This window comes from Erpetoichthys calabaricus, chromosome 16 (genome assembly GCF_900747795.2).
Source record: "Erpetoichthys calabaricus chromosome 16, fErpCal1.3, whole genome shotgun sequence".
NCBI classification, from domain to species: domain Eukaryota; kingdom Metazoa; phylum Chordata; class Cladistia; order Polypteriformes; family Polypteridae; genus Erpetoichthys; species Erpetoichthys calabaricus.
The window spans coordinates 92,612,944-92,665,100 of record NC_041409.2 but is presented as its reverse complement, the minus strand read 5'-3'; the positions used below and the strand labels follow the sequence as shown (position 1 = coordinate 92,665,100).

Sequence of the window (52,157 nt, the reverse complement as noted above, 5' to 3'; positions counted from 1 at the left end):
CATCCATCCATTTTCCAACCCGCTGAATCCGAACACAGGGTCACGGGGGTTTGCTGGAGCCAATCCCAGCCAACACAGGGCACAAGGCAGGAACCAATCCCAGGCAGGGTGCCAACCCACCGCAGCGGTAATAATATTTTCCATTCAAATATTTCAAAGCAGTCCTTACTCGCACTTAAATACGACAGACTGTATGAAATTTCTTGTTTCACCAAGATGCTGAGAGAAGAACCGGAAACAAGATCTCACACACAAAAACGTGAAATTGTAATTTTGAATAAATTCACTTAGTTACGGTGAATTAGGATTACAAATACTTAAGGAAAGGAACAACATTTATAATGAACTGTCTAGACGCCAATTAAAATAAATGAATTCAAAAGACGAAGTGAAAAAGCCAAGTTGGACAGATGTCTACTATTCTCATCGATATCTGCATTGTTTACTACTGGAATGTAAGTGAAGATTCTGGAAAGAAACAAAAATAAGTGTGCGCACGACTATCCGCAAATGCTGATTGGTGGACGGCTTTCAAATTTTTACCAATGATACGGATATGGAAATTTTAGGATGCAAAATTCCGGACGTTTTCAAAATTTTATAAGTTCCTCCCAGACAGTCCATGGCGTGTTAAAAATGACGACATGTCCAGGGAAATGAGGACGGTTGGCAGCCCTAGCTATGCTGCATAAGGATACGAAACAGAAAAAAGCAGGACCCTGAGCGCCTTCTCACTGGTGACAAATTCAAATGTCCAATTCTGGTGATCAGTGTCATAAGCATCACTCTATGACCGTTGAAGCAATCGTCCAATCCTGACACCCACCGAGTGTAACTGAACACCACTGGTTGGCAAGCTGTCGGAGGCCACACCGTCTAAGCCAAGAAACCCTGGGATTGTGCTGCAGCCCTGTGGGCGGCAAATCAAAAATGGAAAGACCAACAACTTAAGACTTTATTTAACTTATCTTATTACAGCTCAATAATCACTTAAATTAAATTGACTAAATAGCCAGTCGTTCAAACTGCAAGCAGTTGGTACCTGGCAATAGAGTCCCTAGATGGTCAGGATGACAAGTGTTTTCTGTCATAGGGCCAAGAACTTCCTGCTGGGTCCCAATGAGTGTCTGTAAGCACACAGCAGGTGGACAGGGAGTGTGCCCAGGCAGGGAGTAGGCGGCATGTGTAGGGTGGTGGGTACCAAAGTTCCTCATGTTTTGTAACTCTACTTTAATGACACAATGGTGATTAGATTGGCAGGGTGAAGGAGCGACTGAGACTCTGACTCATGACAAAGACCCTCAGTGAGGGGTTCTGCCTAAATACACAACAATATATACAATGACCCCTGCCCTCTGCTCTCTGAATCACCACTGCTCAATAATGAGATCTAATACCCTCATTGTGCTAATGTCCGAATCCAGGCCAAAGTCTGTGCTGACAAAAGGTGGCACTGGTGGACTGTTCGGTCGAAGGCCAAAAGTCAGAGCTTCTAGCCAGTCTGCTGGGTCAAAGGTCATTGCTTCTTGGCAGCCCTTGTGGGAGGATAAGATGTCCATCACTGAAGAGGCACTGGGTGGGGAGACCATAGGAGGTGGGGGAGAGTCAGGCAGTTCCAAGGACAAAGAAGGGCAGAGAGGCTCTGTAAGAAAATTGGCATCCTCGTGAAGTGCGGGCTGAGACGGTGGAGGTGGAGGTGAGTGTGCAAGAAGGGGCACAGTGATGAGCTGCGAGGCCTCATGTTCTGCCAGCGATGAGTCTGTAGGTACAAAGGGAGATAAATTTGAAGGAAAACTGGAGTAACAGGGTGAAGAAAGCAGCTGGGACATCTGGGCATCTGGAGCATGGAGTCTATGCCACAGCTTACACACTCACATCACCCAGACAGCCTGGCCACCTCTACTGCAAAGACCATCTGCAGTCTGACCGAACACACACACCTAGCGCAACCCAAACGTCCACAAAGACCTTCAACAAAAGTTTATGTCATTTACCTGAGCAACTAAGGGGCTCATCCAAAATGTCATCAATCGACTGGCTGGGTGCCATCTTTTAAGAGACCATAAGCAAGAGGGGAGAGAAGAAAAGAGCAGCAAATAAGAAAAAGAAAAAGCAGAACATGACAACAACAGTAGGAAGCCACCAGACCCACAGGAAGTCCAAACGTGTAAGAAACATTTAACATCAACATCGTGAGAAGCAAGACAAGGAGACAAAAGTACAGTTGTGGCCAAAAGTTTGAGAATGACACAAATATTACATTTTCACAAAATTTGCTGCCTCAGTTTTTATGATGGCAATTTGCATCAACTCCAGAATGTTCTGAAGAGTGATCAGATGAATTGCAATTAATTACAAAGTCCCTCTTTGCCATGAAAATGAACTCAGCCCTGCCACAGAAGGACCTGCTGACGTCATTTCAGTTAACACAGGTGACAGTGTCGAAGAGGACGAGGCTGAAGATCACTCTGTCATGCTGATTGAGTTACAATAGAGAGAGTCAATTGTGGTGAAGAAGGCTTCAGGACACCCAAGAAAGTCCAGCAAGCACCCGGTTAAAGATTCAGCTGCGGGCATCACCAGGGCAGAGCTGGCTCAGGAATGGCAGCGGGCAGGTGTGAGGGAGGTGAAGACTTTTGGAGGATGGGCTGGTGGGTGTCAAGAAGGGCAGCAAAGAAGCCAAGAAAAACATCAGGGACAGAGTGATATTCTGGGATTGGACTGCTGAGGACTGCGGGGGTAAAGTCATTGTCTCTGATGAATCCCCTTTCCGATTGTTTGGGTCATCCGGAAAAAAGAAAAGGTGAGCAGCGCTACCATCAGTCCTGTGTCACACCAACAGTAAAGCATCCTGAGACCATACACGTCATGTGGGGTTGCTTCTCAGCCAAGGCAGTGGGCTTATTCACAATTTTTCCAAAACATCCTCCAAGAGCAACTTCTCCATTGATCCACAATGTCTTTTCCAGCATGATGGCGCACCGGGCCATAGGATAAAAGTGATAACTAAGTGGCTCGGGGAACAAAACATTGAAATTTTGGGTCCATAGCCAGGAAACTCCCCAGACCTTAATCCCATTGAGAACTTGTGGGTGGACAAATAAAAACCCACCAAATTCTGATAAACTCTTAAGCATAGATGATGCAGGAATGGACTGCCATCAGTCAGGATTTGGCCCAGAAGTTGATTGACAGCCTGCCAGGGGTGAATTGCAGAGGTCTTGAAAAAGAAAGAAGGGCCAACACTGCAAATATCCACTCTGTGCATAAACTTCATGTCATTGTCAATGAAAGCCTTTGAAACTTCTGAAATGCTTGTAATTCTACTTCAGTGGACCATAGAAACATCTGACAAAAGATCTAAAAACACTGAAGCAGCAAACTTTGTGAAAACCAGCACTTGGGTCATTCTCAACACCTTTGGCCAGGACTGTACAAAATTATAAAAAAATTATTCTTCCTTTTTATTATATAGTGCTGTGTATTTTTACCAAAAGAGATCTGGCATCTTTTTCTATTATATAGTGCCTTTCACTATAAACATCGTCAATGTGATTTAGTCCTATTCTATTATATAGTGCCTTTCACTATGCCCACAATATTTGATTTTCATATAAAGTGCCTTTCATTTTGATCAAAATTGCAAAGTGATTTAGCACACTTAATTTGTTCTTCCTAATATATGGGCTTTTTCATTATAAATACTAGAATTTTTCTTTCTTTCTTTCTTTCTTTCTTTCTTTCTTTCTTTCTTTCTTTCTTTCTTATTATGCTTTTAATTTTGATCAATATTACAAAGAGATGTAGTATTATTAGTTTATTCCTTTCTTCCTGCTATATAGCACCTTTCCTTATAAGCATTGTGACAACGTGTATAAAACTATTTTTCTATTATAAAGTGTTAATGACCCCAATCGGAACGTTATTAGCACCATTTTTTCTGCTTGCATTGTATTATAGGGTGCCTTTCACTATAAACAACACTTTAAAGCTAACATTTTTATTTTTTTATTTTTTGTGAACATGGTCTTAAAGTAATTTACTACTATTTTTGAACTATATAGTGTTTTACACACTCAAAGGTTATCTAACACTATTTTTTCTATTCATCCTTTCATTTTGATTAGTGTTAAAAAGTAGTTTAGCATTATTCACAACTCTTTCTTTCACTTTCCAATAAATGATTTTCTTGTTTGTTCTTTCTTTCTTTCTTTCTTTCTTTCTTTCTTTCTTTCTTTCTTTCTTTCTTTCTTTCTTTCTTTCTTTCTTTCTTTCCTTCCTTTTCTGCCTCACCTGCACTCTTTGGATGGCTTCCTGCAGCTCCTCCTCCAATGTGCGTGCTGCCGGGAGTGGCTGTGGTGGGCTAGCCGTGATCTCCATAGGTAATTCGAAATCTTGTCCAATTGGTTCACAGGGCTGGGAACAGAACACCTGTAAGAAGATAGAAAGTGGAACCAGCGAAAAGAAAAATTTTAAAAGTTTCATCACTTTCCGTTGCCACACATATTGACGAGGAACAGCATGCACAAGCTGCCAAGTGTGAGAATTCAGGACGGAAGGAAGCGCAATGACCTTACTTCCTGCTGGGATGGCTCTCACACACGCCGTTTAGATGTGTGGCATATGCAGTGAGTGCAGAGACGTACCTGAGTGGTGTAATGTTCAGTCTGTTGCTCTCCGGCGGGGGCACAATTCCCTCCGACACCACTGCTACTGTCACGCTGCAGGAAAGGATGAAGTCCAGACTCGGTGGTCTGAAGGGCAAGAGGAGGAGAGACTGGCGGAGAGAAAGCACAGCTCGTTGGTGGGACAGGAAGCACTGGTGAATCCTGAGGGCTCTTCTCACCATCTCCCGGCTGGAACTCCAGCTGAATGTGCTGAGTAGCACCAGTGGCCGTGGCAGGCAGCCTGTGCTGAGAGGGTCCGAGTGAGGCCCCACGCTCCCGATGTCGGTTTTTCAGCCGCTGCTGCATCTCCATCTCCACTCGCATGTCCTCTGCCCGCCTCCAGTCCACTGGAATGTCCCAAGAGGGCACGTTGCACTCAGGGAGCTTTCTCTCCTGAGCTATCCGCACTTCCTCTCTAGATGAGCTCTCTGGGGCGGTGGCTGTGGGAGTGGCAGACTGCCCAGTGTCACTGGCAGGGGTCAAGAATGGACCCCTGTCGGTGTGTCCAAGGAATTGGCCACCAAGAGGTGTGCTGGAGCTGCTAGACAGGAATCCACCCTCTGGCTTTACAAACACAGTGGCACCACCTGCTGGAAAAGGATTCTCCTGGTTTAGAAAAGCAGAGGTCACCGCTGTTCCAGACGGGGCTGAAAATTGCCCTCCAGTGGCCTTCAAGTTGGTCTTGACGAGGAAAGTGCTGTTAACAGGTGTGGAGCCATCAGCCGGGGTGATGAAGGTGCTCACTCCAGACTGTGTGGAGTCAATGGGAGAAGTCAGTGTTGCACTTGGCACCAAAATGGGTGCACCCCGCAGGGGAGCTGGAGGAGCACAAGGCCACTGGATCTGATAGGGTTTCAGCCGCTCAAGCAGAGCGGGTTTGGTGCCGGACACAGGGAGGCCACGTTTCCTTAACTGCTGCCGTAGCTCTGAAACCTGGAGGGGGAGATAGCAGCCATTTTCAGTACTGAGCCATGGGAGGTGCTACACAAACAAAGTAATAAGTCGTGTCAGCAGAGGGCACTATTTTTGCCTACCGTAAGGTCATCCAGGTTAGAAGGAAGGAGCTCTGGCTTGTGGGTGGAGCCTGGGGGGCTTGCAGAGCATTTTGGCTTCACTTTCACAGATGGAGGGCTGACGGTGGAAGAAGAACCTGTGAAGCCAAGAACTTGATCCCCACTGAAAACAGAGAGAGAAAGAGAAACATGAGAGGGTGAAGCCTGTGGACCTGGCAGAGAGGCAGCAGTGTGGGTAAAACCAGTGAAATAAGGCCTTAGAATTTTAGAGAGGGGACAACAGGAAGACAATCTGGGGTGAAAGGATGAGGGGAAGACATAAAAGGAAAAAAAAAATCAACAAGACACCAGAAACAGGATAGGGTAGGAAGGAAGAAACGAAAAAAGATGGTGGAATTTGGGGAGAAGCAGCCACTGAGCCAGACTTCACCCTTTGCATCCTCTTACCGGGTGAGGTGTACCACTCAGCTAATGTTAGGGTGATGAACCCGAGGACCTCCTCATTTGTGATCTATATTTGATGGCCACCTGGCTCTAGTCACCGTGGTGGGCAATGCAGTGACCATCTCCTCATTTGTGATCTATATTTGACGGCCACCTGGCTCTAGTCACCGTGGTGGGCATTGCAGTGACCATTGCAGAGGCACCCATTGTTCTGTCCCCAGTTCAGTGTAACTGAAGAAGAATGAGAATTGTGATGCAACATTCATCCAAGCTGGGGAAATCTCAGTGCAAGTCAACCCATCTGCTTTCACTACAAGCTTGGCCTAAAATCCAGCATGACAGACTGTTGTGTAGGATGAGGGCCCGTTGGTTTTCAACTCAGAAATGGCAGCAAGAAATGACACATGCAAGGAATAAAATCAGTCAGTCATTCTCCAACCCGCTACATCCTAACACAGGGTCACGGGGGTCTGCTGGAGCAAATCCCAGCCAGCACAGGGCGCAAGGCAGGAAACAAACCCCGGGCAGGGTGCCAACCTACCACAGGACACACACACGGGACAATTTAGGATCGCCAATGCACCTAACCTGCATGTCTTTGGACTGTGGGAGGAAACCCACGCAGACACGGGGAGAACACGCAAACTCCACGCAGGGAGGACCCGGGAAGAGAACCACAGGTCTCCTAACTGTGAGTCAGCAGCGCTACCCACTGTGCCGCCTGGGTATACAGGTAATCATATTATGGGATATCATCTACTGTTGAATTCTGTTCTGTACTTGTAATTGTTCTATTGCACTATTATATTGTACTGAGGATGACTTGTGTTCTGTTCTGGGTATTGTATTGTATTGACCCCGTGTTTTTTTTTGACACCCACTGCACACCTAACCTACCTGGAAAGGGGTCTCTCTTTGAACTGCCTTTCCCAAGGTTTCTTCCATTTTTTTTCCTTACAAGGGTTTTTTTGGGAGTTTTTCCTGGTCTTCTTAGAGCACGGGTGTCAAACTCCAGGCCTGGAGGGCTGCAGGTTTTCATTCTAACCCTTTTCCTAATCAGTGACCAGTTTTCACTGCTAATTCACTTTTTTCCCCCCCTTATTTTAACAGCCATGTTAGAAGGATTCAGTCCTCTGAATTGATTCGTTTCCTCATTAAATGACAGCCAAACAGAAATGAGATGTGAATGATGAGATTTACCATCCTTTTTCTGACTCTGGTCAAATGCACCCACACATTTGTCCGTATCCATTGCTCTGGTAACCAAACATATACAGTTAGGTCCATAAATATTTGGACAGAGACAACTTTTTTCTAATTTTGGTTCTGTACATTACCACAATGAATTTTAAATGAAACAACTCAGATGCAGTTGAAGTGCAGACTTTCAGCTTTAATTCAGTGGGGTGAACAAAACGATTTCATAAAAATGTGAGGCAACTAAAGCATTTTTTGAACACAATCCCTTCATTTCAGGGGCTCAAAAGTAATTGGACAAATTAAATAACTGGAAATAAAATGTTCATTTCTAATACTTGGTTGAAAACCCTTTGCTGGCAATGACAGCCTGAAGTCTTGAACTCCTGGACGTCACCAGATGTTGGGTTTCCTCCTTTTTAATGCTCTGCCAGGCCTTTACTGCAGCGGCTTTCAGTTGCTGTTTGTTTGTGGGCCTTTCTGTCTGAAGTTTAGTCTTCAACAAGTGAACTGCCTGCTCAATTGGGTTAAGATCAGGTGACTGACTTGGCCATTCAAGAATTTTCCACTTCTTTGCTTTAATAAACTCCTGGGTTGCTTTGGCTGTATGTTTTGGGTCATTGTCCATCTGTATCATGAATCAATTTGACGTCATTTAGCTGGATTTGAGCAGACAGTATGTCTCTGAACACCTCAGAATTCATTCGGCTGCTTCTGTCCTGTGTCACATCATCAATAAACACTAGTGTCCCAGTGCCACTGGCAGCCATGCACGCCCAAGCCATCACACTGCCTCCCTCCACCGTGTTTTACAGATGATGTGCTATGCTTTGGATAATGAGCTGTTCCACGCCTTCTCCATACTTTTTTCTTGCCATCATTCTGGTAGAGGTTGATCGTGGCTTCATCTGTCCAAAGAATGTTTTTCCAGAACTGTGCTGGCTTTTTTAGATGTTCTTTAGCAAAGTCCAATCTAGCCTTTCTATTCTTGAGGCTTATGAGTGTCTTGCACCTTGCAGTGCACCCTCTGGATTTACTTTCATGCAGTCTTCTCTTTATGGTAGACTTGGATATCGATACGCCTACCCCCTGGAGAGTGTTGTTCACTTGGTTGGCTGTTGTGAAGGGGTTTCTCTTCACCATGGAAATGATTCTGCGATCATCCACCACTGTTGTCTTCCGTGGACGTCCAGGTCTTTTTGTGTTGCTGAGTTCACCAGTGCTTGCTTTCTTTCTCAGGATGTACCAAACTGTAGATTTTGCCACTCGTAATATTGTAGTAATTTCTCAGATGGGTTTTTTCTGTTTTCGCAGCTCAAGGATGGCTTCTTTCACCTGCATGGAGAGCTCCTTTGACCGCATGTTGTCTGTTCACAGCAAAATCTTCCTCATGCAAGCACCACACCTCAAATCAACTCCAGGCCTTTTGTCTGCTTAATTGATAAGGACATAACGACGGACTTGAACACACCTGCCCATGAAATAGCCTTTGAGTCAATTATCCAATTACTTTTGAGTCCCTGAAATGAAGGGATTGTGTTCAAAAAATGCTTTAGTTGCCTCACATTTTTTATGCAATCGTTTTGTTCACCCCATTGAATTAAAGCTGAAAGTCTGCACTTCAGTTGCATCGGAGTTGTTTCATTTAAAATTCACTGTAGTAATGTACAGAACCAAAGTTTGAAAAAAGTGGTCTCTGTCCAAATATTTATGGACCTAACTGTAGATGTTCCTACTTGAGATGTTATCCTCTCCTACTGCTTGATCAACATATTTGATGCCAGTTGTGAGTAATTAGGCACTGGTGACCATGACACTGCTTCACACATAAGTCATGTTTTGTCATCATGCACACATGTTTGTGATGATATTCATTTCTAATTTTACAGCTTTGGTCACCATAGCACACCTTAATATGACACTATCTTGCATGTACAGTAAGTCCAGTCCTGCTTTGGTCACCATGGTACATCCTAGTAAAGATGGTAACCTCTGTTATTGCTTGAAATGCTAGATGTTAAGCTGAGGTCACCATATCACACTTTTAGGTGACCCTATCTGTCTATACATCAATCCACTGACCCCATGCTCCCCTCGCCTCTCATATCTCAAACTCCGCTGTGCCCCATGTACCTCCTTACCTGTTGCCAATGCCCTGCACACAAAGCTGTTGCGTGGTGCTCCCTTGCTGCTGTTGTTGGAGGATCTGTAGCTGAAGGAAGACCTGTTGCTGCTGGAGAAGGCGTGAGTAGGCTGGGTCCATAACCAGTGTGGTGGCTGTTTGAGAGTTTCCAGAGGCATTGCCAGCTTCGCTGGAGCTCTTCTGATCAGGGGGGACATACTGATGATACTTTAACCGCCGTACCTTTGGCTTGGACTCCTTTGGTTTCTTGGGCCGAGGTGGCTTGACCTGATTTAAGAGAGATGAGTGTTGGCTGAACTCTACAAAGCAAATGCAAATGCTGGCTATCCCAATGAAAAGCAAGTAGGAAAGGCCTCTGCCCAAGACCAGTTTTTTCCAGTTCTCACAGACAAACAGAAGAAGCTGGCATCAAGCATTGTGAATGGACGGCAAAAGCCTTGAGCTACGTACCTTGGAAAGAAGAGGCACAGGCTGTACAGGCAGAAAGATGCCACCGGTCATCCCTGGCGTTGCTATGGGGTCCGCTTCTGCCACGCTCATTGGGATTGGTTGGCTGCTGATTTCCGTTAGCGGCAATAAGGTTAAACTGCACTGCAAGAGGGATATATAAATAGTCATCACTATCACTGACCACCAAGTACAGACGCAGTCACGTCTCCCACCTGGCTCATAGCAGTGGCTGTTAGAGGACAACATTTTACCTGAAAAGTGGGTGAAGTTGCACTGGAGGAAGTGGACACTGGAGAGATGGATCTCATTGGCTGGTCAGCACTTTGATCCGGAGAAGACGCAAAGCCCAGCGGCTGCTCGGGAGATGAAGCAGGAGAGCTGCTGATTTCATCATCAAAGCTCTCGGTGGACAGTTGGGGCAGCTGAATCCGAGCTATGAAGAGAAGACACAAGGGGGAGTGAAGGAAGGAAGCAAGGAAATGGGAGTCAAAAACAGAGCCTTGGTGTCCTGTATCAACATGAAGTTATGTCTATGTTGTGACCTACTATTGTTTTTGTTTATTTTGAGTGATTATTTTTATGTTATTTTTATTGGTTTTATATGTGACTACATAATGGTGTGCTGTCTCTTTAATGGTGAGTATGGCTTAGGCTCTTTGTGGGAGGAGACCCCTCCCCCAGGAGGCGGGGCTACCTGTTCATCTCTGTTTAGGAACTGACCCAGATAGTTCAGTGGGGATCACTGTGAAGTCTTATGGAGTACAAGTACAGGGTGGGCCATGGAAAAGTAGCCCGTCTCCGGCGATAGTATGAACAAGATGAACGAGCAAGTGGATTGTTTTCATTCACTTACCCACAAGTTACAGCAGACTCTGAAAGTGGTCCCCGTTCACGTTCTTTGGGCACATCGGAGCATGTTGGCTGATACTGCTTGCAGCTCTTCAACAGTGATGCTGCGGAGAGTTTGTGATGTTTTCCTTGAGTTCAAACAGGGTATGTGGATTGTTGGCTTACACTTTCTGCTTTAAATTTTCCCACAGATAAAAAATGCATATGGCCAAGTCCGGGGAACATAACCCCTTGCTCACAGTTTGCTCCAATGTAAACAGTTCATGAACCCGTGCTAGTGAGTTGCGTGAGGTGTGGCATGTTGCCCCATCTTGTTGGAAAAAGCAGTACATTTTTTCTTCTGGTGTTAGTTGGTCATAAAATTGTTCAAAGATGTCCAGGTATTCACAGTTGATTTGAAGAAAATTGGGCCCACTATTCGTGTTCCTGACACCGCGCACCAAACGTCAATTTTCTGGTCGCGAAGTGGCTATGGCCTCCTCCAAAGAGTGTGGCACCGGTATTGGAGGCAGGCTACATTTCTGTGGCCCACCCTGTATTGTGGTTCATGGTTTTCTGCTATTTGTTTAATATTTTACTCTCTCTTAGGATTGTGATTACTGGATTGTGTTTGTTTTTGGACTTGTTCACTGTGAATAGCCTTTAAGTGACCATTTAATGCTCCAGTTTGATCTGTGGAGATTTTGTTACCTTCTTTTGGTACCTTTCACATACATCTCCCTTTCATACAGATTCTTTTGTTAGCCCATCTTTGCACCAACCAAAGTTTGTGATTATCCTCCTCTGGTGGGGCTGCTTGTGCTAATGAAAGACATTACAAGGATATTTTGGGGGCAACGTGCCTTATATGTCTGAAAAGTCTTAGATAAGCCATATGAGTGGGAAATAATCAAGTGAGGTGAGGCCATTCTCAGTTAGGCAAAGGAGGCCTGGCTGGGCCAGTGAAGCTTTTGTGAGGCATTATTGAGGCCTCATGCCTTTTTGCTTTCATGAAAGTGTCAATTCATAACACTTGGTAGGGAAGGTTTAAGTCCACCACAAACTGATTCTTTCCACCGCTGAGCTCTAAGCATGGATGACCTGCTCATTCCTAAGTAAACAATTCTTAATCAGAACCACAGACTCCAGCAAGTCACAAAATATCCTGCTAGAAGGTGATGGTGAGGACACACCTAGACTGGCTAGCTGGTGTGAAGGGAGAGAGAGAGAGTGAGATAAAGAGAAGGAGAGAGAGAGAGAGAGAGGGAGAAAGAGAGAGAGGGAGAGAAAGAGAGAGAGAGTGAGAGAGAGAGAGTGTTGACCATCCGCCAGACATCTGCAATTCTCCCATAGAATCTGGTCACAGACAGGACTCTGCAGACTGAAGAAAATTCTGAAACAACTATGCACCCTTACTTAAAAAGATTCCTATTCATCATCTGTATCCTTCCTGAAAGTATCTTTAAAATAATCTTTTGAAATTTTATTTTCCCACCGTTTCTACTACTGGTTTTACTGTGTTTTGTTAATTTTGTTTTATATATTATATTTCGGGCGGCACGGTGGCACAGTGGTAGCGCTGCTGCCTCGCAGTTAGGAGACCTGGGTTCGCTTCCCTGGTCCTCCCTGTGTGGAGTTTGCATGTTCTCCCCGTGTCTGCGTGGGTTTTCTACCACAGTCCAAAGAGATGCAGGTTAGGTGCATTGGCGATTCTAAATTGTCCCGAGTGTGTGTGCGTAGTTGTGTGTGTGTATGCCCTGCGGTGGGCTGGCGCCCTGCCTGAGGTTTGTTTCCTATCTTGCGTCCTTGTGTTGGCTGGGATTGGCACCAGCAGACCCCTGTGACCCTGTAGTTAGGATATAGTGGGTTGGAAGATGGATGGATATTATATTTTTATATAATTTGCTTGGGTCAAGGTATATTGAGGCAGTGGTGCTGTAAGAATTATGTTTCTAGACTTCTCTAGCGCCTTCAACACCATCCAACCTCTGCTCCTTAGGAACAAGCTGACAGAGATGAGAGTTGATTCATACCTGGTGGCATGGATCATGGACTATCTTACAGACAGACCTCAGTATGTGTGTCTCGGGAACTGCAGGTCTGACATTGTGGTCAGCAACACAGGAGCGCCGCAGGGGACTGTACTTTCTCCAGTCCTGTTCAGCCTATATACTGTACATCGGACTTCCAATACAACTCGGAGTCCTGCCACGTGCAAACGTTCACTGACGACACTGCTATCGTGGGCTGCATCAGGAGTGGGCAGGAGGAGGAGTATAGGAACCTAATCAAGGACTTTGTTAAATGGTGCGACTCAAACCACCTACACCTGAACACCAGCAAAACCAAGGAGCTGGTGGTGGATTTTAGGAGGACCAGGCCCCTCATGGACCCCACGATCATCAGAGGTGACTGTGTGCAGAGGGTGCAGACCTATAAATACCTGGGAGTGCAGCTGGATGATAAACTGGACTGGGCTGCCAATACTGATGCTCTGTGCAAGAGAGGACAGAGCTGACTATACTTCCTTAGAAGGCTGGCGTCCTTCAACATCTGCAATAAGATGTTGCAGATGTTCTATCAGACGGTTGTGGCGAGCGCCCTCTTCTACGCGGTGGTGTACTGGGGAGGCAGCATTAAGAAGAAGGACGCCTCACGACTGGACAAACTGGTGAGGAAGGCAGGCTCTATTGTAGGCACGGAGCTGGACAGTTTGACATCTGTGGCAGAGCGACGGGCGCTGAGCAGACTCTTGTCAATCATGGAGAATCCACTGCATCCACTGAACAGGATCATCTCCAGACAGAGGAGCAGCTTCTGGGACAGACTGCTGTCACCGTCCTGCTCCACTGACAGACTGAGGAGATCGGTCCTCACCCACACTATGTGACTCTTCAATTCCACCCGGGGGGGTAAACGTTAACATTATACAAAGTTATTGTCTGTTATACCTGCATTGTTATCACTCTTTAATTTAATATTGTTCTTTATCAGTATGCTGCTGCTGCAGTATGTGAATTTCCCCTTGGGATTAATAAAGTATCTATCTATCTATCTATCTATCTATCTATCTATCTATCTATCTATCTATCTATCTATCTATCTATCTATCTATCTATCTATCTATCTATCTATCTATCTATCTATCTATCTATCTATCTATCTATCTATCTATCTATCTATCTATCTATCTATCTATCTATCTATCTATCGTTTAAATGAGGATGATTGCCATATTGCTACAGGAGTTTGCACCTGAGGAGGACCTCTTCAAGAAAAAGGTGTAGCTAATGTCTTGAAGACGACCATTTGGTCTGCTTGCACAGAGCTAGGAAGTCTGTTTACTTGAAGCAGCTGTCCACTTGAGGCGCTATAGAGTACATACAACCCAACACTTAAACAAACAACATAGTTAATGGCAACTGCAGCATAGGTGAGCCAAATAACAGACATAGGAACTTCTTTATAAATATACTTAAGGTATAGTGATAAGAGCACCTGGTGTGTGTGACTGCCATATTTCTACAGGACTTAGCAGCTTTGGAAAAGATGTTTTCCTATAGTAGCACTGCGGTGAGCGGGCACCTGCTTTGGTGGTTGGCACAGGTGTAGCTTAAGTCATAAGAAAACTATTTGGCATGCTTATGCCAAGATAGTAAGTCTCTTTGCTTGAAGCAGCTGCCCATATGCAGATAAGGCTGTACACGTGGAGTTCTATAAAGCAGCTATGAAAAGTACAGTTAAAAAGTTCTACAACAATACACATGGGAAGTGCAAAATTGGAAACTGTATTCAGATCAATTCCTGCTGTGAGATTCCAAGAGAATTAGATTCAGATCAGACCTCCACACTTAAATAGCAAGCTCATGCCAAGGAACCGGCATTTGAGAGGTCAGCAGGCAATTGTAGTACACACACAACCAAACTAGCCACCAATCGGCCTGACCCTCAAATTTGGACTGTGGGAACACAAGGAAAATATGGAAAAGAAGTACAACGGCAGCACCCCCGCCTTGAACCGAGCTCAAGTCTAAACAGGAAGTCCAATTCATGACTAGTCACACAGAAATTCCAAGTTGGTCAGATCACAGTTCCCAATCAACCTTGACTTTGGAGTGTAGGAGGAAACATGGGAAGAACATAAAAGCAAGGAATCAAATCTGGCATAACGAGAGCACTGGATGGGATATCAGTATAAAATGGCAGACCAGGACCATCTAAAGTTACCAGTCAACCTGACCAGCTATGTTTGTAAATTTTTGGATGGCATGAACATAGACATATCATAAAAACAGCACATCCATCACATCTGGGGTGCAAATGTGAGCTCTATGGAATATACCAGTATATCAAATGGAGGTGCAAATCAACCAGATCACTTGCCTGCAAAATAAGGAAGGAAAACCATACGAACAAGGGGAGAACATGGACACCTGAGGCAAAACTCAAACAGGGACTCAAACAATAGCTTTTTAGAGCATCTTTCAAAATGTCCAGACAAGTGACAATCTCATGGAGCACTGTCAAAACTCAAAGATCTCAGAACATCCCAGCTGGAATCTCTTAAAGGTCTTGGCAGCAGTAACTGGACGGATGTCCTCAAACAACAGAAGCCTTCTTGTCAGTTGTCTTTGGATTTCTGTTCCATCAGAAGGCCACTTGTCTGGAAATTGTATGTTTATCCGTCCATGCACATACCTGTGACAGCTTCGCTGAGCTCGGTGCTTCCCAGGGGTAGGATGTTCTTCTGCACAAGCTCCAGGGGGCCTGGCCTTTTCAAAATTTTTTCACTGAGGTCTTCGGCGAGCCTGGCTTTCTTCTGTCTCAGCTCCCCATGGTCTGATGGAGGAGATGGGAGAAAAGAGAGAAAGAGTCCAGTCTGGCTGGCTGTCTGTCTACCTGAAAAATGGGAGGTGGACAGGTAGAAGGGGACACTTACCATCTGCTGGGGCCTTATGTGTATTGTCAGGCTGAGGCAGTCTCTGCGCCACCTTATGTCGGAGGAGGTCATCCGTCTGTGAGGAAGATAAAGAGGTGAAGGAAGATCAGTCAACTATTGGTATCACCAACGGTATCTAGATGCACATCTCTAATTTATCCTGGTAGGTCAAGAATACACCAATGTTGCCTAGTCAGGCAGCGCATATAAGACCTGCAACACTTGTCTGATCATTCAAGAAGAAAAAGGCAAGAATGGTATATGTAAAATAATCGAGGTAGCATCCATCATGACAGGTGCCATTTAAAAATAATGCCTTGGAGATTATTAGGTGGTGTGATTTACCAGATCATACGTGGAAATTTAAAACCTGAAGATTATAGCTTCACCAATGACCCCCAGTGATCCATGGGGAGCCATTTATTGTGCTTCTGCTTATAAGAGAATTAACCTGCATGTTTAATGAGGGGGCTGTTCATTGTAAAAAACACTAAATAGAATAGAGCTTGATCTACGGATTATATTCTCTACTCATACCTTAAGTAAAACACACATTTGTTGTCTTACTAGGTGGTGAGTCCTGGTGGCTATGAAATTGGATGCACATTTACAGGTTCTGACTCCCACCAGTTTACTCTGTGTGCACTCTGAAGGATGTCACTTCCATTGTCTGGGCTCAAAATGAAATAAAGTTGAATTTCTGGAACACTGTGCCCGCTGATGAGAGACAGGATGAACTGAATAGTAAACTAGACTTTTGACCTTATAATTGGATTAAGTGGGTTTGATCATATTGATAATATCAGCTTAAAACGTTCACATCCCAACCCACCGCTGTTACTTCAGGTGTGGGGCCTCTTCTTTTTATTATTTACCTTCTTCCCCTTTCGTAAATATAACATTAGCTTCCACTGTTATGCTGATGACACCCAGCTCTACCTTGCTAGTAAACCCACCACTTCCTTTCCACCATCTTCGCTTATTGACTGTATTGCTGAAATTAAATCCTGGTTTTCTTCGAATTTTCTTATAATTAGTCAGTGACAAAACTGAGGCTCTCCTCATTGGCTCAAAATTATCATTATCCAAAGCCGATAATCTTTCTCTTGTTATTGATAAGAGTCTGGGTGTCATCCTCGACAGTCCTCTATCTTTCCAATCTCACATTAATAACATCTCCCGGTCTGCTTACTTCTTCCTACGTAATATTAATCACATCCGCTCCTCTCTCACTCCCCATACCACTGCCATTCTTGTTCACAGTCTTGTCACTTCTCGTCTGGACTACTGCAATTCTCTCTAATAAATCTCTCCATAAGCTTCAGTTAGTCCAGAATTCTGCAGCTTGCATCATTACTCGAACCTCATCTATTCACCATATTACTCCGGTCTTGCAGCAGCTTCATTGGCTCCTGATTAAGTTTTCGAATTGATTTTAAAATTCTGCTATTAACATTTAAGGCCATTCATAACCTCAACCCTCCATATCTGCCCAACCTTCTTCATGTTGCCATTCCCTCCCATAACCTTAGATCCTCTTCCTCCATCCATCTGACCGTCCCTCTCGCCCGTCCAACCATCATGGGGAACGGAGCACTCAGCTATTCTGGAACTCACTACCTACTGAGCTTAAAAAATATCAAATCATTTTCATCCTTCAAATGTAAACTTAAAACGCATCTGTTTAAAATGGCTTTTTCTTTATGATTACAGTGGCTTTGTTTGGTTTTAATTTTTATATCTTCTGATGTTTTAAGTTGTTTATAATGTGTCCATCCATTCATTATCCAACCCGCTATATCCTAACTACAGGGTCACGGGGGTCTGCTGGAGTCAATTCCAGCCAACACAGGGCACAAGGCAGGAATCAATCCCGGGCAGGGTGCCAACCCACCGCAGGACACACACAAACACACACCATGGCCAATTTAGAATCGCCAATCCACCTAACCAGCACGTCTTTGGACTGTTGGAGGAAACCCATGCAGACACGGGGAGAACATGCAAACTCCACGCAGGGAGGACCCGGGAAGCGAACTGCCTGCTACTGGAACTGAATCTTGGGATCATTAGCCCCCTTTAACTGAGTCTGTTTCGAAAACGAGGAGATTTGTTCTTCAAGTGGTCTGTGAACTCGCACTTTCTTTTCGGCATAATGGGTATTTGTTAATTTATCTACATGAAAGAATTATGAAATTATTATTAAATGACTTGAAGAAGTGACTTATTACTTGATCAATCGATAACTAAAAAGACATTGCCATTTATATGACAGAATAAATGTGTGATTTTTATTAATTAACTGAATCTTTAATAGTTGTCTCATTCATTTACAATTATAAATCCATTTTGGAACAACGGGTGGTAATAACAATATCCATCCAGCCATTTTCCAACCCGCTGAATCCAAACACAGGGTCACGGGAGCCAATCCCAGCCAACACAGGGCACAAGGCAGGAACCAATCTCGGGCAGGGTGCCAACCCACCGCAGGACACACACACACACACCCAACACACTAGAGACAATTTAGGATCGCCAATCCACCTGACCTGCATGTCTTTGGACTGTGGGAGGAAACCCACGCAGACACAGGGAGAACATGCAAACTCCATACAGGGAGGACCCGGGAAGCGAACCCAGGTCCCCTAACTGCGAGGCAGCAGCGCTACCCACTGCGCCACCCATAATGTGTCTTTTTATGTATTTATTTATTGTTTGTTCAGTGTCCTTGAGTTCTCAGAAAGGCGCCTTGTATAAATAAAATGTTATTGTTATTATTAATAACAACAACAACATTTATCGCTATAGCACATTTTCATACAAATGATGTCGCTCAAAGTCCTCTACAGGATGAAGAAAGGGAAAATAAAAGACAAAATACAGTGGAACCTCGGTTTGCTAGTAACTTGGTTTACGAGTGTTTTGCAACACGAGCAAAAATTTGTAATAAATTTTGACTTGATAAACGAGCGAGGTCTTGCAGTACGAGTAGTTTGTCTGCTGAGCGTCATATGATCACAACTGAGCTGATGGTTCTTCTCTTTGTGGGTTTGTGGGATTGTGGGTAATCGTCTCCTATTCTCCGTCTGAGTCGGCGTGCCTCACTCATATAGTCAACATCCGTAAGAGTGTATAGTGTTTACTGCAGTATTAGCATTGTGACTGTGTGTGCGCGTGTGTGTGTGTGTGTATGTGTGTGTGTGTGCACGTGCGCTCATGTAGATGGGTATATTTCTCTGATGTCACTGCTTTGTGGACCTGGGCATATCCTCGTGAGTGTGATGATTTTGTTAACAGTGATGTGATGCTGCCTTCAGCAAATGGCACTATATCAAATAAATCTGAATTTGTATTCATTTGAGGCTCTTGACAATGTGCCTGTCGTGTGGTTCCTCTATAGTGCCTTGCACATGGTATAATCACTCTATATTAATTTCTTCTAGTTTACAAGCAAAGTTTTCTTCTTCTACTACCCACTTCATGCCAATCTTCAGCTACTCACCCGGCCTTTCTCTCCATCTCGCTCGCCAGTGAAGCCCGAGTTTGTTTTCATCAGGGCTGGGAAGAGCGAAGAAGAAAAGAGAAGCTAAGAGAGAGAGAAAAGGAGAAGAAGAAGAAGAAGAAGAGGAAGAAGAAGAGGATGGGGAAGAAGATTAAGAGAAAGAAAGAGAGGGTAAAAGAGAGTAAGAAAGTGAGAGAAGGGGGGTGTGAGGGGACACTTGCACACTCACCTGGGTCGGTTACCGGCTCGCCCTGCTGTTGGCGGTGCTGCATCCGGAGCTGTAGGACTGAAAACAGACAGTTGGAGGTGCAAGGTCAGGCAAACATGAGGCACATGGATGGTCAGACAGACGGCCACTGGGAGGAAAGGGTTAATCTAAGGGTGAGGAATTGCCAGCATGCCCCATGTGTGCTGACTGCTGCGTTCTCACTCTCTATTTCTGTCCATCCCTCCCCCTTTCAGCTGTCTCGAATCCCACCCCCCACCCCCCCCCCATGCTAGTCCCATCACTCATTCCTGACTGCTTGGGTCGCAGCTGGTGAGAAAGTAAAGTGAGCCAGCAATGCACTCGTCCTGCCTTGACTGTCAAACTGTACCATGCAGCTGCAAGGCACTATATAATCACAGTGTCTTAAGATTGTCTCAATATAAATGTCTATATAAAGGACAATGTGGCTCAGCTTAGAGTCTAGAAATGTGCAAGTGGCAGAAGGGGAAGAAGAGAACCTACCAGCTTTAATTGAAATTTGCCCCCTGACCAACGGGCAAAAAAACGTAGATTTTTATTACACTGCAATCAAATGAATGATAGCCCAACTCCATCACAGAATCCCAGTATTAACTAAAGATTAAAAACAATGGGCACTTGGAGGGATTCAGGGATGGCATTTATTTAATCAGTGGCAGCAATAAGACAGTGGGCCTCATACAGGCCAGACAAGACTACACCTGACCAGACAGGAAGCCACCCACACACTCACCCGAACGGAACTTGTTCCGGATGAGGATGGATCTCTCAGAGGCCAGGAGCGTCATGGTGCTGGTGAGGCTCTCACTTTGTGGATGATCCTGCAGAAGAGATGGCGTGCCTGGCAGCAATGGGTCAATCGCTCTCTCTTTTCTCGCCTGAAATGGAGGTGGCTGCAGTAACAAAAAAAGAAAAAAAAAATAGTAATGAAAATAGTAACAGAATATGAAATAAGATTTAGATATTTGTGATTTGTTAATGGCTGGCCCTCAAGATCAATCCTTCCCACATACATACCTCAACATGAGGGTGCCATAGTCAGAGACGACCAGACCATGAAGAGAAACTGTTCGGCAGCATTACTCATGGGATGTCAGTTTTACTATTGTCAGCACTTGTAGAGGAACACAGCAGACAATGCCAAGTTGAAAAATATCATGGGTGACTTCCTTCCTTTACCCAATTGCTGCTGGTATCTCTGCTACACATTACCTCAGAAAGCACGCCCAACAAAATGATTTTCCATCCATCCATCCATTTTCCAACCCGCTGAATCTGAACACAGGGTCACGGGGGTCTGCTGGAGCCAATCCCAGCCAACACAGGGCACAAGGCAGGGAACCAATCCCGGGCAGGGCGCCAACCCACCGCAGGACACACACAAACACACCCACACACCAAGCACACACTAGGGCCAATTTAGAATTGCCAATCCACCTAACCTGCCCGGAGGAAACCCACGCAGACACGGGGAGAACATGCAAACTCCATGCAGGAAGGACCCGGGAAGCGAACCCGGGAAGGTCTCCTAACTGCGAGGCAGCAGTGCTACCACTGCGCCACCGTGCCGCCCTACTGATTGTTATTATAACAAACATTAACATAACAGTCAATGCCAAGTTGAACAATGTGCAGGTCGTGAGTTGTCCTATCTAATGAAGTAAATCGAAATTACATCTTAGGCCAGGTGTGGCCCCCGATATCATGCCTGAGTGGAAAGACACTAGGGGGCTGTAGTCTCATCATGTGTAGCTAGCGTCTGTACTGAGAAAATACAATACAGGACAGCACTCTTCAATGAGTGAAGACACTGAGCGCTGTGAACAAATTCTCATTTAAAATACATGTATAACAACATTTATTTCTATTGCATGTTTTCATACAAATTACTAGGGGGCTCTGCCCTTCGTTCACCAATCCCTGGGTGGGCGCTACACACTAGCCACTTTGCGGCTCTGTTTGACCAATTTTGAATACAACTAATCTTGTCCTATTGCGTAGCCCATCACTCATACATAAATTATGCAATAACATTATGATACAGTATATCCTTCTTTCTGCAGCAGAGTCTATTGATATGTATTTAACCAATTTGCCGTTTAACTGATAGACAATTTTCGCGTTCATTTGTTTGCCTTCAACGTTTCACGGTGCTAGGATTGCCCGTGTACTCATTTCTTCTGTTGATAACGCTTCGGGAAGACATTCTTCAATAAGATTTGGACATAATAAGTCTTCTTTTATTGGGAACTTAAAGTGAGGAAAACGTTAAAATGTATAAGAGCTGAGAGCGCAGGAACTGTGTCTGACGAAAGCATTCACACCAATGAGAGGTGAGAGGACTGTGGGCGTGAGCCATTAATGTGAGAGGAGGGCGGGACTAAAGCATTCACACAAATGAGAGGACCGTGGGCGTGGGCCATTAATCTGAGAGAAGGACGGGACTAAAGCATTCACAGGAATGAGAGGTGAGAGGACTGCGGGCGTGAGCCATTAATGTGAGAGGAGGGCGGGACTAAAGTATTCACATGAATGAGAGGACTGTGGGCGTGGGCCATTAATCTGAGAGGAGGGCGGGACTAAAGCATTCACACGAATGAGAGGTGAGAGGACCATGGGCTGTTAATCTGAGAGGAGGGCGGTACTAAAGCATTCACACGAATGAGAGGTGAGAGGACCATGGGCTGTTAATCTGAGAGGAGGGCGGGACTAAAGCATTCACATGAATGAGAGGTGAGAGAACTGTGGGCGTGAGCCATTAATGTGAGAGGAGGGCGGGACTAAAGCATTTACACAAATGAGAGGACCGTTTGCGTGGGCCATTAATCTGAGAGGAGGGCGGGACTAAAGCATTCACAGGAATGAGAGGTGAGAGGACTGCGGGCGTTGGCTGTTAATATGAGAGCAGGGCGGGACTAAAGCATTCACACGAATGAGAGGTGAGAGGACCATGGGCCGTTAATCTGAGAGGAGGGCGGGACTAAAGCATTCACATGAATGAGAGGTGAGAGGACCATGGGCCGTTAATCTGAAAGGAGGGCGGGACTAAAGTATTCACATAAATGAGAGGACTGCGGGTGTGGGCCATTAATCTGAGAGGAGGGCGGGACTAAAGCATACAAACGAATGAGAGGTGAGAGGACCGCGGGCATGGGCCGATAACCTTAAATGTTTGAGAGGAGGGCGGGACTTGAAAAAAATCTCTTGGCAATAGTCTCATCTCGTCTCAAGATTTTCTTTTGTAATAGAGAGATGTAGCGCAAAGTGCTACACAAGATGAAGAAATAAAAAAGAAAAAATATAAAAATAAGATTAGACAACACTAAGTAACAAAAAGTAAAGTAAGGTCCAATGGCCAAGAGGACAGAAAAAACAAAAACAAAAAAAAAAATCTGCAGGGGTTCCAAGGTCACGAGACCACCCAGCCTGCACTGGGCAGTGAATAGATGATACTAATTACTAAACACAGAATGAGCAGATATAACAATACAGATATGTTAAAACACACAGAAAATAAATAATAGAAACAGAAACTAACACTTTTTAATTAACTGATGAACTATGGCCAGTGGAGAACGGAGGAACATTAAAACTGAAAAAGAGGAAGTCGAAAGCAAAGACAAACACAGTGGGTCTTAGTTTTTAAAACGTGTCAAGGGTTTAAATTGTTGTGTTCCTGGGAGTCAAAAGGAGTCATTAGTTCCATTACGTGTAGGAAGTGTTGGTACTGTGGAGGAAAGGTGAGGTCCAGCTCTTTATATAAGTCAAGGATTTATTAGTGTGGTGTTCCCAGATCTCTCTAGGGGGTGATAGTCTCAATGTGGATCTGAACTGTAGAAGCACAGGGCATTCTTAGCACTCGTGCTCGAGGATGTAATGTTGTTGGTGGTCATTAGAATGCACTTTCACATGTAGCTAGGACCTGCACTGTAGATGCAAAGTGGACCTTAGCTCTGAGTTCAAAGGTGCAACCTTCTCAGGGAACAATAGGGGGCAGTAGCTTCATTATATGTAGTCATGGTATGAAGTGGGGTAATGCAATGGGTTTTGGTGCTTTAAGTGGATTAAAGAATCAAACCTGCTCTATTTCTAGAGGCTGTAAAGGGGTCTTAGTCTCATCAAACATACTGTACCTAGAGCATACAGTGGAAAGCACATCGGATGCTTACTGTTTAAATGATTTAGACATTCCAGAGTGTAAAGTTCCCAGCTACCTCTGGGGAGCAGGAGTATCAAATGCACGAAGCACACGGGTAGTAGTGGCAGTATTGCCATGTGTACAGAGTACAGGAAAAAGTCTTACTTACATATCTGACCAACATGCAACACATCACAACTCTGTGCTGCAACAAATGAAGTGATATAAAGAGCTTCATTTGAAGAAAGAGAAATGGGACATCTACCAAAAAAGATTAGCTTTCGCCCCACAGATAAGGAGATTCCCTTAAGTCTAGTGAGCACTTAAAGATGTAATATTCTCAGGCGCCTCTAGGGGGGATTAGCATTTATATGTGAGGCCTAGAACTTGAAGCATACCAAAACACTGTGCCTTTGCTAATGTTCACGATGGATCGCAAGGAATGCTAGTCTTGACTCACAGTATGTAAAATGTTTATTATACTCTAGGAAGCACTAGTCTCAGTTTGGGTCTGAAGTGAAGATGCACAGGACACCCTAATCCTTTAAATGTATTGGGGATTTAATTCCTGAGGCCATTATTATCATTCTTTAATTTAATATTATTTATTGTATCAGTATGCTGCTGCTGAAGAATGTGAATTTCCCACTGGGATTAATAAAGTATCTATCTATCTATCTATCTATCTATCTATCTATCTATCTATCTATCTATCTATCTATCTATCTATCTATCTATCTATCTATCTATCTATCTATCTATCTATCTATTAGAGGGTCATAGTTGTGCTGTGTGTAGTTAGGGTCTAATCTGTGAAAGCACAGAGGATTCTACCCCCTGGAAGTGTATTAGTGGACCAGTGGTGCTGTATTCTAACTGGCCTACAAAATGTCTAACTATATATATGGATAAGGCCATCAGTATGCAAGCTAATTGGACCCGAACACTAAATGCACAGTTTTACAGGTTCAAGGGTGTAATGTTCTCAAGGACCATTAGGAGGCCATAGTCCTGTTCTGTGTGCTTCAGGTGTGTTATATTTCCTGCAGTCTTAAAATGAGTATGTAGAGATACCTGGAGAGCCGCAATGACTACGGGTTTTCATTCCAACCCAATTGCTTAATTAGAAACCAATCCTTGCCAATCTCAGACCTTATCTAATTTTATGGCTTGTTAGTCTGCACGGTGTTAGTTAGGTTCTCATATTGTAGAATTTTTCCTTTCCAAGGATATCAACCAAATGATCTGATGCCGAAAACGGATAATTTTTCTATTAAGTGTTTTATTAAATCAAACGATGAACACACACAGATATAAATGGACACAAGCTAGATGGAGAACTTGCTTTGTCCTTAATAAGGAGCCATTAAAGCACTAAATGCAGCGGTTTAAGATTGAAATAAGCAATTAAGGATGAGGAACCTTAACAAGCGAGACCATCAAAATGAAGCATCAAGATGTCACTTACGCAATAAGTCTTTCATCAGCAATAACTGACTTCTTATTAAGAAACTGGGTGGGAACAAAAATCTGTAGCCAGGGCCGACATTGCCCACCCCTGGCCTAATCAATTGCATGCATTAGGGGGTCTAAGATGTTAAATTTCTACAGGCTTCAAGTGGGCAATGTTGCTCAATGGGGATTTTACTTCTGCGTTGCTATAAACAGGGGTGACCTGATAACAGCATCAGTTTGTAAACCAAATACTAAAACAACCACGGAAATGATTCACAGAGCAGATAGAGGGGCATGTCAGTTACAAAATTCAGAAATGAGAAATGCAAGTGGATGGCTGATGGTGAGAAACGCCACCGGACATGGCCGTCACTCAAAGGAGGAGTGTAAATGGCTAGCAATGTTTCAACTCATAATGCAAGAAAGAATGGAAGGAAGAAGAGTCTGCCGGCGAAGCAGCCATGCTGTAACCAGCTGTTAGAAAGATTTTAAAGACGGTCCTCCATCCACCCACTGGCTTGATCCTGGACAGGAATCCTGATGGCATGTCTTGTTTGGTCAGACCATAGAAAACATGCAAGCCATTTTCATCATTTTCACATATTGTGGTCTGGCGCATTAGCATATAGGATCCTGAACGGTGCCAGTAGGTGGCGCTGTGATAATGCATGAAAAGTCTAAGAAACTGAGCAGCAGGCATCAATAGTAGACAAAATCTACAGACCAGAGAGGGCATGTGGCTTGGCAGCCTTTGATGCCTGGAAATCCCTGCTGGACATGAGTGTGACTGGAGCAGTGACTGCTTCAAGGGTCATAATGAGGGTCAAAGGGCAACAAGGACCTTGATATGGATATTGATAACTAATTGGCTGATGAAAATGAGAGGCTAAGACGGTGCTCTAAAACTGTGAGATTGTCTAAACTTGGTTCAGAATACGTCAGTTTACACAACTGTGAGAGTCTAGTGGTGGACAACAGTCGATAAGAGCATAACAGGGCAGGGCCGTCTTAACGCATGGGCATGCTGGGCAGTTGCCCAGGGGCCCCACGACATTAGGGGCCCCATGCTAATCTATGTATGTTATGACTTGCTGAGTGGTTGTGTAGGTAGGGGCTTCAGTGCACTGCTTTGCCTGGAGGTCTATAATGCTGTTAAGATGGCCCTGTAAGAGGGTAATTTCAGGGGGCATAACCTCCAAGTGTCTACCTGGTTAGCTACCAATCTCCTGGACCAGGAAGGAAGGAAGGAAGGAAGTTATGGAAAAAACTCTGGAGTCCACCCCCCTTCTCGTGTGGCCCAAAACCATGGACACTCTTAATCTTAGAAGGATTTGTGTTCTTCGTTTGATCTTGGTAGGTAATCTTTTAGTTAGGAATGGTCTTGGTCCCTTTGTGGTGCCCTTGCTTCTCTATCTGAGTAATTTGGTAATCTTTTTCTTAGCTCCTTTGTACAGTGTCACTGAGAAACTCACTATATACTCCTTCAATGAAGAATATCTCCTCAAATATCTGTTGTGTGATAACATAATGAATGTGCCTCTAAAACAGCACGTTGTGTACTTAAGATGAAACTGATCCAGTGGGTATACCCACCTCAGTAGACACCTAAGGGTTCGTCAGTTACGTGTTTTTCAGCTCTCACGGCCATTTAAACATTCACATTAGTCAGACTGTATTTGAACCCAACACAAAATGCCCATTCGGCCTCCCATCCAATATTCTGACTTTGAGGTCTAACGATCATGTCCCAGAAGCCCCACTCCTTTTCCTCCTAAATCCTCCAGTTCAGCTTTTATTACATGGAGAGCACCATTTTGTTTTGTATGTCAGGGTTGGTTTTTACTTTAAGCCGGTTGCTGCTGGGCTAGGCTCTGGGCCTGTCTGAATTAAACATGGTAGGCAGAGATAATCGATGGATGGATGGATGGATGGATATTTGACTGCCAGTTACGTGCTAGATCAGGGGTCTCCAACCTTTTTTTCCCTGAGAGCTACTTTAACAAAACAAAAATGGCCGAGAGCTCCTAATTTCTTCTAACGTTTATTCTCATCGCTTATTTCAACCCAAACAAACTGAATACGCTTGTTTTGCCTGAACATTTACAAAATCTTAGATAGATAGATAGATAGATAGATAGATAGATAGATAGATAGATAGATAGATAGATAGATAGATAGATAGATAGATAGATAGATAGATAGATTGAGGCCCTTGCCGTCCTCTTGAACCCTCTGACTCAACTCCAGACACCAGGTAAAAGTCCAATTATTATTTATTAAATAATTATACTGTGCACAAAGCACCCTCCACTCCACAATACTCATAAATCAACAAAAACAATACTCTAATCAATCCTCCACACTCCCAGACACTTTGCCACCCTTCCTCCCAGCTCAGCTCAATGTCTGGGCTTACCCATGAGTCCTTTATACCCCCTGACCCGGAAGTGTTTCTCCCTTCTGTCCATGTGATCATAAACACTTCCGGGTCGGATAAAAAGCTCCTTTCTTCAACCCGGAAGCACGTCGTTTCCTCTTGTCACATGATCATGACGCACCTCCAGGTTATAGGGCAAGTAAGAGTCCGGCAGTCTCCCCACAGCGACTCCTGGTGGTCCCCAAGGTATCCAGCAGGGCTGTGCATATAAACTACAAAGTCCATGAGGCCCTGCTGGAATTCGGGGAACGTCCACGCTGTTGGGAGAGCTCCATCTGGCGGCCTGGGGGTGAGGGCTGGAATATTTAACCGGCCACACACCACAATAGATAGATAGATAGATAGATAGATAGATAGATAGATAGATAGATAGATAGATAGATAGATAGATAGATAGATAGATAGATAGATAGATAGATAGATAGATAGATACTTTATTAATCCCAAGGGGAAATTCACATTCTCCAGCAGCAGCATACTGATACAGTGTGTTAAGTAGCTCCTGGGCTGGGATGTCCGACATCATACTGGAAGTTATTAATGGTGATTAGTTGGTGTCCACAACTCACATTTTGCATTAAAACGTCACAAAAAATATTTAGTTCACCTGCAAGTGCATTTTGTATGTCTGTATGCATTTTCTTGTGTCTCTCACACTATTGAACTAGCAAACGAGAGAACAACTGAATTCAACTTGGTTTGATATCTTTATATATAATCTTCATTTGGATCTTGATCTTTGTTTGTCCGCGAATTCATGTTCCCCTGACACTGCCTTGTGTGGTGTTCCTGCTGTGTTCAGTAGAGGGCAGTAGTGATGGAGGAGAGGAAGTGAGGGGGAGGATCGTTGGATGAGGTTGGAGTGTGGTGATTAAAGAGGATTGAACTAAAGGAGACTACGTGCTGTTTGTACTGGTTAATGCACAACACCTTGGTTGTTACTTTTCTTTACAAACATTGTCGATACCACTCTTTGTGTTTAGATCTGGCGTCGACACCTGTTTCGTTGTCAAGGCTGTGGTTTTTTGTGTTTCTATCCACCGTCGTTGGCAGCACTTCGTCCAAATCGAATGTTCACCCACTTCTTGGAGTCGGCAGTCAGAGTATATAAGTCCGACACACTTCTGTGATTTTCCATCAGTCGGCGTTTGGAGTTCAAGAAAGAAGCATTGGTTCTTCCTTACTCTTTGGATTGCCACAAAGCAACCTGCGAGATTGGAGAAAGGTTGAGAAGAGATCGTGAGAGGAAACGACAGCGTTGTGAAAACGAGACGGACTGTGAACGGAGAGAAGCAGAAATGCTCCTCCACCACCACGTAATTACTATTCGGACAGTGATTCCGAGTAGGCCGTTCCTATCGAATCAATGTCCAAGGGTTTTGTTTTGTAATTTTGTTTCCCCTATAAAAAATCATAATGCTGTGCGACGAAGGGCCCAGTTCATGACTGGCAGCCACGTTTAAACAGGGAGCCCTTCACAGACAACTTTAACACGCGCAACGTAGTTGGGCACACACGGCTAGTTTAAAATAAAGTGTTACTTAGGTCTTGACGAGTTTGAGTCCGGATATTCTCTTAAGTGTACACCACATTGAAAATAGAGAGATTGCAATTCAGATTGTGGATCGTGATATGATTTTTTTGGAAAGATCGCCCACCCCTAATTTGACTAATCCAGTTTTCAAATTTATGTAGGATTTATTAACCCTTTGGTGATCTACTTGGAAAGGGGTTGCGAGCGACGTGTTGGAGACCCCTGTGCTGGATTTTAAGGTCGTTTCCTACAATCCTCAATTTGGAATAAGTACCTTGTGAAATGGACAGAGGATTGGATTAATGGATGTTGGGCCTACACTGTCATTTGGCCAGGTTTCCAACTCCCTGTTATTTTAAAGCTTCCTACTGGAACAAATGCTCAAGGAACATCAGTCCACCGTGCAAAAACACCTACACTCATTCACATCAGCCCAATTTACTGACACAATTTAGCTAAAAACACACCTCAGTTGAATTTAGAGAGAACCCTGTGACCCCAGGTAAAACTGATTTGGACAGAAGAAGTACGTGCAAAGTCTCCGCACAGGAGCCAGAAATCAAAAGCAAGTCCTTGCAGTGGTGAATCGGCACAACAATTTAAGTGTATTAAGCACCTTTGAGTGAACACAAGCCCTACGTGCTTTACAACTACAATACGTACAACCAGTTTAACACTCCTACAATGTCTGCTCTGACACGTGAACTGAATCACTCATGATCACATGGAGTCATCGGTGGGAAATGAACGAGCAAACATTACAGTTTTGGTTTATAGAGTGTCTTTCAGTGAGCAATTGCCTAATAGGATTAACAAATAATTACACGTGAACACTTAGGGAACGCCTAAGCGACTCTATTAAGGTAAGAAAGTTGACCACAGGGCAGGGGCGAAAATAATTGCTAACTGCCTCTTCTCTCTTCCCCATAGACCAGAGGAAGGGTCCCAGGATGGACATTAATCACTTCCAGTATGATGCCAGACATCCCAGCCCAGGAGCTACTTAAACTGCAAAGGCATAAAAAGTCAGTACCCATTCGGTCCGCACTCACACAGCTTTAAGAACTCTGCAATGAAGGAACCTTTCGTAAGTGAAACTCGCAAGGACACAACAAATGCCCTTTTTTTCTTTTCTTTTTGACCTCTTTTATTAAAAGGAGGATCCCGGTTGGTCCCCAACTCTAAGATATTTTGTGGAAAGGAGTAATTGAAATGCCACAACATCTGAAAAAGTAAAAGAGGTGTGGCAGACGACCAAGGACCTTGCTACACCGGGACGCCTGGAGAAGGGAAGGACCGGGAGAGGAGCAATATCTTCCCTGGATTGCATCAAGGCCTCAGATATGGAGATATGGGAAGCTCAACCCTGTGGGGGTCCGTGGCCACTGCCAGGGGGTGCCTGGACAGTTCAAGATCCATGACTGCAGAACGTCTGCCACATCAGGAAGTGCTACAGGAAGATCATCATGGAGCACATCCGGGGCATTATAAAAGGGGCTGCCTCACTCCATTGCAAGAGAGGAGTGGAGGCAGCAAAAAGGAAAAGGAAAAGGACTGAGCCGTGGGAGTTTATTGTGGCTGTGTTGTGCTGTGAAAATAAACGTGTGTCTTTGGACTTCTGGTGGTCTCTGTGTCTGAGCTGGTCATTCACAGAGGTTAAAGATTACTCCCACCTTGTAAAAGAAATTTAAAAATGAAAAAGAAAGAATTTAAAAAGACCTAATGAAGGTGATATAGTTGGAATCTTATGATCGGGTCCTTTTCATAACCTCTTAACCCTTTAGATGTTTGCACAACTGAAGCACTGAAATGTAAAATGTGTTACTCAGTTTGACCCTGTGAGTCAGTGGTAGGTGTCAGTCAGTCAGTCGTTGTCCAACCCGCTATATCCTAACACAGTGGTCTGCTGGAGCCATTCCCAGCCAGCAAGGCAGGGTGCCAGCCCACCGCAGGGCACACACACCCACACACTAAGCACACACACGGGACAATTTAGGATCACCAATGCACCTAACCTGCATGTCTTTGGACTGTGGGAGGAAACCCACACAGACACGGGGAGAACACGGAAACTCCACACAGGGAGGACCTGGGAAGCGAACTCGGGTCTCACTACTGCAAGGCAGCAGCGCTACCCACTGTGCCACCATGCCACCCCAATGGTAGGTTTGCTGAATCAGTTATCATTTTTACAGGTAAAATGGATCTGATTCTACACTTCTACACCTGAAATACCGGCAAGGGATAATAAACAGCTCATTCACGGTCATAATGGGAGCTACAAGGAGAACTGATGAGCAGCCAGCACACTTTTCATTTATGCTGCATCTTTTAATGAGCAACACCACATCCGTTTTTTTTGGTTTTTTTTTTTAAACCAGAATATTAAGTTTATCTCAAAAGCCATGCAAGGTTAATACTAGAAGATGGAATGGCTTTCCGAATGGTGTGTGCTGATTTGGCAACATTATGCATTTATATACCTGTAGTGCCTTTGCGTAACAAACACCATCTCGCTGTGTTTAAAGGCATAGTATAATCATTTTTCCATTTCCATAATGAAAACGACTGTCAGAGGAAGTGGCGCAATGAGTGATGGGTAATGAAAGGGCAACACTGGGCAGTTATACCGTTACATAATGAATATTATCTGAATGAGTGCGTTTACATGCACTCACAGATCCGGATTAAGGTGAAACACCAGGGATGTGCGGCCTCCCCTGTCTGCATAAAAAGTAAAACTAATGAGAACATAAAATAAATTTGTCCACTGGTCTGTGCTATACATTTGTTTTCTGTATGATTCCAATAATCATGATCATTTTATTACCACGCTTATTATTATTATTACTGCGCTTATTTTAACTTCACCTGTTTGTTGTCTGGTACAAATCTTGTAAATCGATATTTAACCCACTTCCTATTGTCCAAATGACTTGAAACTTTGCACACTTACTCACTTCCGATGACAATACATGAATCAATAATCCGTTTCACTAATTAATCAATTAATCCATGTTAATTAAGAAATGAAATTTTCATCTGAAGAATAGTTCAAGATTTCACCAATAGATGGCGCTAGTAACAGATAGAAATATTAACGGAAGTGTTCAAATATTGATTACAAAATTAAACTAAAACAAACCCAAGACTAAAAAGTTGAAAATAATATATATATATAAAAAAAACACTTTTTAAAAAACATGCTTATATTTAGTTAAAAAGTGTACTAAAAAGTAAAAAATAAGTCTCTCATACATCACTCGTAAAATAAAAGGTGGGCGTTCAAAAAACACTTCTTAAAACCTTAGCATAAGTGCCCACCTTTTATTTTACAAGTGATGTGTGAGAGATTATTTTTTACTTTTTAGTACACTTTTTAACTGGGTTTTTGAATAACATTTAAACGCACTGAATGTGCTTTACAGATATATATTTCTATAATATTACTCAGTCTGATTTAAAGACTCATGAAGGGTCTTACAGAATGTTTGAACCAACAGTCTTATTGCAACCAACGGTCTACACTGCGATAGCTCAGACAGTTGAACGACATCTTCTCTTTTTTTAGCAGCCTTTTTTATATTTGTTATACATAATGAAAATTTGTATTCATCCAAAAATCTGACTTGCTCCACCACCAAGGTGTATGTTTTTTTACACCATGGATGTGGCCTCCCAAAAAAAGTGCACTAAACTAAACTTGGGCGGCACGGTGGCGCAGTGGGTAGCGCTGCTGCCTCACAGTTAGGAGACCTGGGTCCGCTTCCCGGGTCCTCCCTGCGTGGAGTTTGCATGTTCTCCCTGTGTCGGTGTAGATTTCCTCCCACAGTCCAAAGACATGCAGGTTAGGTGCGTTGGCGATTCTAAATTGTCCCATGTGTGTGCCCTGCGGTGGGCTGGCACCCTGCCCGGGGTTTGTTTCCTGCCTTGTGCCCTGTGTTGGTTGGGATTGGCTCCAGCAGACCCCCCGTGACCCTGGAGTTAGGATATAGCGGGTTGGATAATGGATGGATGGATAAACTAAACTTAATTTAAGTGCATTTATTGTGTTAAAAGTGTGCTATTTTCAAGCACTAATTTTGTACTAAGTGTGCTAATGTAATATAACTAGTGTAACTAAATACAGTGTATATACTTAAATACAACTTGAATGTGCTATTTTGAGACGCCATTAAGATGTGCTTAAATATACTTAAGTACACTTTTTTTTATTATTTCTGTACTTTCATAAATGAACTTTGTTTCTACTTGGAGTATATTTGAATCCACATTTTAGAGACTTGTAAATGCATTTATAATATATAGGAAATGCATTTATATTTCAATCAAAATGAGAGGATAATACATTGAAAACATGTTTGTGATATACTGTATTTCAAATGCATTTACAACTCAAATATAGCATCATTTTTGTATATTATATTCCAGAAGTGCAGTAAAATACACTTAAAATGAACTTAATAATAGTGTATGAAAGTACATCAAAACTGAACTTATATTTAAAGCATGCATAGCACAGTGTTTCGGTAATGCACTAATAGCACATTTTTATATACTTTAGGGGTAGTATACTTTGTCTGAGTACAGTTAATATCAATTTAAGTATTAGTGCAAATTAGCATATTTAGATTACATACAGGCACGGTGGCGCAGTGGGTAGCGCTGCTGCCTCGCAGTTGGGAGATCTGGGGACCTGGGTTCGCTTCCCGGGTCCGCCCTGCGTGGAGTTTGCATGTTCTCCCCGTGTCTGCGTGGGTTTCCTCCGGGCGCTCCGGTTTCCTCCCACAGTCCAAAGACATGCAGGTTAGGTGGATTGGCAATTCTAAATTGGCCCTAGTGTGTGCTTGGTGTGTGGGTGTGTTTGTGTGTGTCCTGCGGTGGGTTGGCACCCTGCCCAGGATTGGTTCCCTGCCTTGTGCCCTGTGTTGGCTGGGATTGGCTCCAGCAGACCCCCGTGACCCTGTGTTTGGATTCAGCGGGTTGGAAAATGGATGGATGGATGGATTACATACACTGAAGTACTCAAGGTATTTTTAATTTGTACATCCATCCATTTTCCAACCCACTGAATCCGAACACAGGGTCACGGGGGTCTGCTGGAGCCAATCCCAGCCAACACAGGGCACAAGGCAGGAAACAAACCCCGGGCAGGGTGCCAGCCCACCGCAGGGCACACACATGGGACAATTTAGAATCGCCAACGCACCTAACCTGCATGTCTTTGGACTGTGGGAGGAAACCCATGCAGACACGGGGAGAACAAGCAAACTCCACGCTGGGAGGACCCGGGAAGCGAACCCAAGTCTCCTAACTGCGAGGCAGCAGCGGTACCACTGTGCCACCGTGCCGCCCTAATTTGTACATTTGTATTCTATTTTTTTGCACTTATTTTCAGCACACAAAGACAATAATGTGTTAGAAATGTACTTTCTCATATTAAAGTATATTTTTAGTACGATTAAGTGTATTTTATTTTTACCTCGGCTGGCTCACCAGATCTTCATTTTAAAATCTGGCCTGAGCAGACATGACAGTCAAGGGCGGCACAGATTCTTTCCTATTCCCATCCATTGATTTGTCTGATTATCCATCCATCCACTCATCAACTCAATAATCTGGGTCACATTAAGCAGCATCGAGAACAAGTCATGAACAACATCCCGTTCCCGTTGACATTTCAGTTCAAAACGACTTACAAATCGCAAGTGAAGTTGTATATCCTAAGGCGAGGTGTCTCACTCCGGGATCACACACAGAGCGTCAGCCTTGAGGATCAAACTGAAATCCACGTTCCTTACATTTCAAGAACTTGACTACCAGGGGGCGACAATGTTGTGCATTGACTAGAAAAGAAAAGATCACCCGCAGTTACAGAACAGGAAGGGACGTCACCGCCATTTCAGGACTTACTTCGTAAAATGACTTTTGGAAGGTTTCGGCAAGGCCCGGAAAGTAATGTTGGGTCAAGGACCAGTTCAGAAATTAAGCTATAAAAAGGGGAAGGAAAAACAGTACATCAAAACAAATAATACGCATCAGTTTGGAGGGTGTCTGCCATCGTGTCGTGTCATACCTCAAACTAAACAATAGTGAAATACACTCTTAACATTTACGTTGTGTTCGGCTTTGTGGGAACCAGGTAACATGTCGACAAAATTAAAATCATTAAGATTTGTGTTAATTGAAAATAGTTTTTCGTTTACATTCATGAAACGAAATATACAATATAACTATAATGTTTATACCACGTTAGAGTTTAGTAAAAAGTTAATAATAAAAGTGATTTTTTTTTTTTAATGTACAATGCATGTGTGCAATATTGTTCTAAACCAATTTAGACAGATGGTGTAGAATATGTATTGCCGTTTTCTTTACATACATGTTTAAAAATATTAAATTGGCTTAAATGTTCATTCTAAATTGGACGGGTCCTTGACCCAATGTTACTTTCCGGGCTTTGCCGAGATCTGCCAAAACCTTCCAAAAATAATTTTACAAAGTCCTGAAAACGGCGGTGATGTCGATTCCAGGTCTGTAACTACGTGTTTATAACCATAGACATAGAATTACTAGACGCCGCATGACCAGCAGCATCGTACGTCAATGTCGCCGCCATATTGCGAGTGGCACTGCTGTGGAGTGAATTAGTGGATAAAGATGCCTCACGCATGTGCTTCTTGGGATTGTACAAACTGCTGTACGCTCCAAACCAGATTACATTTCATAGGTAAGGCTGAACAATTGTTTTGGTTATGTTTGGCCATTAGAAAATCCCATTTTATAATCTTAACTTTAGCTACGCCAGGCTAAGCTAGCAGAGCTATGCATTCATGTCCTCTACACCAGCAGCAGCAGCAGCAGACGAAGAGCTTCCATCCCCTTTTGCAAATATCCCAGCAATTGTGTGTGACCATAGCTACTTACCAACCCGCTTTGGTAGCCCTTGTTTACATCTCAGGGTTTGTCGTTCGACGGATTTTGAGAAAGCTGTCCTGTGATGTGTGCCATGCTAGTTTGGTAGCAGATGCTGTACTGGCATCATATGATCAAAGCTACCACTTGCTCACATTAAAAAACAAAGGAGGTTTGATGATTCATTCTGAGGGTACAGACAAGGTGGTCAAAATAGCTGAGCGTGTTATCTGACAGTTGACATTAGGGCAACGCTGTCAGCGTATCTTTGATCAATCAGTTTGTTTGGGCTGAGATTGGTTCAGATGATGTGTTTTTTTCTCAAGGAGCGCATTGAGGAAACACAGTTTGAAACTGACAACCATCATTGTATGCTCATGTCTTTAGTTGTGTTAACTAAGGCTGCACCATATTCATCCATCCTGCTATATCCTAACTACAGGGTCACGGGGGTCTGCTGGAGTCAGTCCCAGCCAACATAGGGCGCAAGGCAGGAAACAAAACACACACACACCAAGCACAATTAAGAATCGCCAATGCACCTAACTTGCATGTCTTTGGACTGTGGGAGGAAACCGGAGTACCTGGAGGAAACCCACACAGACACGGGGAGAACATGCAAACTCCACAGAGGGAGGACCCGGGAGATGAACCCGGGTCTCCTGACTGCGAGGCAGCAGCGCTACCCACTGCGCCACCCTGCACCTGCACCCTCTTCTACATGCTGGTGTGCTGGGGAGGCAGCAAAAAGAAGAGGGACGCCTCACACCTGGACAAACTGGTGAGGAAGGCAGACACTATTGTAGGCACGGAGCTGGACAGTCTGACAATCGTGGCAGAGCAACGGGCGCTGAGCAGACTCCTGTCAATCATGGAGAATCCACTGCATCCACTGAACAGGATCATCTCCAGACAGAGGAGCAGCTTCAGAGACAGACTGCTGTCACCGTCCTGCTCCACTAACAGACTGAGGAGATCGTTCCTCCACCACACTATGCAACTCTTCAATTCCACCCGGGGGGGTAAACGTTAACATTATATAAAGTTATTGTCTGTTATACCTGCATTGTTATCACTCTTTAATTTAATATTGTTTTTTGTATCAGTATGCTGCTGCTGGAGTATGGGAATTTCCCCTTGGGATTAATAAAGTATCTATCTATCTATCTATCTATCTATCTATCTATCTATCTATCTATCTATCTATCTATCTATCTATCTATCTATCTATCTATCTATCTATCTATCTATCTATCTATTATATAGTGCCTTTCTTATCTATCTATTATATAATGACTTTTTAGTCTATCTATCTATTATATAGTGCCTTTCCTATCTCTCTATCTATCTATTATATAATGACTTTCTGGTCTATCTATCTATTATATAGTGCCTTTCCTATCTATCTATCTATCTATCTATCTATCTATCTATCTATCTATCTATCTATCTATCTATCTATCTATCTATCTATCTATCTATCTATCTATTATATAGTGCCTTTCCTATCTATCTATTATATAATGACTTTCTAGTCTATCTATTATATAGTGCCTTTCCTATCTATCTATTATATAGTGCCTTTCCTATCTCTCTATCTATCTATTATATAATGACTTTCTGGTCTATCTATCTATTATATAGTGCCTTTCCTATCTATCTATCTATCTATCTATCTATCTATCTATCTATCTATCTATCTATCTATCTATCTATCTATCTATCTATCTATCTATTATATAGTGCCTTTCCTATCTATCTATTATATAATGACTTTCTAGTCTATCTATTATATAGTGCCTTTCCTATCTATCTATTATATAGTGCCTTTCCTATCTCTCTATCTATCTATTATATAATGACTTTCTGGTCTATCTATCTATTATATAGTGCCTTTCCTATCTATCTATCTATCTATCTATCTATCTATCTATCTATCTATCTATCTATCTATCTATCTATCTATCTATCTATCTATCTATCTATCGTATTGCCAGACTGAATACTCTCAAATTACAGAGTGGCAACACACTGAAAAAGCTATGTTAAGACAGTTCTGTTTCATGGATTTTAGATCCTATCCTGTATATATTTAAGTAACCACATTGTGTGTGAGTGAGATTGAGAGAGGAATGAGTGAAATGTTTTCAGAAATTATTAAGCCAATTTGTGTACAATAAAATTGTTTCTTTTTGTCATTGAGTGGATCATTTCACTGTTAAAAGAAAGACTAGACTGCCAGTTGCAGTCTTACTATTTTGACTTTCAGACGTTGGTCAAGTTTTCCTCTCAATAATGGGTTGTATTAAGTTCCATGCATATTACGTCACAATTTGTGTTTAGCGGCCATTTTACCAGGGGATGTCGAAGATGTACGTCGCTCAGTTAGACGCAGACAGTTCAATGCGGTATTACTAGTAAAGTCTAATCACAGACAAGAATGACAAAAATAAAATTCACCTTTCTCTTTTTGGACTCACTAGCTGTAGGGCATTGATTCCTTCTCTTTTGCAGAATACATTGGTTGACTACTAAGTATTGCTGTTTGTGACTCATCAGCATAGCCTAGTTTTAAGTTAGGAACCCAGTCAGTGTTAACTTCATCGTTCATATATATGCTGGTGCTCATGTCAAAAAAGATGCTTTGCTGGGTTACAAGAGAATTTGCTGATTTGGAATTGAAAGCAAATACTTCATATTTAATTAAAAGAAACCCTTTCGATAATACAAATAATCTTTTCAAAATGGATTTACTTAAAGATAAAAACTCACTATGGAGTACAGGATGTTTTTGAGATTTCATCATTACTTATGTCACTTTTATATCCCTATTTTGGATATAACTGTAGACCAGATAGCAGCTATTGATGCTGTCAGTAATCACCATCACAATTTTTTTACTTACCATAGCATTCCCGAAAATAAACTGCAGTTTGAAATATATTTACTGCATTTATAAAAGTAAATTTGTGTGGATCTAACCTACCTGGAAGGAAATGCTCAGAACACACAACGTTCCACCACCCGACAGTATGGTCATTCAAGTTTTTCCGATTGATGGCTTTTAGCCAAGCTTTCCGTCGCCTTTCCGTTACTTCTTCGGTTTCTTTTCCTTGATTTTTACAACCCGAAGGTATACAAAAGAAACGTAGCTTGGGGTTTTTCTTGCTGCTGTTACTACAGCCAAACACACAACAGTCGATAGTCACGGTCGTCCAATTCGTTCCCCGGTAAAATGGTCGCTGCCTAGTTTTCATTTATGCGTGCTTTGATAATGACGTCAGCTTAATACAACCCATTACCAGGGCCGGATTTTCCTATAGGCTAACTAGGCTTCCGCCTAGGGCCTCAAGATCAAGAGGGGCCTACATTCAAATTGTTAGCAAAATTAAAATTACACTATTCTAAAAACAGTGAACTCTAAAACACTGAACCGAAAATAAGGAGAAATTCTACGCATATGACTAATAAACAAACATAAAAATGTATTGGTTAATCACAGTAATGATGTATTTTATTATCTCTCATGTAATTTACAAACTTAAAAATGGAAGGTGAAAGGGCCTCATAAGTGGAATACCCTAGGGCCTCTTTTCATATAAATCCGGCCCTGCCCATTACCATTATTAGTGTATAAATTGATATAAATAATTGCATTTAAACGATTTGCCAAAATCTGTTGCATGTAAACGATACTGTTTTAAACGTTATTGTTTTTTCATCAGAAAACCCGGTTTCCACGTCTACCTGTATTAGTTTAAATGGCACTTTTGCCACTCGCAATATGGCGGACGCGCTGACGTATCGTGTCGATCGGGCAACACAGTGAATGGGCGTCTACCTATATATGTCTGTCTATAACTGCGGTGACGTATGGTGCTGTGGCTCTGCAAGTGGATATTATTGGGGCTGTATCCGTACCGGTGTTCACGGCGAAAACTAAGAGCGCTGACATCTTGAAAGCGAAGTAAAAGAAATCAGATAAACCTGAAACGAAAATTTTGAAAAAAATTTCACTGCCCCCCAATTCAATGGTGACTGGGAGCTTTATATAAGTTACTAGGCAGGCGTTACTAAAAGAACAACCTGCTGATGGCGCTCTACAGCAGCACGCGCTTAATAAGGCGGATTTTCCATTGCGCGTTTTGTAGGAGTGGACGACACACTGCTGAGGTCATGTTTTATCAGTAGTTGCTGTTTGACTGCTGCTCATCCTGGCTTTTAAAAATTGTGTCAGCGCCTTGAGGGCTAGCGGCGAGTCATACCGCTCGGCAGATTGTTCTCGAGTATTTTTATTCTATGGAGTCATTACAAGAGAGGCAGATCAGACGGCAAAAGTAGCGGATTAAGTCATGACGCGTCATACAGTAGACCGAGTGCATATACCGGAGCAGTACAGTGTGAGAATTTACTCTGAAAGGGACGACGCTAGTCTAAAATTGGACACACGCGCACCCTTTCAAAGTAGAGTCACCAAATCAATCTCACATAGCATGTAAACAAAGAGATCTGCGTTAATTTGGAGCCAACGGGTGAATCCCTCAGAAAAATTCCTCCCCAAAGAGGAAATGAGCCAGTGTTCGCCAGTCACCTGATCGAGACTAGCGTTAAATCAAACCAATTTGAAAATAGATGATATTCTTCTCCAAAGAAAGTTCGGCAGAATTATCGTTTCAAATAATTTCAAAAATGCATTTTTATTAAACTAAAAAGCAAATTTTAGAGATTTAAATAGTAAATGACGAATTTTAAGGGCGGCACGGTGGCGCAGTGGGTAGCGCTGCTGCATCGCAGTTGGGAGACCTGGGTTCGTCTCCCGCGTCCTCCCTGCGTGGAGTTTGCATGTTCTCCCCGTGTCTGCGTGGGTTTCCTCCCACAGTCCAAAGACATGCAGGTTAGGTGGATTGGCGATCCTAAATTGGCCTTGGTGTTTGTGTGTGTCCTGCGGTGGGTTGGCACCCTGCTCGGGATTGGTTCCTGCCTTGTGCCCTGTGTTGGCTGGGATTGGCTCCAGCAGACCCCCGTGACCCTGTGTTCGGATTCAGCGGGTTGGAAAATGGATGGATGGATGGTGAATTGGGGGTGTCTGTCCTGACTGCAATGGGCGTAAAGGTGGTACCATTTCTGGGCGGAATGCCAGTCCATCGTAGGAGGCAACTACATTGACCAACAAGCATATAAACAGATGTATGAATGTGCAAGACGTGCCACAGAAAATCCACACGAACTCGAAAAGAAGAATACAGATTCCATACTGGCACCGACCAAATCGAACCCAGATTCTTGTGCCGTCGAGACAGGAGTATCAACGGCGGTGCCAACAGGCCTTTCTTTTTAAGTCTGAACAAAAAATCAAATGTCATTCTTTAAATCATTAGAACTGAAATACGTAACATAACCATCTCAATATAGCTGGTGACCTATAGGCGCAGGGCTGGCTCTAAAATTTAAGCGAACTAGGCGGTCACCTAGGGAGGGAAAATTTGGAGAAGACGTTTTTTAAACAATACGAACACTGTACTATACCTGATATTGTTTGATATTACTTTGGCAAATAGCGACGTTTGATTTTAACGCCTGACGACACAATCCAACAATAACAAGGACATCAATAATAACAATGATGGTATAAATAGTAATTCTCAAACTACAGCATAGAAGACGATGCGGCAAAATAAAATTGCACGATGAAAACGGCAGCAGCTCTTGCATGAAGGCTGATTTCATTCAAACCATAAACATCACCCAAATGGTCTAACATAAAAACATGCGTTTCAAGATGGCAAATATTGTTCCCTGTTGCCCACCACAGTCACTCTATGCCATTCTCTCTTGACACGCTAAAAAAGTTTTCCATAGTCCGCCCCTCAATGAAAAAAAACTATCTGAAGTCGTACATGGATTGGACAGTTATTTTGCAATATTTGCATACAGGAGCATACAGTAAAACGGAATCCTGGGTAAATATTTTAAGATCATAATTGTAATTCAATTTGTATTTGATTTTTTGTGAGTGTATTAGGTTTTCAATTATTTTACTAATTTAAACATTTGTATGTGAAGAAGCTGATTTTTTAGGAGTGTAACTAAACTGTCAGCATCATCATAAAATACTTGTCTGAGTCGTGCTTTAAATATAGACCTATAGTTTAATATTACAGTGTAAATGTTATGCGTGCCATACCTTTAACTTTAGAGAAATAATAAAGAAATAATTCACAAGCTTGCTAATACAACCATTTCCCACGTGTTTTCTTAAATGTCACCTGTCAAGACCGTTTTTTTTTTTTGTTTCCGAGACAGACGTTCCTATAAGAAATCAAACGTCCCCTCAATATTCGCAAACTGTAAATTCACGGTTTTGTTTTCAACCCGTTCATATTTCTCTCTCCGGTCTCGTGTAAAAACACAAATGCTGGGCCGGCCTTGGTGCAAAGCGTAGACGTCGCTATTTTATTTAAAAGAGCATATTAACGCTTGGAGCAACATGGTGGCGCAGCAGATGGAGTCTGCGTGGAGTTTGTACGTTCTCGGTCAAGCTGTTAAAAAGTTTGCAGATAATTCTGGTTCCATAAACAGGTCACACGTGCCTGTGAGGCTCTCACCTCCAACCTTGGGACCTGAATTCAGCTTCCGCTTCGCTCACCGTCGAGTACACGTTTCTAACGAGTTTCCTTCCAAGTCCTAATAACTTGTGAGTACATCCTATGCACCCTGTGTTGGACTGGCGTCCCGTCTAGCGTTTGGTTCCCACCCTGTGCCCTCCTTTTGCTATTAAATAAATACATCCCGTTAATTTGTAACAAATAATATTAATAGCTGGAGATAGGTGGACGCAGCTTTTCAAACTCTTCACATACAGTACATTGACATTATTGCTTAAAACGTGCAGTTTTGGACCACTTTCAACATAATCTAGAATTTCAACGGCACTTATGCTGAGAGGGCCGAGCTTTTTTCTTTGCTGCAGATAAATTAGACATTTTTTTTTCCCGGTATTTTTTCACACACATTATACAATGGCCTGTAATCTTGCCGTTCAGTAACTCACAGAACGTGGCGTTCTTTAAAAGCCATCGTTTCTCACTTTTCATTCTCTTGAGGCGCCGCGCTCGCCGAATGCCAAAGCGCAAAAAAAAAAAAATGGGAGCTGCGCCCGCCTCTGCCTTGCGTGGATGTCACCTTCATTTCACAATGCGGCGGTCCGCCCGTCCGTCCGTCCGTCCGCGTCCCTCCTCAAGACCCCAAAGTGTAAAGGAAGCGCCGGGACACTGACCGGAATCGGGAGTGCTGCGTGGGCTGCGGTCCGCGCCGTCTGGCTGCTCTTCGGAGGGGAGATGGGGGGTGCCTTGTCACTGATCTGGTCCACGGAAGAGTGTCTCCAGCAGGGACGGCCGCCCAATGCTGCCGTGCTACTTACTTGTTGACGGCAGCAGTCCCCCCCTCACCTAAACCTCTCTAAGTTGCTGGCAGAGTAACGTGTGTCTCTGTTTCATAGACAGTGATCCAAGATGACCCCCTCTCTCTCTCTCTTCTCACTGTCAACTGAGACCCCCCGCCCCCCATGAGGACTAGGGAATCCTCCATTAACTTCTACCATCAACCCCCCCATGCCTGTAACTCCACATTTGTGACAAGTGGCTGAGGTCCTGCAACAGGTGCTGTCAGATCCAACCCCCCACTCCCCTTGGTAAGTGGCTTTTACACACATACCCATGCAGAGTCTGGCATGAGGGCACCAAAGCAACAGGGCAAATGAGGAAAAAGACAGTGGAAGAATAAGAAACAGAATGGAGAAGAGGAGAAGTGGAGGGCGTGAGGCGCATGGGGTCAGGTCTGCACTGCAGATGGAAGGAGAGGAGGGGGTGTGTGATGGGGGGGGGGGATTGGGGGGGTGGGGGGTGACATTTACCAGAAGGAAGGTCGATGCAGGTACAACTTTTTATTCAGCCACTAGATCAGAGCTTACTGTGGATAATGTGGATCTAATCTTTAGATTTCATACTTTCATCACATAGCCATACAAACAGGACATAAAGTAGGACTGCATATGACACAATATTTCAATAATGCAAAGCAAACCACAGGCAAATACTGAGATTTGTCATAACCAAAAAGAGGAAAAGGAAGAACCATTTGGTCTGCATGATCGTTCTGAACCAGCGTGCTGGGTTTGGTGTGAGCGTGAACGGAGTGAGTGAGCTTCTGTGTAAACGGAGCATTTTACTCTATAAATACACGTAATAACTAGGAGTGCTTCACAAAACATAAAAAGATCAGCACACAGCAGAAGATGACCGTCGTGCAAATACAACGGAGAAAGGCAGAGGCATCTCACCAGGCTTTTCCAGGAAAGAAACTGAACGCCGTTCATCAGTCAGTCTGAGTCGTCCGGAGTTGTAATTTTGGATGCAGGGGAAAGCTAGTAGTGCTGGTTATGGAGTCCATCAGTGCAGTACCGCCGCTCCCTATACGCAGAGTACGCAGTCTGCGTAGGGCACCAACTCCCAGGGGGGCACCATCCCAGCTGCTCAAAATAATCGTTTTTATATATTATAATAATAAATTAATATTAATAATATACATATACAAATAAACAAAAATATAAACGTATATATTGCATTTTACGGTGAACGCAGAGTAGACTAAGCACACGTGATGACGCGCGCGCCCTCTGTTACGGCTGCCTAACTAATATTTGGGGGAGGGGGCACAAAAGTAAATTTCTGCTTAGGGCACCCATTTGGCCAGCAGCGGCCCTGCATCAGTGTAACCTTCATCAGCAGAGACCCCATCCATTACAGTCCTTTTAATTGCATACAGAGAATATGTGATAAAAAACGGAATGCCTTTCAAAAAGAGTTCTGTTACGAGAAAGTTTACAAAGCACGTAACATTAATGTAGACTCTCAGAAGAGAGTCCAGCTATGGAGGAGGTGCTTGGAACAATATACAGCTATTAATAGTTATTTTAAATAGCACCTTACTCACCAAATCATTACGATTTACAAGACACAGCACAAGATAATAAAGTGTAATAAATCATCATTGTAATCCAACACAGTTTACAATTATTGAAATAAGAAATGCTTAAAGCTCCAAGAGCGCAGGGAAAATAGGTCTGTCTGTAATGGCTTGTTACAGCGGTGTAGCATTACAAGTAGCTCATAATCTACACGTAGGTAAGTGGTTAGTTAGTAAGGGAAGATAAATGTCAGCTTACCCTCTGTGCCAGACGTGTGTAGGTTCATAGGGATATTATACGGGGTTCTACGGAAGTCGAGAGAGGACGTGCGATATCACTGCTCTTTTAATTGCTTTCCTGAGATAACTTTAGATAACTGAGATCATTTTATCGAGCTCTCAAGATAACAAAAAATTTGTTTTCTTGACATAATGGAATCATTTTATTGAGATCTTGAGAAAATGAAATTTCTAATCAACATCACATTTCGTTAAAATGTAAATAAAAGACATGCAAATGTGGTGTCAGCTAACCCAAGACATGGATATTTGATGCCAGGCAGCAATCAGACTCAGGTTTCTGAGAAGTACTTCATATTCCAAAGACAATATTGATTATTATAACTTGAGGGTAAGTGATGGTTTACAGCTTCCTTATTAAGTAAATGTTAAAATATGCACGTAATGTAATATCAATAGTGTTTAACCACAAGATGTGATTGGAGATTGAGGAATGCTATGGGCAATACCTAGCCATTCCTTATTCTTCTATATGGCACCTTTCAAAAGGAGTGCTGTCATTAAACAGTGTTCAAAATAAAGTACTGTCTATCTATCATTATTATATAGTGCCTTTCACATCTATCTATCTATCTATCATTATTATATAGTGCCTTTCACATCTATCTATCTATCTATCTATCTATCTATCTATCTATCTATCTATCTATCTATCTATCTATCTATCATTATTATATAGTGTCTTTCACATCTATCTATCTATCTATCTATCTATCTATCTATCTATCTATCTATCTATCTATCTATCTATCTATCTATCATTATTATATAGTGCCTTCAACATCTATCTATCTATCTATCTATCTATCTATCTATCTATCTATCTATCTATCTATCTATCATTATTATATAGTGCCTTTCACATCTATCTATCTATCTATCTTTCTATCTATCTATCTATCATTATTATATAGTGCCTTTCATATATATCTATCTATCTATTATATAGTGCCTTTCATATCTATCTATTATATAGTGCCTTTCATATCTATCTATCTATCTATCTATCTATCTATCTATCTATCTATCTATCTATCTATCTATCTATTATATAGTGCCTTTCATATCTATCTATCTAATGACACTGTTATATTGAGAAATTGTTATTTATATTGATGTGTTCATGTCTTCTGTTTATTGTGCAAAATAAAGTTTATATTAAAAAAAAATATCTATCTATCTATCTATCTATCTATCTATCTATCTATCTATCTATCTATCTATCTATCTATCTATCTATCTATCTATCTATCATTATTATATAGTGCCTTTCACATCTATCTATCTATCTATCTTTCTATCTATCTATCTATCATTATTATATAGTGCCTTTCATATATATCTATCTATCTATTATATAGTGCCTTTCATATCTATCTATCTATCTATCTATCTATCTATCTATCTATCTATCTATCTATCTATCTATCTATTAAAAGGCATGCAGGAACAGAACACAGTCATGTAGATTAAACAGTAATTCAGAATCAATTTAAATAATAAACATCACAGATACTTTTTCACCTGGGCTTTTCGCCGAGTACAGTGGAATCTGGGTGTCTGTCTGTTAGTTTTATCTTCACCAGCAGAGGGGACACAGCAGGCGCCATCCTTCAGTTGCTAAAAGGAAACTCCATGATGGATAACACATACAGTAACAGTGAATGGCCTAATTCACTCCAGAGTCTGGACTGGACTGGACAGTGCATATTCATTTTAATTTTTATATAGTGCATTTTCAAGAAACAGAAAGTTATTTTTTTGTATTATGCGTCTGTTTTTGACCCAGTATAGTGGAACAGGAAATGTTAACCTGATGAGTGCTGGATAGCTTTTTGTCACCACTGAGCTAAGACTCCATGCATGGGTTGCCTACAGTGGTAAATGTGTACTCATTAATATTTATTTTCTATGGCACCTTTCAGTGTCATAAACTGCTTTTTAAAGATAACAAGGAAATATGAGTGTCAGTCAGTCAGTCAGTCATTTTCTAAGCCACTATATCCCAACTACAGGGTCACGGGGGGTCTGCTGGAACCAATCCCAGCCAACACAGGGTGCCAGCCCACCGCAGGGCACACACACACACACGGGACAATTTAGGATCGCCAATGCACCTAACCTGCATGTCTTTGGACTGTGGGAGGAAACCCACGCAGACACAGAGAGAACATGCAAACTCCATGCCAGGATGACACAGGAAGCGAACCCAGGTCTTCTTACTGCCAGGCAGCATTGCTACCACTGCACCATCGTGCCACCCGGAAATATGAATGTAATAAATAAACAAAAACAAAAAAACAAACAATATGGGGGCATATCATAGAAAACAGGGAAGCAGAAGATGCTTTGGTACTTTTGGTGCTTCTAAACCAGTATACTGGAAGGAGAGGACTGCCATTCTGACCTTTATCAAGAGGAAGAGAGGCTGGCACACTGGGTGTTTTTCCTTACACACTGAGAAAAATGTCAGGTATGAAGGTCCTATTATGGAAAATGCATATTGTTTAACAATTATTTAACCCTCCATATTGATGAAATAATACACTGATCAGCCACAATATTTAAACCACCTCCCTGATCTTGTGTAGTTCCCCCTGTGCTGACCTGACGAGGCATGGGCTCCACAAGACCTCTAAAGGTGCCCTGTGGTCTCTGCACCAAGACGTTAGCAGCAGATCGTTTAAGTCTTGTACGTTGTGAGGTGGTACCTCCATGGACCAGACTTGGTTTTCCAGCACAGCAAAGTTCTTGATTGGATTGAGATCTGGGGACTTTTGGAGGCCAAGTCAACACCTTGAACTTTTTGTCATGTCCGCCATACCATTTTTGAACAATTTGTGCAGTGTCCTGCTAAAAAAGGCCGCTGTCATCAGGGAATGCTGTTATCATGAAGGGCTGTACTGTATGTGGTCCTCAGCCATCTTAATGTAAGTGATACGTGTCAAAGTCCCAAGGTTTCTCAGCAGTTGCCCAGAGCATCACACTGTCTCAACCGGCTTGCCTTCTTCCCATCCTGCATCCTTCTGCCATCTCTTCTCCAGGTGAACGACACACACACACCCAACCGTCCACAAGATCTAAAAGTAAACAGGATTCATCGGAGCAGGCCACCTTCTTCCACTGCGCCAACGCTCATATGATGGTGGTGGTGGACAGTGGTCAATATAGGCACTCTGACCGGTCTGCAGCATCTCACAGGCCCAGGCCCAGCAAAGTGTAATGCCCTGTGTGTTCTGACACCTTTTTTCTCTCATGGCCAGCATTAGGTTTCTCAGCAATTTGCACTCCAGTAGCTATTCTGGTTAATCAGACCAGACAGGGTAGCCTTTGCACCTCACATGCATTAATAAGCCTTGGGCGCCCATGGCCCTGTCACTGGTTCACCAGTTGTCCTTCCTTGAACAACTCTTGGAAGGTACTAACCACAGCATTCTGGGAACACCCTATGAGATTTGCCGTTTTGGGGATGCTCTGACCCAGTGAGTCTGGCCATCACAATTTGTCCCTTGTCAGAGTTGCTCAGATTGTTACGCTTGGCCATTTTTCCGGCTGCCAACGTGTCCCCTTCAAGAACTGACTGTTCTCTTGCTGCCTAATACATCCCACCCTTCGACAGGTGTCACTGTAAGGAGAAAATCAAAGTTATTCACATCACGGGTCAGTGGTTTGAATTTTGTGGCTGATCAGTGTACAGTACTGTTACAAGGCACTTTACAAAGATTATCCATATTACTAACCGAGAATGATAAACCGGATGTGGACGCAGGTACATGGCATGCCCATGGACGCAGGAGACATAGTGCGCAGGCGCTGACAGCGAGCGAAGTCTGATCCACCGAGAACGAAGGAGTCACAGCTCAATAATGAAGGAGCTCAACTGAGCACAGACAATATGGAACCCTAACCGTCCACACTACACAGCATAGTCAAACCCGACCCGACATAGTACGGAAGGTGCATGCGCCTACAATGCGCGTCTAACACACCGCAGGCAGACCCCCGAGATGGTACAGACGCCCCAGAGATACGGACTCCACAGCATATGTGAATCCCATTACAGTAATACAATAATATGAGTACTCACAGACAAAACAAACACAACAGGCTTCGGCGTCCCGCCCCACAATCAAACCGGAGAGAGTACGGCGTCCCCAGACGTCCACAAAACACAGCATAGTCAAACCCGAGATAGTATGGAGGGTGCATGCGCCTACAACGACTACCACATGAAACACACACACGGCACCGGAGGTATAATATTAGCTCAACTAACGTACATAAGTGCCTACAACGCGTCACGGCTCAAAAACAAAGGAGCTCAACTAACGTAAATAAGAAATGAAGCAACGCGTCCATAGGTAACACAAAAAAGAGGATTCAGCCCCCCGCCCCAGAGTGAAACGGGAAAAAAGTACGGAGTCCAACAAAGGTCCACCATACACAGCATAATAGTACGGAAGGCGCGAGTTAGTACGACAGCCGAAGGCGCCTACAACGCGTAATAAGAATAAACAAACGCTCCGTTTTAAGCGTACGTCATCCTCACACGTCCAAACTGTAATAAGAATAAACAAACGCTCCGTATTGAACGTACGTCATCCTCACATGTCCAAACTGTAATAAGAATAAACGAACGCTCCGTATTGAACGTACGTCATCCTCACATGTCCAAACTGTAATAAGAATAAACAAACGCTCCGTTTTAAGTGTACGTCATCCTCACACGTCCAAACTGTAATAAGAATAAACGAACGCTCCGTATTGAACGTACGTCATCCTCACATGTCCAAACTGTAATAAGAATAAACAAACGCTCCGTTTTAAGTGTACGTCATCCTCACACGTCCAAACTGTAATAAGAATAAACGAACGCTCCGTTTTGAACGTACGTCATCCTCACATGTCCAAACTGTAATAAGAATAAACGAACACTCCGTATTGAACGTACGTCATCCTCACATGTCCAAACTGTAATAAGAATAAACAAACGCTCCGTTTTAAGCGTACGTCATCCTCACACGTCCAAACTGTAATAAGAATAAACGAATGCTCCGTATTGAACGTACGTCATCCTCACATGTCCAAACTGTAATAAGAATAAACAAACGCTCCGTTTTAAGTGTACGTCATCCTCACACGTCCAAACTGTAATAAGAATAAACGAACGCTCCGTATTGAACGTACGTCATCCTCACACGTCCAAACTATACAGCATAAGTGAATCACATTACAGTGATGCATTATTAAGAGTACAACCACAGAAAACGCTCCGTATTAACAGTAAGTGCAATTATTCATATTACTAACGGTAAACAACGGAGAACTAATGGAGTCAAACTCATTCAAGGACAACACACCATCTTTACTACAAATGTTGTTCATGAAGACATATTCCAATAAATCTTTGTAATGTGCCATGCTATGGGTTCTTTACTTCCTATGTGCGTCATCTACACCTTTACACTCTGATCTATCTCATACATACATATATTTCAGGATACCCAACACCAGGGGTTGGCGAGCGAAGTAAGCAGGGGGCGGAACCCCCTAGTAATTTAATAAATCAGAAGAAGACGACATGTGAACATCATTAGACAGCTGAAAGACGCCGTGTTTTCTTCCTTTTTTGTGATTTTACAACCAGGGTGGACCTGTTAGTATGATGTTTACAAGCAAGGTCTGGGACACTGAGGGCCAATTGCTGACAATGCATGTGAATGAACCTTTCTTCTACAGTATATAGTGTCTTTCACAGAGAGCACCTGCCAGAATGTGCTTTACAAAGCAACACAAGGCCCCTCATACAGTATACAATAAATTCATTTTTAGCGGTTTTGATCATATATGTTGGAAAGGATTTGGGCAGGTGGTCTGTCAGTATGGCCTTCACCAGCTGGAGGTGGTGCTGTAGGAGCTTTTCTTCAGTCAAAGAGGTGAGACTCCAGGTATGAAGCTTCTGCTGAGGAATAGGCCTTTTATTTTATATAGCGCCATTCACAGAGAGCTCTCTTGTAAAATGCTTTAAATAAAAAACATTTTAAATAATTCAAATATACTGCTAACAAATGAAAGGAACCCTTTTTAATGAGAGTATAGCATCCAGTCAATGAACTTTCTGGGCTATTGATCTGCTCAGGGAAGTAGCAGAGGGGCTTGTTCATCAGTTTCAGCTGCTTTGGTGCACTAGAGGGGCAAAAATGAGAGAGACGACCCCCAAAACAGAAATGAATGGTTTAACAGGTGGAGGCCACTGACATTTTTCCACCCTCATCTGTTTTGTCACTCGTTTTGCATTTGGCTACGGTCAGTGTCACTACTACTGGTAGCATGAGGCCATACCTGGACCCTACAGAGCTGGCACAGGTAGTCCAACTTCTCCAGGATGGCACATCAATACATGCCTCCCATCACCAGAAGGTTTGCTGTGTCTCCCAGCACATTCTCAAGGGCATGGAGGAGATTTCAGGAGACAGGCAGTTACTCTAGGAGAGCTGGACAGGGCCCCTCGTAGAAGGTCCTTAACCCATCAGCTGGACCCACCGGTATCTGCTCCTTTGGTGAAGGAAGAACAAGATGAGCACTGGGAGAGCCTACAAAATGACCTCCAGCAGGCAGGCCACTGGTGTGAATGTCTCTGACCAAACAAACAGAAGCAGACTTCATGAGGGTGGCCTGAGGGCCCAACGTCCTCTAGTGGGCCCTGTGCTCACTGCTCACCCGGCAAGGTGGAGCTCAATTGGCATTTGCCATTGAATACCAGAATTGGCAGGTCCACCACAGGCGCCCTGTGCGTTTCACAGATGAGAGCAGGTTCACCCTGAGCACATGTGACAGACGTGAAAGGGTCTGGAGAAGTCGTGGAGAATGTTAGGCTGCCTGTAACCATCATTCAGCATGACCGGTTTGGTGTTTTGGTCAGTGAGGGTCTGGGGAGGCATATCCATGGAGGTACACACAGACCTCTACAAGATAGACAAC

The 52,157-nt window shown here is 43.2% G+C and overlaps 1 protein-coding gene across 1 annotated transcript; it reads right to left on the bottom strand.

Moving 5' to 3' along the window:
* Positions 1-958: 958 nt before the first annotated feature.
* si:dkeyp-69b9.3 (myocardin-related transcription factor A) lies at positions 959-43,350 on the bottom strand. Its single transcript, XM_051919815.1, has 14 exons — positions 43,189-43,350; positions 20,167-20,326; positions 19,416-19,472; positions 19,187-19,242; positions 15,682-15,757; positions 15,441-15,581; positions 10,166-10,347; positions 9,915-10,055; positions 9,463-9,731; positions 5,702-5,843; positions 4,647-5,600; positions 4,294-4,431; positions 1,995-2,049; positions 959-1,759 (listed from the first exon to the last, which is right to left on the bottom strand). The coding sequence occupies exons 2-14, from the start codon at positions 20,219-20,221 to the stop codon at positions 1,368-1,370; spliced, it is 2,658 nt and encodes an 885-aa protein (XP_051775775.1). The 5' UTR covers positions 20,222-20,326; positions 43,189-43,350; the 3' UTR covers positions 959-1,367.
* Between the last annotated feature and the right edge of the window lie 8,807 nt (positions 43,351-52,157).

What these genes read in the sequence shown, in the direction of transcription:
- si:dkeyp-69b9.3 (XM_051919815.1), bottom strand. Translation starts at nt 20,221, where the DNA reads ATGACGCTCCTGGCCTCTGAGAGATCCATCCTCATCCGGAACAAGTTC. An exon ending in CAACTTCACCCACTTTTCAG is followed by an intron (nt 10,056 to 10,165) that starts GTAAAATGTTGT and finishes TCCCTCTTGCAG; the next exon opens with TGCAGTTTAACCTTATTGCC. An exon ending in CTGAACATTACACCACTCAG is followed by an intron (nt 4,432 to 4,646) that starts GTACGTCTCTGC and finishes ATCTTCTTACAG; the next exon opens with GTGTTCTGTTCCCAGCCCTG.